General features: G+C 49.8%; 1 protein-coding gene and 1 long non-coding RNA gene across 2 annotated transcripts; one reads left to right on the top strand and one right to left on the bottom strand.

Annotated features, from left to right (window-relative positions):
• The first annotated feature begins 21,160 nt into the window (after window positions 1-21,160).
• Window positions 21,161-44,827, top strand: LOC137310062 (E3 ubiquitin/ISG15 ligase TRIM25-like). Its single transcript, XM_067978027.1, has 6 exons — window positions 21,161-21,796; window positions 24,795-24,890; window positions 25,579-25,809; window positions 28,909-28,931; window positions 29,885-30,093; window positions 40,153-44,827. The coding sequence occupies exons 1-6, from the start codon at window positions 21,236-21,238 to the stop codon at window positions 40,680-40,682; spliced, it is 1,650 nt and encodes a 549-aa protein (XP_067834128.1). The 5' UTR covers window positions 21,161-21,235; the 3' UTR covers window positions 40,683-44,827.
• LOC137310063 (uncharacterized) lies at window positions 40,617-47,167 on the bottom strand. The gene is made up of 2 exons (XR_010960045.1): window positions 46,743-47,167; window positions 40,617-40,876 (listed from the first exon to the last, which is right to left on the bottom strand). It is a non-coding gene; the product is annotated as an uncharacterized lncRNA (long non-coding RNA).
• Window positions 47,168-71,790: the final 24,623 nt, after the last annotated feature.

The following is a 71,790-nucleotide window of genomic DNA, read 5'->3' as shown; positions in this document are numbered from 1 at the left end:
TTCCGCTGGGATGGGCTTCACCTGAACCATGCTGGGACCAGTGTTCTGGCAAACTGAATATCGAGGGCGGTAGAGAAGGCTTTAAACTAAATAGAGGGGGGGAGGGCTCAGGTGGGCGAAGTTTAGATTGATAGAGAAAAGACAAGGAAGTGGCACAGGAAAGTGATGGAGGTAATGATAAACACAGTGTGTCAGGAAGGGACAGAGTGTACAAACATAAGAGTGCACGAGCAAATGGGGCCGGGGTAGGAAAGAATGGTAAAAAGACAAAATTAAAGGTTCTTTATCTGAACGCATGCAGCATTCGTAATAAGATAGATGAATTGACGGCACAAATAGAAACAAATGGGAATGATCTCGTGGCCATTACAGAGACGTGGTTGCAAGGTGACCAAGGTTGGGAGCTAAATATTCAGGGTTATTTAACATTTCAGAAGGATAGGAAAAAAAGGTAAAGGTGGTGGGGGAGCTCAGTTAATAAAGGATGAAATTGATATAGAATCATAGAATCATAGAAGTTACAACATGGAAACAGGCCCTTCGGCCCAACATGTCCATGTCGCCCAGTTTATACCACTAAGCTAGTCCCAATTGCCTGCACTTGGCCCATATCCCTCTATACCCATCTTACCCATGTAACTGTCCAAATGCTTTTTAAAAGACAAAATTGTACCCGCCTCTACTACTGCCTCTGGCAACTCGTTCCAGACACTCACCACCCTTTGAGTGAAAAAATTGCCCCTCTGGACCCTTTTGTATCTCTCCCCTCTCACCTTAAATCTATGTCCCCTCGTTATAGACTCCCCTACCTTTGGGAAAAGATTTTGACTATCTACCTTATCTATGCCCCTCATTATTTTATAGACTTCAATAAGATCACCCCTTAACCTCCTACTCGCGAGGGAAAAAAGTCCCAGTCTATCTAACCTCTCCCTATAAGTCAAACCATCAAGTCCCGGTAGCATCCTAGTAAATCTTTTCTGCACTCTTTCTAGTTTAATAATATCCTTTCTATAATAGGGTGACCAGAACTGTACACAGTATTCCAAGTGTGGCCTTACCAATGTCCTGTACAACTTCAACAAGACATCCCAACTCCTGCATTCAATGTTCTGACCAATGAAACCAAGCATGCCGAATGCCTTCTTCGCCACCCTATCCACCTGTGACTCCACTTTCAAGGAGCTATGAACCTGTACTCCTAGATCTCTTTGTTCTATAACTCTCCCCAACGCCCTACCATTAACGGAGTAGGTCCTGGCCCGATTCGATCTACCAAAATGCATCACCTCACATTTATCTAAATTAAACTCCATCTGCAATTCATTGGCCCACTGGCCCAATTTATCAAGATCCCGTTGCAATCCTAGATAACCTTCTTCACTGTCCACAATGCCACCAATCTTGGTGTCATCTGCAAACTTACTAACCATGCCTCCTAAATTCTCATCCAAATCATTAATATAAATAACAAATAACAGCGGACCCAGCACCGATCCCTGAGGCACACCGCTGGACACAGGCCTCCAGTTTGAAAAACAACCCTCTACAAGTCAAGCCAATTTTGTATCCAATTGGCTACCTCACCTTGGATCCCGTGAGATTTAACCTTATGTAACAACCTCCCATGCGATACCTTGTCAAAGGCTTTGCTGAGAAATTATCTTAGCTCAGAAGATCAAGATTTTGAATCAATTTGGGTGGAGGTAAGAAATAGCAAGGGAAATAAATCACTGGTGGGAGTAGTATATAGGCCCCCTAACAGTAGCTACACTGTAGGGCAAAATATTAATCAGGAAATAAGGGGGGCTTATAAAAAAGGTAATGCAATAATCATGGGCGATTTTAACTTTCACATAGATTGGACAAATCAAATTGGCAAAAATAGCCCTGAGGAGGAGTTCATAGAGTGTATTAGGGACTGTTTCTTGGACCAATACGTCGGGGAACCAACCAGGGAACAGGCCATTTTGGATCTGGTAATGGGTAACGAAACAGGTTTAATTGATGATCTCAAAGTAAAGGATCCCTTGGGAAGCAATGATCATAACATGATAGAATTTCACATCCAGTTTGAGAGCGAGGATCTTGGGCCTGAAACTATTGTATCAAACTTAAATAAGGGCAATTATAAAGGAATGAGGGCGGAATTGGCTAAAGTGGACTGGGTAAACAGATTAGATGGTATGATGGTGGATAAGCAATGGCAAACATTTAAAAAGATATTTTATGACCTGCAACAAAAATATATCCTTGTGAGGAGGAAAGACTCCACAAAAAGGGTGAACCAACCATGGCTAACTAAGGAAGTCAAGGATGGTATCAGGTTAAAAGAAAAAGCATACAACATTGCAAAGATTACTGGTACGCCCGAAGATTGGGAAAACTTTAAAAACCAGCAAAGGATGACTAACAGAATAATAAAGAGGCAGAAAATAAATTATGAGAGTAAACTAGCAAGTAACATAAAAACTGACAGTAAAAGTTTCTACAAGTATATAAAAAGGAAGAGGGTAACGAAAGTAAACATTGGTCCCTTACAGGATGAGACTGGGGAAATAATAATGGAAAACAAGGAAATGGCAGAGGAACTGAACAGATATTTTGTATCTGTCTTCACAGTAGAAGACACTAATAATATACCAATAATAGTCGAAAATCAAGGGGCAAAGGGGAGGGTGGAACTAAAAACGATCACTATCACTAGAGAAAAAGTACTCGGTAAACTAATGGGTCTAAAGGCTGACAAGTCACCTGGACCTGATGCCTTGCATCCGAATGTCATAAAGGAAGTGGCTACAGAAATAGTGGATGCATTGGTTGTAATCTTCCAGAATTCACTAGATTCTGGAAAGGTCCCAGCGGATTGGAAAACCGCAAACGTAACGCCCCTATTCAAGAAGGGAGTGAGACAGAGAGCAGGTAACGATTATTAAGGAAGTAGTAGCAGGACATTTGGAGACTCATAATAAAATCAAGGAAAGTCAACATGGTTTTATGAAGGGGAAATCGTGTCTGCCAAATTTATTAGAGTTCTTTGAGGAAGTAACAGGCAGGGTGGAGAAAGGGGAACCAATGGATGCAGTATATTTGAATGTCCAAAAGGCATTCGATAAGGTGCCACATAAAAGATTACTGCACAAGATGAGAGCTCATGGTGTTGGGGGTAATATACTGGCATGGATAGAGGATTGGCTAACTAACAGAAAACAAAGAGTCGGGATAAAAGGGTCATTTTCAAAATGGCAATCTGTAACTAGTGGGGTGCCGCAGGGCTCAGTGCTGGGGCCTCAACTATTTACAATATATATCAATGACTTGGATGAAGGAACAGAGTGTCTTGTGGCCAAATTTTCTGATGATACAAAGATAGGTGGAAAAGCAAGTTGTGATGAGGACACAAAGTGTCTGCAAAGGGATATTAACAGGTTAAGCGAATGGGCAAAAATTTGGCAGATGGAATATAATGTGGGAAAATGTGAAGTCATCCACTTTGGGAGGAAAAATAAAAAAGCAAAATATTATTTGAATGGAGAAATATTACAAAATGCTGCGGTACAGAGGGATCTGGATGTCCTCGTACATGAAACACAAAAAGTCAACATACAGGTGCAGCAGGTAATCCGGAAGGCAAATGGAATATTGGTCTTTATTTCTAGGGGGATGGAGTATAAAAGCAGGGAGGTCATGCTACAACTGGACAGGGTGCTGGTGAGACCACACCTGGAGTACTGCGTACAGTTCTGGTGCCCTTATTTAAGGAAGGACATACTTGCATTGGAGGCAGTTCAGAGAAGGTTCACTCGGTTGATTCCGGGTATGGAAGGGTTGTCTTATGAGGAAAGATTGAACAGGTTGGGTCTATACTCATTGGAGTTTAGAAGAATGAGAGGAGATCTTATTGAAACACACAAGATTCTGAGGGGACTCGATAAGGTAGATGCTGAGAGGATGTTACCCCTCATGGGGGAATCTAAAACTAGGGGGCATAGTCTCAGAATAAGGGGTCGCCCATTTAAGACGGAAATGAGGAGGAATTTCTTCTCCCAGAGGGTTGTGAATCTTTGGAATTCTTTACCCCAAGAAGCTGTGGAGGCTGAGTCATTGAATACATTCAAGGCTGAGTTAGACAAATTTTTGATCAGCGAGGGAGTCAGAGGATATGGGGAAAGGGCGGGAAAGTAGAGTTGAGGTAAAAATCAGATCAGCCATGATCTTATTGAATGGCGGAGCAGGCTCGAGGGGCTGAATGGCCTACTCCTGCTCCTATCTCTTATGGTCTTAATATCAGCAATGAATAATGAGCAGATAATTTGTTTTTTTAGTGATGTTGGTTGAGGGATAAATATTGGCCAGGTCACCTGGGAGAACTCCCCTGTTCTTCTTTGAAATAGTGCAATGAGATCTTTTATATCCACCTGAGAGGGCAGACGGGGCCTCAGTTTAACGTCTCATCTGAAAGATGGCACTCCCTCAGTACTGCCCCTCCAACAGTGCAGCTCTTCCTCAGTAATGCCCCACTGACATGACAGCACTCCCTCAATACTGCCCCTCCGACAGTGCAACACTCCCTCAGCTACCCACTGAGCCACGCCACAGGACTCTATAAACCCTGGAACGTTCCCATCCATCGCCATCTGCCTGATTCAATGTGACCGTATCGAGCCAGGAGTCTGATGGTCTCCCCTCACTGCTAAAAGTCTCAGTGTCTCCCCTCCCTCCCATTCCAGACATTTCCTCTCCGCCTCTCATTCCTGCAGCATGTGACCCGCTCGCAGTTTGTGACCCGTCTACGTCCTGTCTACGTCCCGTCTACACTTTCGGTCTTCTCCTTGCAAGACTGTGAATGTTTCGGCCACTCGAACCGGTGCAGTTACATCGAGCTGCTCACCACCACCATTTGCGTGAGCTGTAAGCACAACACGAGAGGCCGACACTGCCAGTTGTGCCGACTGGGCTATCACCGAAACCCGTCAGCAGAGCTGGACCATCACAACGTTTGCCTCGGTCAGTTCCTGTTACAATCTCCGCTCTCGCCTCCTTCCTTCACCCTTCAGATTTCAGCCCAAAACAAGATAAAGAAACAAAAAGGAACCTGCGATAGGGCTGAGCAAAAGGAATCAGCTCCCCTTTCCCCAGAGATCAGACCCGGTCCGACCTTTCCCCAGAGATCAGACCCGGTCCGACCTTTCCCCCGAGATCAGACCCGGTCCGACCTTTCCCCAGAGATCAGACCCGGTCCGACCTTTCCCCGGAGATCAGACCCGGTCCGACCTTTCCCCAGAGATCAGACCCGGTCCGACCTTTCCCCAGAGATCAGACCCGGTCCGACCTTTCCCCCGAGATCAGACCCGGTCCGACCTTTCCCCGGAGATCAGACCCGGTCCGACCTTTCCCCGGAGATCAGACCCGGTCCGACCTTTCCCCAGAGATCAGACCCGGTCCGACCTTTCCCCAGAGATCAGACCCGGTCCGACCTTTCCCCGGAGATCAGACCCGGTCCGACCTTTCCCCGGAGATCAGACCCGGTCCGACCTTTCCCCGGGGATCAGACCCGGTCCGACCTTTCCCCGGAGATCAGACCCGGTCCGACCTTTCCCCAGAGATCAGACCCGGTCCGACCTTTCCCCAGAGATCAGACCCGGTCCGACCTTTCCCCAGAGATCAGACCCGGTCCGACCTTTCCCCAGAGATCAGACCCGGTCCGACCTTTCCCCAGAGATCAGACCCGGTCCGACCTTTCCCCGGAGATCAGACCCGGTCCGACCTTTCCCCAGAGATCAGACCCGGTCCGACCTTTCCCCAGAGATCAGACCCGGTCCGACCTTTCCCCGGAGATCAGACCCGGTCCGACCTTTCCCCGGAGATCAGACCCGGTCCGACCTTTCCCCGGGGATCAGACCCGGTCCGACCTTTCCCCGGAGATCAGACCCGGTCCGACCTTTCCCCGGAGATCAGACCCGGTCCGACCTTTCCCCGGAGATCAGACCCGGTCCGATCTTTCCCCAGAGATCAGACCCGGTCCGACCTTTCCCCGGGGATCAGACCCGGTCCGACCTTTCCCCAGAGATCAGACCCGGTCCGACCTTTCCCCAGAGATCAGACCCGGTCCGACCTTTCCCCGGAGATCAGACCCGGTCCGACCTTTCCCCAGAGATCAGACCCGGTCCGACCTTTCCCCAGAGATCAGACCCGGTCCGACCTTTCCCCAGAGATCAGACCCGGTCCGACCTTTCCCCGGAGATCAGACCCGGTCCGACCTTTCCCCAGAGATCAGACCCGGTCCGACCTTTCCCCGGAGATCAGACCCGGTCCGACCTTTCCCCAGGGATCAGACCCGGTCCGACCTTTCCCCAGAGATCAGACCCGGTCCGACCTTTCCCCGGAGATCAGACCCGGTCCGACCTTTCCCCGGGGATCAGACCCGGTCCGACCTTTCCCTGGAGATCAGACCCGGTCCCACCTTTCCCCGGAGATCAGACCCGGTCCGACCTTTCCCCGGGGATCAGACCCGGTCCGACCTTTCCCCGGAGATCAGACCCGGTCCGACCTTTCCCCAGAGATCAGACCCGGTCCGACCTTTCCCCAGAGATCAGACCCGGTCCGACCTTTCCCCGGAGATCAGACCCGGTCCGACCTTTCCCCGGAGATCAGACCCGGTCCGACCTTTCCCCAGAGATCAGACCCGGTCCGACCTTTCCCCAGAGATCAGACCCGGTCCGACCTTTCCCTGGCGATGAGGCCTGGCCCTGAGGTAAATTGAAAGCCCTGTTTTGTGACGATATAATCATTGCTTCCCTGTCTCCATTGTTTTTCTGGAATTTGTATGTTGTTTGTTCTCTCGGCAAACGAAGATCCTTCATCGTAGCAGCATCACTCGCCTCTGCTCAATGTTACCCTCCCCCATTGTCCAACATCAATGTTCTCTCTCCATTTCCTCATCTCCTTCCCATTCTCCACACATAGAATTACAGAGAATGGACAGCACAGAAACAGGCCATTCGGCCCAACTGGTCTATGCCGGTGTTTATGCTCCACACGAGCCTCCTCCCTCCCTACTTGATCTCATCCTATCAGCATATCCTTCTCTTCCTTTCTCCCTCATGTGTTTATCTGGATTCCCCATAAATGCATCGATACGTTTCACCTCAACTACTCCATATGGGAGCGAGTTCCACATTCTCACCACTCTCTGGGTCAAGAAGTTTCTCCTGAATTCCCTGTTGGATTTATTAATGACTATCTTATATTTATGGCCCCGAGTTTTGGTCTCCCCCACAAGTGGAAACATCTTCTCTATGTCTACCCATCAAACCATTTCATAATCTTAACGATCTCTAACAGGTCACCCCTCAGCCTTCTCTTTTCTAGAGAAAAGACCCCCAGCCTGTCTTTCCTAATAAAACCTCTCAGTTCTGGTGTCATCCTTGTGAATCTTTCTTGCACCATCTCCAGTGCCTCTATATCCTTTTGATAATATGGAGACCAGAACTGCGCACAGTGCTCCAAGTGTGGTCTAACCAGGGTTAGAATCATCGGATCATTGAAAATTTGCGGCACAGGAGGCCATTCGGCCCATTGTGTCCATGCCGGCCGAAAATGAGCCACCCGGCCTAATCCCACTTTCCAGCTCTTGGTCCAAAGCCTTGTAGGTTACAGCACTTCAAGAGCACATCCAGGTACTTTTTAAATGAGTTGGGGGTTTCTGCCTCTACCACCCTCTCAGGCAGTGAGTTCCGGACCCCCACCACCCTCTGGGTGAAAAAATCTTTCCTCAGCTCCCCTCTAATCCTTCTACCAATCGCTTTAAATCTATGCCCCCTGGTTATTGACCTCTCTGCTCAGGGAAATAGGTCCTTCCTATCCTATCTATCTCGGCCCCTCATAATTTGGTAGACCTCAATTAAATCTCCCCTCAGCCTCCTCTGTTCCAAGGAAAACAACCCCAGCCTATCCAATCTTTCCTCACAGCCAAAATTCTCCAGTCCTGGCAACATCCTCATCAATCTCCTCTGTACCCTCTCCAGTGCAATCACATCTTTCCTGTAATGTGGTGACCAGAACTGTGCACAGTACTCAAGCTGTGGCCTAACTAGTATTTTATACAATTCCTGTATAATCTCCCTGCTCTTATATTCTATGCCTCATAAGAACATCAGAACATAAGAAATAGGAGCAGAAGTCGGCCAATTAGCCCCTCGAGCCTGCTCCGCCATTCAATAAGATCATGGCTGATCTGATCCTAACCTCAAATCTAAATTCATGTCCAATTTCCTGCCCGCTCCCTGTAACCCCTAATTCCCTTTACTTCCAGGAAACTGTCTATTTCTGTTTTTAATTTATTTAATGATGTAGCTTCCACAGCTTCCTGGGGCAGCAAATTCCACAGACCTCCTACCCTCTGAGTGAAGAAGTTTCTCCTCATCTCAGTTTTGAAAGAGCAGCCCCTTATTCTAAGATTATGCCCCCTAGTTCTAGTTTCACCCATCCTTGGGAACATCCTTACCGCATCCACCCGATCAAGCCCCTTCACCGCTGTCCTAGGAGGAGTGTTTGCTAGTGCTGTTGGGGAGGGTTTAAACTAAAGTGGCAGGGGGTTGGGAACCTGAGCAGGGAGAGAGAGGAAAGCGTAACAGGAAGGGACAGAAGGTATGGAGTAATAGGTAAAGTGTTAAAAAAGGAAAAAGCAGGAACTAAGCGTCACAAAACAGATTTGAAAGTTCTTTATCTGAATGCACGTAGCATTCGTAATAAAATGGACGAGTTAACGGCACAAATAACTACGTATGGGTATGATCTTGTGGCCATTACAGAAACATGGCTGCAGGGTGACAACGACTGGGAATTAAATATGCCAGGGTATTTAACAATCAGGAAGGACAGGCAGGAAGGAAGGGGAGGTGGGGTGGCTATGTTAATAAAGGAAGGAATCACTGTAATACAGAGAAATGATATTGGGACAAAGCATCAAGATAATGAAACAGTTTGGGTGGAGATAAGGAATAATAAGGGAAAAAAAACATTAGTGGGCGTAGTATATAGGCCTCCTAATAGTTGCAACTCTGCTGGAAGAAGTATTAATCAGGAGATAGTCGGGGCATGTAATAAGGGAACAGCCATAATTATGGGGGATTTTAATTATCATATTAACTGGACAAATCAAATTGGGCAGAGCAGCCTTGAGGACGAGTTCATTGAGTGCATCAGGGATGGATTTCTTGAGCAGTATGTAACTGATCCTACAAGGGGGCAGGCAACCTTGGACCTGGTCCTGTGTGATGAGTCAGGATTAATTAATAATGTCCTAGTTAAGGATCCCCTTGGAACGAGCGACCACAACATGGTTGAATTCCATATCCAATTAGAGGGTGAGAAGGTTGATTCTCAAACAAGCGTACTGAGCTTGAATAAAGGAGACTATGATGGTATGAGAGCGGAATTGATTAAAGTGGACTGGGAAAATAGATTAAAGGGTAAGACGGTACATGAGCAGTGGTGTTCATTTAGGGAGTTATTTTACAACTTTCAAAATAAATATATTCCACTGAGGAAAAAAGGGTGTAAAAGAAATGACAGCCATCCGTGGCTAAGTAAAGAAATCAAGGATAGTATCCGACTAAAAACAAGGACATATAAGGTAGCCAAACTTAGTGGGAGGATAGAAGATTGGGAATTCTTCAAAAGACAGCAAAAAGTAACTAAAGGATTGATTAAGAAAGGGAAGTTAGATTATGAAAAGAAATTAGCAAAAAATATAAAAACAGATAGCAAGAGTTTCTATAGTTATATAAAAAGAAAAAGGGTGGCTAAGGCAAACATAGGTCCCTTAGAGGATGAGACCGGGAAATTAATGGTGGGAAACATGGAGATGGCAAAAATGCTGAACAAATATTTTGTTTCAGTCTTTACAGTAGAGGACACTAAGAATATCCCAACACTGGACAAACAGGGGACTCTCGGGGGGGAGGAGCTAAATACGATTAAAATCACTCAGGAGATGGTACTCAGTAAAATAATGGGACTCAAGGCGGATAAATCCCCTGGACCTGATGGCTTACATCCTAGGGTCTTGAGGGAAGTGGCAGTAGGGATTGTGGATGCTTTGGTGATAGTTTTCCAAAATTCCCTGGACTCAGGAGAGGTCCCGGCAGATTGGAAAACTGCTAATGTAACACCGTTATTTAAAAAGGGTAGTAGGCAGAAGGCTGGAAATTATAGGCCAGTTAGCTTAACATCTGTGGTGGGTAAAATTTTGGAGTCTATTATTAAGGAGACAGTAACGGAACATTTAGATAAGCATAATTTAATAGGACAAAGTCAGCATGGCTTTATGAAGGGGAAGTCATGTCTGACAAATTTGCTTGAGTTCTTTGAGGATATAACGTACAGGGTGGATAAAGGGGAACCAGTGGACGTAGTATATTTGGACTTCCAGAAGGCATTCGACAAGGTGCCACATAAAAGATTATTGCTCAAGATAAAGAATCACTGGATTGGGGGTAATATTCTGGCATGGGTGGAGGATTGGTTATCGAACAGGAAGCAGAGAGTTGGGATAAATGGTTCATTTTCGGACTGGCAACCAGTAACCAGTGGTGTTCCACAGGGGTCGGTGCTGGGTCCCCAACTCTTTACAATCTATATTAACGATTTGGAGGAGGGGACCGAGTGCAACATATCAAAATTTGCAGATGATACAAAGATGGGAGGGAAAGTAGAGAGTGAGGAGGACATAAAAAACCTGCAAGGGGATATGGACAGGCTGGGTGAGTGGGCGGAGATTTGGCAGATGCAATATAATATTGGAAAATGTGAGGTTATGCACTTTGGCAGGAAAAATCAGAGAGCAAGTTATTTTCTTAATGGCGAGAGACTGGAAAGTACTGCAGTACAAAGGGATCTGGGGGTCCTCGTGCAAGAAAATCAAAAAGTTGGTATGCAGGTGCAGCAGGTGATCAAGAAAGCCAACGGAATGTTGGCTTTTATTGCTAGGGGGATAGAATATAAAAACAAGGAGGTATTGCTGCAGTTATATAAGGTATTGGTGAGACCACACCTGGAATACTGCATACAGTTTTGGTGTCCACACTTAAGAAAAGACATACTTGCTCTCGAGGCAGTACAAAGAAGGTTCACTCGGTTAATCCCGGGGATGAGGGGGCGGACATATGAGGAGAGGTTGAGTAGATTAGGACTCTACTCATTGGAGTTCAGAAGAATGAGAGGCGATCTTATTGAAACATATAAGATTGTGAAGGGTCTTGATCGGGTGGATGCAGTAAGGATGTTCCCAAAGATGGGTGAAACTAGAACTAGGGGGCATAATCTTAGAATAAGGGGCTGCTCTTTCAAAACTGAGATGAGGAGAAACTTCTTCACTCAGAGGGTGGTAGGTCTGTGGAATTTGCTGCCCCAGGAAGCTGTGGAAGCTACATCATTAGATAAATTTAAAACAGAAATAGAGAGTTTCCTAGAAGTAAAGGGAATTAGGGGTTATGGGGAGCGGGCAGGAAATTTGACATGAAGCTGAGTTCGGATCGGTCAATGCCCTGTGGGTGGCGGAGAGGGCCCAGGGGCTATGTGGCCGGGTCCTGCTCCGACTTCTTGTGTTCTTTAGATTTGTGGTTGGGATCAGATCAGCCATGATCTTATTGAATGGCGGAGCAGGCTCGAGGAGCCGATTGGCCGACTCCTGCTCCAATTTCTTATGTTCTTATGTTCTTAATAAGATCGCCTCTCATTCTTCTGAACTCCAATGAGTAGAGTCCCAATCTACTCAACCTTTCCTCATATGTCCACCCCCTCATCCCCGGGATTAACCGAGTGAACCTTCTTTGTACTGCCTCGAGAGCAAGTATGTCTTTTCTTAAGTATGGACACCAAAACTGTATGCAGTATTCCAGGTGCGGTCTCACCAATACCTTATATAACTGCAGCAATACCTCCCTGTTTTTATATTCTATCCCCCAGCAATAAAAGCCAACATTCCGTTGGCCTTCTTGATCACCTGCTGCACCTGCATACTAACCTTTTGATTTTCTTGCACTGGGACCTCCAGATCCCTTTGTACTGCACTACTTTCCAGTTTCTCGCCATTAAGATAATAACTTGCTCTCTGATTTTTCCTGCCAAAGTGCATAACCTCACATTTTCCAATATTGTATTGCATCTGCCAAATCTCCGCCCACTCACCCAGCCTGTCTATATCCCCTTGTAGGTTTTTTATGTCCTCCTCACTCTCTACTTTCCCTCCCATCTTTGTATCATCTGCAAACTTTGATATGTTACACTCGGTCCCCTCCTCCAAATCGTTAATATAGATTGTAAAGAGTTGGGGACCCAGCACCGACCCCTGTGGAACACCACTGGCTACAGGTTGCCAGTCCGAGAATGTACCATTTATCCCAACTCTCTGCTTCCTGTTAGATAACCAATCCTCCACCCATGCCAGAATATTACCCCCAATCCAGTGATTCTTTATCTTGAGCAATAATCTTTTATGTGGCACCTTGTCGAATGCCTTCTGGAAGTCCAAATATACTACGTCCACTGGTTCCCCTTTATCCACCCTGTACGTTATATCCTCAAAGAACTCAAGCAAATTTGTCAGACATGACTTCCCCTTCATAAAGCCATGCTGACTTTGTCCTATTAAATTATGTTTATCCAAATGTTCCGCTACTGTCTCCTTAATAATAGACTCCAAAATTTTACCCACCACAGATGTTAAGCTAACTGGTCTATAATTTCCAGCCTTCTGCCCACTACCCTTTTTAAATAAGGGTGTTACATTGGCAGTTTTCCAATCTGCCGGGACCTTTGCCGAGTCCAGAGAATTTTGGAAAATTATTACCAAAGCATCCACAATCCCTACTGCCACTTCCCTCAAGACCCTCGGATGTAAGCCATCAGGTCCAGGGGATTTATCCGCCTTGAGTCCCATTAATTTACTGAGTACCAATTCCTTAGTGATTTTAATCATATTTAGCTCCTCCCCCCCAGAGCCCCCTGTTTGTCCAGTGTTGGGATATTCTTAGTGTCCTCTACCGTAAAGACTGAAACAAAATATTTGTTCAGCATTTTTGCCATCTCCATGTTTCCCACCATTAATTTCCCGGTCTCATCCTCTAAAGGACCTACGTTTGCCTTAGCCACCCTTTTTCTTTTTATATAACTGTAGAAACTCTTGCTTTCTGTTTTTATATTTTTTGCTAATTTCTTTTCATAATCTATCTTCCCTTTCTTAATCAATCCTTTTGTTACTTTTTGCTGTCTTTTGAAGACTTCCCAATCTTCTATCCTCCCACTAAGTTTGGCTACCTTATATGTCTTTGTTTTTAGTCGGATACAATCCTTAATTTCTTTACTTAGCCACGGATGGCTGTCATTTCTTTTACACCCTTTTTTCCTCAGTGAAATATATTTGTTTTGAAAGTTGTAAAATAACTCCTGAAATGAACACCACTGCTCATGTACCGTCTTACCCTTTAATCTATTTTCCCAGTCCACTTTAATCAATTCCGCTCTCATACCATCATAGTCTCCTTTATTCAAGCTCAGTACGCTTGTTTGAGAACCAACCTTCTCACCCTCGAATTGGATATGGAATGTAACCATGTTATGGTCACTCATTCCAAGGGGATCCTTAACTAGGACATTATTAATTAATCCTGGCTCATTACACAGGACCAGGTCCAAGGTTGCCTGCCCCCTTGTAGGATCAGTTACATACTGCTCAAGAAATCCATCCCTAATACACTCAGTAAACTCTTCCTCAAGGCTGCCCTCCCCAATTTGATTTGTCCAGTTAATATGATAGTTAAAATCCCCCATAATTATAGCTGTTCCCTTATTACATGCCCCGACTATTTCCTGATTAATACTTCTTCCAGCAGAGTTGCAACTATTAGGAGGCCTATATACTACGCCCACAAGTGTTTTTTGCCCCTTATTATTCCTTATCTCTACCCAAACTGTTTCATTATCCTGATCCTTTGTCCCAATATCTTTTGTCTGTATTACAGTGATTCCTTCCCTTATTAACATAGCCACCCCACCTCCCCTTCCTTCCTGCCTGTCCTTCCTGATTGTTAAATACCCTGGCATATTTAATTCCCAGTCGTTGTCACCCTGCAGCCATGTTTCTGTAATGGCCACAAGATCATACCCATACGTAGTTATTTGTGCCGTTAACTCGTCCATTTTGTTACGAATGCTACGTGCATTCAGATAAAGAACTTTCAAATATGTTTTGTGACACTTAGTTCCTGCTTTTTCCTTTTTTAACACTTTACCTTTTACTCCATACCTTCTATCCCTTCCTGATATGCTTTCCTCTGTCTCCCTGCTCAGGTTCCCAACCCCCTGCCACAGCTTTGATACTGGGTTAATCGCCTTACGCCTTCTAGTTTTCATTTTATCTGTCGTGCCTAAAGTATCTAAAGTGCCTAAAGTACACTTTCTTTCCGCTGCTCTATGCTTTTCCCTTTCACTTGTTCTTGAACATCTTTTTGTACTATTTGTATTGTAGATTTCCCCTGGGTCTTCCTCTCTCTTGCTGCTCTCAACTTTATTCCCTTCTGACTCCCCGCTCAGGTTCCCATCCCCCTGCCACTCTAGTTTAAACCTTCCCCAACAGCACGAGCAAACACCCCCGCGAGGATATTTGTCCCGGTCCTGCTCGGGTGTAACCCGTCACGCTTGTACAGGTCCCACCTTCCCCAGAACCGGTCCCAATGTCCCAGGAATCTAAATCCCTCCCTCCTACACCATCCCTGCAGCCACACATTCATCCTGTCTATTCTCCTGTTCCTATACTCACTAGCAGGTGGCACCAGTAGTAATCCTGAGATCACTACCTTTGAAGTCCTGCTTTTTAATTTATCTCCTAACTGCTTAAATTCACCTTGCAGGACCTCATCCCTTTTTTTACCTATGTCGTTGGTACCAATATGGACCACGACTACTGGCTGTTCACCCTCCCCCTCCAGAATGCCCTGCAGCCGCTCCGTGACATCCTTGACCCTAGCACCAGGGAGGCAACATACCATCCTGGAGTTACGTTTGCGGCCGCAGAAACGCCTATCTGTTCCCCTTACAATTGAATCCCCTATCACTATAGCCCTGCCACTCTTCCTCCCCTCCTGTGCAGCAGAGCCACCCGTGGTGCCCCGAACCTGGCTCTTGCTGCTTTCCCCTGATAAGCCATCTCCCCCAACAGCATCCAAAGCAGAATATCTGTTTGAGAGGGAGATGGCCCCAGGGGACTCCTGCTCTACCTGCCTAGTCCTTTTACTCTGCCTCGGCTAATAAAGGAAAATATTCCATATGCCTTCTTAACCACCTTATCTGCCTGTCCTGATACCTTCAGGGATCTGTGGACATGCACTCCAAGGTCCCTTTGTTCCTCCACACCTCTCAGTATCCACCCATTTATTTTGTATTCCCTTGCCTTGTTTGCCCTCCCCAAATGCATTACCTCACACTTCTCTGAATTGAATTCCATTTGCCACTTTTCTGCCCCAATAGTCACATTGTCAGAAATAGGCCCAATTTGCTCTGAAAACCTGATTGTCTTAAACCATCTAAATCTGTAACTGTTAACAGGGACCATTGAAATTACTGCCAAAATACATAGAATCAAACCAAGCACTGGGGTTCATTACTGGAGGGATAGAATTCAAAATCAGAGAAATTATGTTAAATTTGGAAAGGAGGAAAGTTGTAGACTGCGGGGAGATATCAATTAGTCTCAACTAAACTCAGAACACATGATGTTGGTTTTGTTACTTCCGTTTCAATTATTTTCAGTGAGTGATTTCCTCTGTTGCCAGGGTAACAATCTGTCAGATCTCAGCACAAGAGGTGTTGGCCCCAATTTATATCTGAAAGACCATGAAACATTCAGTGTAAACTCCTATCTATGTATTCAACAGACCAGGAGTAGGAACATCTTCTGGATACGGGGAATACATTTCAATATCATTTCTGCTAAACCACAAAAATAAAATTATAATCCAGCAGTAGGTTGTGTCGATACATTTAATTCACAAGACGTCCTGTTGCCATGGTTCAATAACACTTTTCTAAAATTGATAACGCCTGTTTCAATAACTTTTTAATAAAGAATATTGTTTCACTGCGTTTACTACGTCCCCATTAAACACGGTCCCCGTCCTCCAGCCCGGGAAAGGCAAACTGTAACCCAGGCCTGAGCCCACCCACCCACCCACCGAGCCCGACTGTATCTCCGAGCCCTGAAGGAATGGGCAGTCAGTGGGGACTGTACTTTCAGACCCCCCGCCGGAGGGAGGGAGGGAGGGAGGCAGCTGCTAATATTCATTCTCCAATCACCAGCCTGGCCTCGGATGGCCAGCTTTGGGAAAGAAGAAAGAAAGAAAGAAAGACTTGCATTTATATAGCGCCTTTCACCACCTCAGGACGTCCCAAAGCGCTTTACAGCCAATGAAGTACTTTTGAAGTGTGGTCACTGTTGGAATGTGGGAAACACGGCAGAAAATTTGTGGAGCTCAGAGGAAGCCATTCCCCGCTCTGGTGCAGCCCTCGCTCACTCGCCCCTCACTCACTCCACTCACTCACTCCTTCCCTCATACCCTCCCTACTCACTCCCTCACTTACTCCCTCCCCCACTCACTCACTCAATCCCTCACTCCCTCACCTCACTCCCTCCCTACTCACTCCCTCACTCACTCACTGTCATTCACTCCTTCACTCCCTCCCTCACTCCACACTCAGTCACTCACTCCTCACTCACTCTTTCCCTCACTCCCTCCCTCCCCCACTCACTCCATCACTCAGTCACATCCTCCTTCACTCTTTCCCTCAGTCAATCACACCCTCTCTCCCTCACTCACTCCCTCCATTCCACTCACTCCTCACTCACTCACTGCGAGGGATTGCTGACGGTACATCGTGACCTGAGGAAATCTGTGGGCCGGCTTCGAGCGGCCTACACCCTGGGCTTTAGTGCCCGTTGTGTGTAATCCTGGAGCACATCAGAGCGATGGGGGAATAATCCTGAGCAGTGAGTGGAGAGTGTTAGTGCGTTTATCGATTCTTTTGTATTAAGATGAAGTTATTTTCTTGCAATCCCACAATGTTCCATGTAGTTTTTGTATGAATCGCGGTTTGTGTTGATTAATATATCTCTCACTGTGTAATTCCCAGCGAAGGGGGGAATGAGACGGTTTTATTTTATTTGTATGATTTTCCTGTGCACAGATTTCTCTGTAACTGCAACGTGCTGACATCAAAGAATCTGAGTTTACAGCTCTGGAAAGTGTCATAAGATCCAGGAAAGGATTTGATGCTTTACTCTGGACAACAGTAAAAGCTGCTGCAGAAAGTGTCCTGGTCTCCTGATCTGGGTCCTGACTGTGTGTCTGTGGGAAGGGGATCAGGGGGAGGGGGAGGGGTTCAGGGGGGAGATGGAGGGGGAGGGGTTCAGGAGAGGGGGAGGGGTTCAGGGGGAGGGGAAGGGGGAGGGGAAGGGGTTGAGGGGGGAGGGGAAGGGGGAGGGGAAGGGGTTGAGGGGGTAGGGAGAGGGTTCAGGGGGAGGGGAAGGGATTGACGGGGCGGGAAAGGGGTTGAGGGGGAGGGGAAGGGGTTGAGGGGGTTATGAAGGGGGTTCAGGGGGGAGGGGAAGGGGGTGAGAGGGAGGGGAAGGGGTTGAGGGGGGAGGGGAAGGTGTTGAGGGGGGGGAGGGGTTGGGGGGAGGGGAAGGGGTTGAGGGGGAAGGGGAAGGTGTTGAGGGGGTTAGGAAGGGAGTTCGGGGCGTGTCCTGGGTCAGTTCCGGTCCTGGGTTCCCCGATTCCAGGAGTCGGTTGAACGGGACCCATTGACAACTCGGGCCGCATTGCACTCTGGGAGATTGAGTGACCTGACCCTGTGACCCCAGACAGGCGGCGGAGGGGGGGACGCGGAGGGGAGGGGGAGGGGGAGGGGGGCGAGGAGGGGGAGGGGGAGAGCTGCGTCTGTTTCGGCCGGAGACAGCAGCCAGGGAGGTGGGGGGATGGGTGGAATCAGCAGCGAGGGAACGGAGTTTGTGTCGGGGATCGAAGACGACGGCCTAAATTTTCACTGGGAAGTCGGCGGGGGGCGAATTCCCCGAGTCCGGGTTTCCCGGATGTCCTTACGATTTTGACGTCAGGGCGTCTTTTAGTATTGATTTTGACAGTTTTCCGCCCGAGAGGCCGTCCGGATTGACAGGCTGGTCTCAGTCGGACGGGAGAAGAGCAAGGGAGATGATGCGAGCAGGTAAGTGTTGGACGGTGGAGGGGGGCGGGAGTTCGGGGTTGGGGGTCACCGGTGGGGGGGGGTCGGTAGTCATTGGGGGGTCATCGGGGGTTGGGGTCGGGAGTCGTCGGGTTCACCGGAGGTCCGGAGTCATCTGGGGGATCGGGTGTCATCATAGGGAGGGTTTGGAGATCATGGGGGGACGGAGATCGTGGTGGGGTTAGAGATCACGGGGGGTTGGAGGTTGTGGGGGGGTCGGAGGTCGTGGGGGCGTTGGAGATGGTGTGGGGGGGTCAGAGATCATGGGTCAGGTTGGAGATCGTTGGGGGGGTCGGAGAACATGGTGGGGTTGGAGTTCCTCGGGCGGGGGGGTGGGAGATTGTAGGGGCAGGTTGGAAATCATGGTGGGGGAGGTAGGAGATCACTGTGGGGTCGGAGAACGTGGGGGTTCAGAGATCGTGGGGGGGGTCGGAGATCATGGAGGGGTCGGAGATCATGGGGGGGGATCGGAGATCGTGGTGGGGTCAGAGATCGTGGGGGGGTCGGAAATCGTGGTGGGGGTCGGAGATCGTGGTGGGGTCGGAGATCGTGGTGGGGTCGGAGATCGTGGGGGGGTGGAGATTGTAGGGGCAGGTCGGAGATCATGGGTGGGGCGGTAGTTGGAGATCGTTGTGGGGGGGGGAGGTCGGAGATCGTGGGGGAGTCGGAGATCGTGGGAGGGTCTGAGATTGTAGGGGCAGGTTGGAGATTGTGTGTCGGGGGGTCAGAGATCATGGGGCGGAGGGGTTGCCCCAGGGAAGCTTGTTGGGCCTGGGGGAAGCACTCCTGCTCCTCCGGGCCCACAAGCCGTGCGATAAAGGCACTCACCTGCTGTTTGGGGCCTTCTCACCTCCTCTCACGAGGTGTGAAGGAGAAGGCCCGGGAATCCAGACAAAGCAGCACTCCCTCCGCACTGCCCTGGAGTGGCAGCTTGGATCATGAGCTCAAACTCCCGAGCCCCAGCAAGTCGCACAACTCTCTAGTCCCAGAATAGAACATGTTACCAACTGAGCTCTGCACCGGTCAGGCAGCATCTGAGGGGCAACGTTTTGGGTGGGATCCTGAGTCAGTTCTGCTGTTTATTGCCAGCAATTTGTTTTATTCAAAGTACAGATGCCATTTTGTCGAAATGTCTTTAATCTAAAAACGGAGAAACAGTGTACACACGCTCACACTAAAGGAATTGAAGGTGAAATATTAGTGAGCATTCCTGGTTCCTTTCAGAGACCGAGCAATCAGTTATTGAAGCCCCCCTGCCCATGGTTTAGTGGGTAAAGTGTAACTGGTCTGATGTGTTGACCATGGGCTCCACATGGTCTCGGTCTCATTAAACTGGGGCAGGAAAAAGAATCAGTCGGGGTTAAATTTATATTTATAAGTGACTTGGATGAAGGAATAGAGAGCCGTGTATCTCAGTTTGCTGACGACACTAAGTTAGGTGACACAGTAAATAGTGTAGATGGGAGGAGAAAGTTGCAAAGGGACATTGGTCGATTCAGTGAGTGGGCAAAACTGGGGCAGATGGAGTTCAATGTGGGGAAGTGTGAGGTCATTCACTTTGGACCGAAGAAAGATCGATCAGAGTATTTTCTAAATGGTGAGAAGCCGGGAACTGTGGAGGAGCAGAGAGATTGAGGGGCCCAAGTACAGAAATCACTAAACACTAGTGGATAAATAATTAAAATGACGAATGGGATGTTCACCTTTATCTCGGGGGCTGGAATACAAAGGGGAGGAAGTGATGTTCCAGCTGTGCAGAGCTCTGGTCAGACCACATCTGGAGACTGGGTTCAGTTCTGGGCACCGCACCTCAGGAAGGATATATTGGCCCTGGAGGGGGTGCAGCACAGATTCACCAGAATGTTCTTATTAGGGCGGGAAAGTGGAATTGAGGTAAAAGATCAGCCATGATCTGATTGGATAGTGGAGCAGGCTCGAGGGGCCGTATGGTGTGGTCTCACTAAATCCCTGTCCAATTGTAGTAATCATGATGTGGAGATGCCGGTGATGGACTGGGGTTGACAATTGTAAACAATTTTACAACACCAAGTTATAGTCCAGCAATTTTATTTTAAATTCACAAGCTTTCGGAGGCTTCCTCCTTCGTCAGGTGAACGATGTGAACATTTTCACATTGTTCACCTGACGAAGGAGGAAGCCTCCGAAAGCTTGTGAATTTAAAATAAAATTGCTGGACTATAACTTGGTGTTGTAAAATTGTTTACAATTGTAGTAAGACTTCCTTACTCTTGTACTCCAACCTCTTGCAATAAAGGCCAACATTCCATTTGCCTTCCTAATTGCTTGCTGTACCTGTGTGCTAACTTTTGTGTTTCTTGTACGAGGACAGCCAGATCTCTCTGAACACCAACATTTAATAGTTTCTCACCATTTCAACAATATTCTGTTTTTCTATTCTTCCGACAAAAGTGAATAACCTCACATTTCCCCACATTATATTCCATCTGCCACTTTCTCGCCCACTCACTTAACCTGTCCATATCCCTTTGCAGATTTTCTGTGTCCTCACAGCTCACTTTCCCACGATGAACCTTTTAACTTTTTCTGTATATTTTCAATTCCTCCCAGAGAGCTCCTTCCCTTTCCTCTCTGTGGGATTTATGAAGGTTATTGTTCCTCTTTATAACCGTTTAGGGTCTGGTCTGAGCTGATTAGTTTTCGGTTTGTGTTTACTGAGCCCAGCTTGCTGTATTCTGGCTCCAGATTGTAAAATTGCAATCTTGTTTTTCTGCTTTTTGTTTCTGAGCTGCTACTGCAGGCCTGAAAGGGTTAATCTTCAACCAAAGTGAGTCATGAAGTGAAACTAACTTTGTCACTCCTTGCGCAGAGTGCTGATAAGAATTTCACTTCCTGCTCTGGTTCCTCGCTCTCTCTCTCTCTCTCTCTGTGCTGTGTGAAAACTTTTTCAGGTGCTGTAGGAATGGAGCCCGGAGCTTTCGAGGATGAATTAACCTGTGCTGTGTGTCTCCAGGTGTACCAGGACCCGGTGATATTACCCTGTCTGCACAGTTTCTGTTTGAAATGTATTGAGGGAGTTTGGGCCCAGACAGCAGGCCCAGAAGGGTTTGAGTGCCCTCAGTGTCTCCGGAAATTCAACCCCTGGCCCAGTCTGGAGAGAAACTTCACGCTGTGTAATATCGTGGAGAAATACAATCGCTCACAGCCTCCTGCTGATTCAGGCCGTGTCATGTGTGAGTACTGTGAAGAAAATCCAACCCCGGCTGTGAAGACGTGTCTGAAATGTGAAGCTTCCTTTTGCTCCAGTCATTTAAAACCACATTTACGGAAAGAGGCCTACAAAGATCACACCCTAATCGAGCCTACGGCTGACCTTACAGAGAGACAGTGCCTTGATCATAAGAAGGTCCTTGAATACTACTGTAAAGATGATGCAGAGAGTGTGTGTGTTTCCTGTACAATAATAGGGAAACATAAATCCCACACACTGCTGAGCCTCGATCAGGCACAAGCTGCAATTAAGGTGAGTGACACAATTCCTGATATTAAATACAGTCAGCCATGGCTCAGTGAGCAGCACTCTTGCCTCTGAGGCAGGAAGGCATGGGTTTAAGTCCCACTCCAGAGACTTGAGCACAAAATCTAGGCTGACACTCCAGTGCAGTAATGAGGGAGTGCTGCACTGTTGGAGGTGCCATCTTTTGGATGAGATGCTAAACCGAGGCCCCACCTGCCCTCTCAGGTGGAGGTAAAAGATCCCAGGGCACTATTTTGAACATAAGAACATAAGAATCAGGAGCAGGAGTGGGCCATATGGCCCCTCGAGCCCGCTCCCCCATTTCATCAGATCATGGCTGATCTTCAACCTCAACTCCACTTTCCCGCCCGATCCACAGATCCCTTGATTCACCTACAGTCCAAAAATTAATCTATCTCAGCCCTGAATATACTCAATGACTCAGCATCCACAGCCCTCTGGGGTAGAGAATTCCGAAGTTTCACAACTCTCTGAGTGAAGAAATTCCTCCTCTTCTCAGTCTTAAATGGCCGACCCCTTATCCTGAGACTATGCCCTCTAGTTCTAGATTCTCTAGCCAGGGGAAGCAGCCTCTCAGCCTCTACCCTGTCAAGCCCCCTCAGAATCTTACATGTTTCAATGAGATCACCTCTCGTTTTCTAAACTGTGTGCAGTACTCCAGATGAGGTGTCTCCAAAGCCCTGTGCAATTGTAGTAAGACTTCCTTACTCTTGTACTCCAACCCTCTTGCAATAAAGGCCAACATGCCATTTGCCTTCCTAATTGCTTGCTGTACCTGCACGCTAACTTTTTGTGTTTCTTGTACCAGGACACCTAAGTGTCTCTGAACACCAACATTTAATAGTTTCTCACCATTTAAAAAATATTCTGTTTTTCTATTCTTCCCACCAGTGAATAACCTTACATTTTCCCACATTATACTCCATCTGCCACCTTCTTGCCCACTAATTTAACCTGTCTATATCCCTTTGCAGACCCTTTGTGCCCTCCTCATTGCTTACTTTCCCACCCAGCGTTGTATCGTCAGCAAACTTGGATACAATACACTCGGTCCCTTCATCCAAGTCATTAATATAGATTGTAAATAGCTGAGGCCCAAGCACTGATCCTTCCGGTACCCCACTAGTTACAGCCTGCCAACCTGAGAATGACTCGTTTATCCCCACTCTCTGTTTTCTGTCCGTTAACCAATCCTCTGTCCATGCTAATATGTTACCCCTAACACCATCTTGTGTAACAACCTTTTATGTGGCACCTTATCGAATGCCTTTTCAAAATCCAAATTTACTACATCCACTGGTTCCCCTTTATCTACCCTGCTAGTTACATCCTCAAAAAACTCTAATAAATTTGACAAACACAATTTCCCTTTCATAAAACCATGTTGACTCTGCCTAATCATATTATGATGTTCTAAATGCCCTGTTACCACTTCCTTAATAAAGGATTCCAGCATTTTCCCGTGACTGATGCCAGGTTAAATGGCCTGTAGTTCCCTCTTCCCTGTTTTCTCTCTCCCTCATTTCTTGAATAGCGGGGTTACATTTGTTACCTTCCAATCCGCTGGGACCGTTCTGGAATCTCGGGAATTTTGGAAGATGATAACCAATGCATCCACTGTCTCTGCAGCCACCTCTTTTAGAACCCGCGGATGGAGGCCATCAGGTCCAGGGGATTTATCAACTTTTGGTCCCGTTAGTTTCTCAAGTAATTTTTCTCTACTGATAATAATTACTTTAAGTTCCTCGCTCTCATTAGCCCCTTGGTTCCCCACTATTTCTGGTAATTTTTTTGTCTCTTATACTGGGAATACAGATACAAAATATTTGTTTAATGCATCTGCCATTTCCTGATTCCCCATTATAATTTCTCCTGTCTCAGTCTCCAGGCAACAACATTTACTTTTGCTACTCTCTTCCTTTTTACATACTTGAAGGAGAGCAATGGAGTTATCTCTGGTGTCCTGGCCAATATTTATTCCTCAACCAACATCACTAAAAACAGATTATCTGGTCATTATCACATTGCTGTTTGTGGGATCTTGCTGTGCACAAATTGGCTGCCGCGTTTCCTGCATTACAATAGTGACAACGTTTCAAAAATACTTCATTGGCTGTAAAACGCTTTGGGATGTTCTGAGGTTGTGAAAAGCACGATATAAATGCAAGTCTTTCTGAATTCTTTTGAGGGAGGGTTTTCCTGTTAACAACGAACATTAATTCGAACTGATTGCAGACAGTGCTGATTTAGCCCAGTGTTTTCTTGCTGCCCCGGGTCTGGGTTTACGGCTAGTTATTTTTTGTCAGTCAGATGCTCCCTCCCCTTTCTCTTACAGTCTGTCTGAGAGAACAGGGTGGGCAGTGGGAGGGGTGTGAGAGTGACCCAGGGTGACTGCCCCTCACCCACACTCAGCCCCTCCTGGTGAGGGCATTGTGGAGCTCAGTAATTCACAGTGTGGGCACCTGTGAGAACTGGCACTCCATGGCATAGGGCTGTAGAGCAGAGCATGTTGGAGCCCTGTGTAACGCTGGGGTATTCTCCATCTGACCATCAGGGAGAGGACCATCACCGGTGGGGGGAGTGAGGGACACCCACGGGGAGTGACTCAGGGGCTGGGGGGAGAAATTGTTTCTCACAACAAGAGGGAATTGGTGTTTGAGAAATGCTGGTGTGACTGAGTCTGTCTCCCTTTCCCCTCGGCTGATTCCTGGAAATGGAGGAGCTGAGTCCGTGTGAAAATGCAGCACACGGTGTGTCAGTGTGAAAAGAAGCCGGTGTGTGTGGTCACTCAGTTTATACAGGGCAGGGAGCGCCTCTTTACTGAGAGCCACAGAAGGGAATATTTCTGCTCAGGGCCCAGACACTGAGAATCCCACAAACCACTTTCTATCCACACCCAGTGGGGTCACTCCTGGAACGGAATCATTTCCCCTTTAAATCCCAGTTTGAATCCCTTTTGAAAACTTTCCAATTGCCTTTACAGGAAGAATTGGAGAGAGAAATCGAGAGGCTTCGGGGAGTCCAGCAGAATTGTTCCAGCAAACAGCGAGACTTGGAGAGATCAGAAGCTGAAATAAAGGTAGGGAAAAGTGGGACTGAATTTACTCTGGAATCTGCAGCCAATTCAGGACAAACTCTGGGAAATTCCTCCCCAGCTCCCTTTTAAAGGGTGGGAGTGACTCCAAACCCCCCACATGTTCAGGGAGTCTGTTCCAGAGATCGAGGACTCTGGTGTCTAACCTAACTCTGTGCCTATGGATTTTATACACAGACCCTCTGGTCCTACCATCCCGATCCATCTCAATACCTCACCCAACCAGTGAGTCAATAATCCCTCCATCATTTTAAAAACCTCAATCCTGTCCCTCTCGGCCTTTCTCTAAATCACCCTCCCTCTTGGAGACGATCCTCAGAATTAAATCCATCAGACTACGTGTCATTCTGGCCACCGTCCTCTCCAGAGTCTTGATCTCCTTCACCAGGTGTGGGCACCAAAACTGGACCCATCACTCCAGGTGTGGATGGACCAGGTGGCAGTGCCATACACAGTCTAAATACAGTGCTCTTTCTTTTAAACTCAAGGCTCAAGGCAACACTTGTTAAACTCTGTTTTCTCTCCCAGGAGACACGCCCCACTGCTTGTCTATCTTTAACGGGTGATCGAGTAGTGATCAAAACAAACTGTCCCATCACTGGAAAGTGCCGTGTGCTCAGGGTAAGAGCTGTGTGGAAGGGCCGTTTGTAATGAGAGTTGGTTTGGGTTTCAGACACGGATCAATGAGCTGAAAGGAAAGCTATCGAAGAGCTACTCTGACTGGAGGAGACAGCTGGAAGAAGATGAAGAATACGCACTGAAACTGATCGATGAGGAGGGGCTCCGAGCTCTCTCACAGATTAGAAGCTGTTCTGAAGCATTAAACAAGAGGATGGAACAGATGACATTAATAGATGGAGAATACCAGAGTCTGCTACAGAGGGACCCTCTCTCCTTTATTCAGGTACATCTTCAATATACACAGGGCCATGTCTGGGGAATGGGGCGTTTCTGTGAGCCTGGTGAGAGGACTGAATTGTTTGAAGATTGTTGGTGGGGCCCAGCAATGGTGCTGCCCCCTCAGCCCTGCCCGAGGAGTGTTGGTGCTGCCCCCTCAGCCCTGCCCCAGGAGTGTTGGTGCTGCCCCCTCAGCCCTGCCCCAGGAGTGTTGGTGCTGCCCCCTCAGCCCTGCCCCAGGAGTGTTGGTGCTGCCCCCTCAGCCCTGCCCCAGGAGTGTTGGTGCTGCCCCCTCAGCCCTGCCCCAGGAGTGTTGGTGCTGCCCCCTCAGCCCTGCCCCAGGAGTGTTGGTGCTGCCCCAGGATGGAGTGCAGTGAAATGTTGGATTATTCCCCATTCCTGTGACTGGCCCCACCTACTGTTATACACTGAACTCTTTACTCTCAATCCCAAATTCACGGTTTGGTTTCATTGGGTGTTGATTTGTTTGTTGTGTAAACAATCGAATAGTGATAATGGGGGAGTTGAATTATCCGAATATAGACTGGGGAAAAAACAGAGTAAAGGGCAAAGAGGGGGAGGAATTCCTCAAATGTGTTCAGGAGAACTTTCTTCAATATGTTTCCAGTCCAACGAGGAAGGAAGCAGTGCTGGATCTAGTTCTGGGGAATGAAGTGGGACAAGTGGAGCATGTTTCAGTGGGGGAGCATTTGGGAAACAGTGATCACAATATCATTAGGTTTAGAAAGTAATGGAAGAGGACAAGAAACAATCAAATGTGAAAATACTCAACCGGAGGAGGGCTAATTTCTGTGAGTTGAAAAGGGATCTGGCCCAGGTGGGTTGGAAACAAAGATTAGCAGGTAAAACAGTAAATGAGCAATGGGAGGCCTTCAAAGAGGAGATAGTTCGGGTACAGACTAGAGACATTCCTGTGAGGGGGAAAGGAAGGGCATCCAGAGCTAGAGCTCCCTGGATGATTGAAGAAATAGAGATTAAAATGAAACATAAAAAGGAGGCTTATGATAAATGTTAGGTTCATAATAGACAGTAATCACAGTAGAGAATCAAACAGAATACAGAGAGTGCAGAGGAGAACTGGAAAAGGAAATAAGAGGGGTGAAAATAATGTATGAGAAAAGATTAGCGGGTAACATGAAGTCTTTTAGAAACTTACAAAGTGTAAAAGGGCAGTTAAAGGAAAGGTGGGGCCGACTAAGAACAAAAAGGAAACCTTCTTGTGGAGGCAGAGGGAATGGCTGAGGTGCTAAATGAATACTTTGCATCGGTCTTCACTAAAGAGGATGCTGCCAATCTTACAGTAAAGGAGGAGGGGGGAGAGAAACTGGAGAGGATTAAAATAGATAAAGAGGAAGTACTAAAAGGGTTGGCAGCGCTCAAAGTGGAAAAGTCACCCGGTCCGGGTGGGATGCATCCGAGGTTGCTGAGGGAAGTAAGGATGGAAATGGTGGAGGCTCTGGCAGAGGACTGGAGGATTGCAAATGTTACACTTCTGTTCAAAAAAAGGGGAGAGGGATAAACCCGGCAACTACAGGCCAATCAGCCTAACGTCGATAGTGGGGAAATTTCTAGAGACAATAATCCAAGACAAAATTAATTGTCACTTGGAAGAAAATGGGATAATAAACAACAGACAACACAGATTTATTAAAGGCAAATCGTGTCGGACTAACTTGATTGAATTCTTCGATGAAAACTTGTTTGCAAAATTGAAGCCCATGTGATTAAAGGGACAGTGGCAGCATGGACACGAAATATGCTCAGAGACAGAAAGCAGAGAGTAGTGGTGAACGGTTGTTTTTCAGACTGGAGGGAAGTTTATAGTGGTGTTCCCCAGGGGTCAGTATTAGGACCATTGCTCTTTTTGATATATATTAATGACCTGGACTTGGGTATCCAGGGCATAATTTCAAAGTTTGCAGATGACACGAAACTCGGAAATGTAGTAAACGATGTGAAGGATAGTAACAGACTTCAGGAGGACAGAGACAGACTGGTGAAATGGGCAGAAACATGGCAGATGACATTTAACACAGAGAAGTGTGAGGTGATGCATTTGGGTAGGAAGAATGAGGAGAGGCAAAATAAACTAAATGGTACAATTTTAAAGAGGGTGCAGGAACAGAGAGACCTGGGGGTGAACGTACACAAATCTTTGAAGGTGGCAGGACAAGGTGAGAAGGCTGTTAAAAAAGCACCCGGGATCCTGGGCTTTATAAACAGATGTAAGGAATCTTACAACACCAGGTTATAGTCCAACAAATTTATTTTAAAATCACAAGCTTTCGGAGATTATCCCCTTCGTCAGGTGAGTCAAGATTCACCTGACAAAGGGGATAATCTCCGAAAGCTTGTGATTTTAAAATAAATTTGTTGGACTATAACCTGGTGTTGTAAGATTCCTTACATTTGTCCACCCCAGTCCATCACCGGCATCTCCACATCATTTATAAACAGAGGCAGAGAACAAAAGCAAGGAAGTTATTCTAAACCTTTATAAAACACTGATGAGGTCACAACTGGAGTATTGTGTCCAATTCTCGGCACTGCACTTTAGAAAGGATGTCAAGGCCTTAGAGAGGGTGCAGAGGAGATTTACCAGAATGGTACCAGGTATGAGGGACTTCAGTTATGGGGAGAGACTGGAGAAGCTGGGATTGTTCTCCTTAGAGCAGAGAAGGTTAAGGGGAGATTTAATAGAGGTGTTCAAAATCATGAAGGGTTTTGATAGAGTAAATAAGGAGAAACTGTTACTACTGGCAGGAGGGTCGGTAACCAGAGGACACAGATTTAAGGTAATTGGCAAAAGAACCAGAGGGGAGATGAGGAGAAAATTTTTAGGAAGCGAATTGTTCTGATCTGGAATGCGCTGCCTGAAAGGGCGGTGGAAGCAGATTCAAAAATAACTTTCAAAAGGGAATTGGATAAATACTTGAAGGGGAAAATTTGCAGGGCTATGGGGAAAGAGCAGGGGGAGTGGGACTAATTGGATAGCTCTTTCAAAGAGCCAGCACAGGCACAATGGGCCGAATGGCCTCCTTCTGTGATTCTATTGACTGATTTGATCTCCTCTCTTTATTCACAGAACTCGAAGCAGCTCCTTTCCAGGTAAGTTCCTCTCAGTCATACAGTACCTGCTGCTGATAGGGAACCTTCACCTGTATCTGGGAGAAGAGTGAAAGTAGAATCACCGCTTGGAAACCTCCCCAGATCAGGGGCTTTCAAATGGGGCGAATATTGAGTGATGTTTAACTGTGGTTTGAGGGGTTCTTGGCTCAGGCAGCCTGTGGGAAATGGGAGTGAGATGGGCTGTTCCATCGGTGTGTAGAGCTTCTCAGGAACCTGTTAGACAGGAATTGAGAGCGAGAGAAACCTGCAGTGACCTGTATCTAACCGAGGCTTCCTAAAGACTCCATGTGTGTCAGTGACAGCTTTATTCCATTGGGTCAGTAAGTGCTGTGTGATTGGCTTGTTCTATCAACCAGCCCATGGAGAAATGAGGAGAGGGGCAGGTCCCAGTGTCAGAGTGACAGTAAAATGTCTTGTGATTGGCTCATTCTATCCACTAACAGAGAAATGAGTGTGTGCTGAAATGTCCCAGTAATGTCAGTGTGACTGGACACTCTGTGAGGGAATCCCACCGATCCCAGGTCCCTGGGAGGCTGTTCCTTCGCCTCTCCTCACTTCACATGATCGTAGTGAGTGTGTTCCTGCAGAGAGGGGGGAGCACAGACTGGAGACCCTCGGAATAATAATAATTATTAATAATGGAAAGATAAGGGCTCCAGTACAGAGAAACTGGACTGAACACAGACGGCTTTGAAAATCACACTGAGCTGAAGTGACAGCAAACCAGGATCCCACTGCTCGTGTGGAGATCAGTGTGAATGCAGGGAGACTGCAAATCCCGGGATTCTGCCATTCTCAGGATGGGTTGCTGTGGGGTGTCAGTACGAGCATTAGAAGGGGTGCAGGTTGTTGCACTGATCACTCGTTCCCCTTTGGGTTTCTGATCTGAAATGTCCCCACTGATAAAAACATTCTCTCCTCTTTCATTACAGAGTGACTGAGACTCAGAGAGTCACAGACCCAGATGTTCCAGCGCTCACCCTGAACCTGTCCAAAATATCTCAACTTATCCAGAAGAGGCTGAATGGATCGGAAAAGTACCACTCGGACATATTGGGAATGATAAGGAAAAACGTGCAGCTTTTCTCCAATTCTGGGCACCACACTTTAGGAGAGATGTCAAGGTTAAGAATTTCAAGAGGTGAGGAGGCACTTAGATTAAAGCCCTCAGGTTAGAGATGATTGCCGTTGGCTGGGCTTGTCTGAGACATGAAGAAACTGTTATTGAATCATTAAAATAAGATTTCCAAGGCGATTACGATCAATATACTGATTGGACTGAAAGAGGAGGAAGGCGGTGTGTACTGAGGACATCTGAATGGAGAAGCGGGGAAGTTATGTTAAACTTGTATCAAACCTTGGTTAGACCACACTTGGAGCACTGTGCACAGTTCTGGTCTCCATATACCTTGGTTAGACCACACTTGGAGCACTGTGCACAGTTCTGGTCTCCATATACCTTGGTTAGACCACACTTGGAGCACTGTGCACAGTTCTGGTCTCCATATACCTTGGTTAGACCACACTTGGAGCACTGTGCACAGTTCTGGTCACCACATCACAGGAAGGATGTAATTGCACTGGAGAGAGTACAGAGGAGATTTACAAGGATGTTGCCAGGACTGGAGAATTTTCGCTCAAGGGAAAGATTGGACAGGCTGGGGTTGTTCTCTTTGGAACAGAGGAGGCTGAGGTGTACAAAATTATGAGAAGGCTTGATAGAGTGGATAGGAAGGACCTGTTTCCCTTCGCAGAGAGGTCAATAACCAGGGGACATAGATTAAACTGATTGGCGGAAGGATTCGACGGGAGCTGAGGAAAACAATTTCATCCAATGGCGATGGGGGTCTGGAACTCACTGCCTGAGAGGGTGGTAGAGGCAGAAACCCTCAACTCATTTAAAAAGTACCAGGATGTGCACCTGAAGTGTCGTAACTACAAGTCTACGGGCCAAGTGCTGGAAAGTGGGATTACGCTGGGTGGCTCATTTTCGGTCGGTGCGGACATGATGGGCCGAATGGCCTCCTTCTGTGCCATAACTTTTCTATGATTCTGTACTGTGCACTGTTCTGGTCTCCATATACCTTGGATAGACCACACTTGGAGTACGGTGCACAGTTCTGGTCTCCATATTATAAGAAGGATCCAGAGGCACTGGATAATGTGCAAAAAAGATTCACAAGGGTGATACCAGAACTGCGAGATTATACCTATCAGGAAAGGCTGAACAGGCTTGGGCTCTTTTCTCTCGAAAAGAGAAGGCTGAGGGGTGACCTGATAGAAGTCTTTCAGATTATGAAAGGGTTTGATAGGGTAGACGTAAGGAAGATGTTTACACTTGTGGGGAGACCAAAACTAGGGTCATAAATATAAGATAGTCACTAATAAATCCAATAGGGAACTCAGGAGAATCTTCTTTACTGAGAGAGTGGTGAGAATGTGGAACTCGCTCCCACATGGAATAGTTGAGGCGAACACACAGATACATTTAAGGGGAAGCTCGATAAACACATGAGGGGGAAAGGAATAGAAGGATACACTGAAAGGGTTAAATCAAGTCGGAGGGAAGAGGCTCGTGTGGAGCATAACACCAGCATGGACCAGATGGGCCGAATGGCCTGATTCTGTGCTGTACATTCCATGTAATTCTATCGATGTCGAGGCCTTGGAGAGGGTGCAGAGGAGATGTACTAGAATGGTACAGGGATGAGGGACCTCAGTTATGGGGAGAGATTAGAGAAACTGGGATTGTTCTCTTTACATCGAGTTACATCAAGTCTACAGCACAGAAACAGGCCATTCGGCCCAACTGGTCCATGCCGGAGTTTATGCTCCACACGGGCCTCCCCTCTCCCTACTTCATCTCACCCTATCAGGATACCCTTCTATTCCTTTCTCCATCATGTGTTTATCGAGCTTCTTCTTAAATACATCTGTGCCATTTGCCTGAACTGCTCCTTGTGATAGTGAGTTCCACATTCTCACCACTCTCTGGGTAAAGAGGTTTCTCCTGAATTCCCTATTGGATTTATTAGCGACTATTTTGTACTTATGACCTCTAGTTTTGGACTCCCCCACAAGTGGAAACATTTTCTCTACGTCTACCCTATCAAACCCTTTCATTATCTTAAACCTCGATCAGGTCACCCCTCAGCCTTCTCTTTTCTACAGTAAAGAGTCCCAGCCTGTTCAGCCTTTCCTGATAAGTTTATCCTCTTAGTTCTGATATCATCCTTGTGAATCTTTTTTTGCACCCTCTCCAATGCCTCTATATACTATTTATAATATGGAGACCAGAACTGTTCACAATACTCCAAGTGTGGTCTAAACAAGATTCTATATAAGTTTAACATAACTTCTTTGCTTTTCAATTCTACCCATCTAGAAATGAACCCAGTGCTTGATTTGCCTTTTTATGGCCTTATTAACCTGTGTCGCTGCTTTTAGTGATTTGTGTGTCTGTACCCCCAGATCCCTTTGCTCCTCTACCCCATTTGGACTCTTATTGAACAAGCAGTTTGTGGCCTCTTTATTCTTCCTACCAAAATGCACCACCTCACACTGATCTGTATTACAATTCATTTGCCAATTACAGCCGACTCTGTAAGTTTATTAATGTCCCCTTGTATTTTGTCACATTTTTCCTTTGTATTAACTGCACCCCCCAATTTGGTGTCGTCTGCAAATTTTGAAATTGTACTTCCAATTCCCGAATACAAATCATGAATGTAAATTGTGAACAACAGTGGTCCCAGCACCGATCCCTGGGGAACACCACTTCCCACCTTTTGCCAGTCTGAGTAACTACCCTTAATCCCAACTCTCTGTTTTCTGTTTTGTTGCCAACTTGCTCTCCATTATCTGCTCATTGATCCTGAGTACAGAGAAGGTTAAGGGCAGATTTAATAGAGGAGTTCAAAATTTTGAGTGATTTTCATAGAATGGAGAGGGAGAAACTGTTTCCAATGGCAGGAGGGTCTGTAACCAGAGGACACAGATTTAAGGTAAACAGCAAAAGAACCAGAGGGGAGATTTGGAGAATTTCTTTCACAGCGAGTTGTTCTGATCTGGAATGCGCTGCCTGAAAGGGCGGTGGAAGCAGATTCAACAATAACTTTCAAAAGGGAATCAGATAAATACTTGAAATGGAAAAATTTGCAGGGCTATGTGGAAAGAGCGGGGAAGTGGGTCTAATTGGATAGCTCTTTCAAAGAGCCAGCACAGGCACGATGGGCTGAATGGCCTCCTTCTGTGCTGTAAGTTTCTATGATTCTATAGGGGACTGCCAGTGTAGAATCATCGAAAGGTTACAGCACGGAAGGAGGCCATTCGGCCCATCGAGTTCACGCCGGCTCGATGCAAAAGCAATCCAGCTAGTCCCGTTCCCCCGCCCTTTCCCTGTATCACTGCAGATTTTTTCCTTTCAAGTAGTTATCCAGTTCCCTTTTGAAGACCATGATTGAATCTGCCTCCACCACCTCCTCGGGCCGTGCATTCCAGATCCTAACCACTCGCTGTGTAAAAAAGTTTTTCCTCATATCACCTTTGGTTCTTTTGCCAATCACCTTAAATCTATGTCCTCTCATTCTTGACCCTTCCGCCAATGGGAACAGTTTCTCTCTATTTACTCTGTCTGGACCCTTCATGATTTTGAATACCTCTATCAAATCTCCTCGCAACCATCTCTGTTCCAAGGAGAACAACCCCAGCTTCTCTGGCCTATCCACGTAACTAAAGTCCCTCATCCCTGTTCCTGCACCCCTTTTAGAGTTGTGCCCACTAGTTGATATTGCCTCTCCTCATTCTTCCTACTAAAATGTATCACTTTGCATTTTTCTGCGTTAAGTTTCATGCCACGTGTCCGCCCAGGCCACCGGCCTGTCTATACCTCTTGAAGTCTATCACTATCCTCCTCACTGTTTACTACCCTTCCAAGTTTTGTGTCATCTGCAAATTTTGAAATTGTCCCCTCGACACCCAAGTCATGAATATATATCAAGGAAAGTAGCTCTGAGCACTGGCACCTAATAGACCACATCATGGTCCGAGCGAGGGACCGCAAAGATATCCGCATCACCCGCGCCATGCCTGGAGCCGACGACTGCTGGACTGACCACCGACTAATCCACTCTACCATCTCCATCAACCGAGCCCCAAACCTGCAAATCCACTGGCGGGATAGACGCACCAACGTGAGCGTTCTCTCCCAGGCTAATATCCCCAGTATCGAGGCACTGGTCACGCTCAACCAGCTGCCGCAGGAGACTTAATGTCGCTGGACTCAAAGACCCTGAGAAGAAAGACCGACTCAGCCGTCGCCTGACAACCAATCTGGTGACGACCAATGATCCAGAGTCGCAGAGTGCCCACAGCGTCTGGTCCGCCCTAAAAGCCACCATAGTCAGCACCTGCGAGGAGACGCTCGGTCTCTCGACCAGGAAACACCAAGACTGGTTCGACGAGAACGATCAGGAGATCCAGGATCTCTTAGACCGTAAATGCAAGGCGTTCCTGAATTAGCAGCTCCACCAAAACTCGAGTGAGAGGAAACAAGCCTCCAGGCAACTGAAGGCCGAGGTGCAACAAAGAACCCGTGACCTAAAGAACAGATGGTGGGTGGAAAGAGCGCAGGAGACTCAGCAACTCGCCGACAACCACGACGTGCGCGGCTTCTTCAGCGCAATTAAAGCCACCTACGGTCCGAGTACCCAGGGACCTACCCCACTGAGAGCCAAACATGGAGAGGCGCTCATCAAAGACAGAGAGGCAGTCAACGCCCGCTGGAGAGAGCACTTCGAGGACCTCCTCAAACAAGACCCAGTCCTCGACGCAAGTACCCTCGACACCGTCCCGCAACACGCGACCCGCCACCATCTCAGCTCAACCCCAGCCCGCCACCATCTCAGCACAACCCCAGCCCGCCACCATCTCAGCACAACCCCAGCCCGCCGCCATCTCAGCTCAACCCCAGCCCGCCGCCATCTCAGCACAACCCCAGCCCGCCGCCATCTCAGCACAACCCCAGCCCGCCGCCATCTCAGCACAACCCCAGCCCGCCGCCATCTCAGCACAACCCCAGCCCGCCGCCATCTCAGCACAACCCCAGCCCGCCGCCATCTCAGCTCAACCCCAGCCCGCCGCCATCTCAGCACAACCCCAGCCCGCCGCCATCTCAGCACAACCCCAGCCCGCCGCCATCTCAGCACAACCCCAGCCCGCCGCCATCTCAGCACAACCCCAGCCCGCCGCCATCTCAGCACAACCCCAGCCCGCCGCCATCTCAGCACAACCCCAGCCCGCCGCCATCTCAGCACAACCCCAGCCCGCCGCCATCTCAGCACAACCCCAGCCCGCCGCCATCTCAGCACAACCCCAGCCCGCCGCCATCTCAGCACAACCCCAGCCCGCCGCCATCTCAGCTCAACCCCAGCCCGCCGCCATCTCAGCTCAACCCCAGCCCGCCGCCATCTCAGCACAACCCCAGCCCGCCGCCATCTCAGCACAACCCCAGCCCGCCGCCATCTCAGCACAACCCCAGCCCGCCGCCATCTCAGCACAACCCCAGCCCGCCGCCATCTCAGCACAACCCCAGCCCGCCGCCATCTCAGCACAACCCCAGCCCGCCGCCATCTCAGCACAACCCCAGCCCGCCGCCATCTCAGCACAACCCCAGCCCGCCGTGAGGTCAAAAAAGCCATTCGACAGCTGAAAAACAACAATGTCCCCGGTGCAGATGGAATCCCCGCTGAAGTACGAAAACACGGCGGAGAGGCACTCTTGACACGAATACACGACCTTATCACCCTTGTCTGGAAGGAAGAGAGCATGCCGGGAGATCTCAGAGACGCCGTAATTGTGATCATCTTCAAGAAAGGAGATAGGTCCAACTGTGGAAATTACAGAGGGATTTCCCTAATGTCCACCACGGGAAAGGTCATCGCGAGAATCCTCCTCAACCGCCTCCTTCCAGTGGCCGAAGAGCTCCTCCCTGAGTCTCAATGCGGCTTCCGCCTGTCAAGAGGCACAATGGACATGATCTTTAGCACGGGACAAATCCAGGAAAAGTGCAGGGAGCAGCATCAACTTCTGTACATGGCCTTCTTCGATCTCGCAAAGGCCTTCGACTCTGTCAACCGTGAGGAATTGTGGAGCATCCTCCTCAAATTCGGCTGCCCGCTGAAATTCGTCACCATTCTCCACCTGCTCCACGATGACATGCGAGCCGTGATCCTCACCAACGGATCCACCACAGACCCAATACGAGTGCAAACTGGGGTCAAGCAGGGCTGTGTCATCGCACCAACGCTCTTCTCCATCTTCCTCGCTGCAACACTCCACCCCATCACCATGAAGCTCCCCGCCGGAGTGGAGCTAACCTACAGGACAAGTGGGAAACTGTTCAACCTTCGACGCCTCCAGGCCAGAACCAAGACCATCCCAACCTCTGTCATCGAGCTGCAGTACGCAGACGATGCCAGCGTGTGCGCACACTCAGAGGCCGAGCTACAAACCATCGTCGACGCATTCACCGAGGTGTATGAGAGAATGGGCCTCAGGCTAAACATCCGGAAAACAAAGGTCCTCTCCCAGCCCACTCCTGCCACACAACACTGCCCCCCGACCATCAAGATCCTCGGTGAGCCTCTGGACAGCGTGGATCATTTCCCATACCTCGGGAGCCTCCTCTCGGTGCGAGCAGACATCGACGATGAAATTCAACATCGACTCCAATGCGCCAGTGACGCCTGAGGAACAAAGTGTTCGAAGACCGAGACCTCAAATCCAGCACCAAGCTCATGGTCTACAGAGCAGCCGTGGTCTCCGCCCTCCTGTACACATCAGAAACATGGACAATGTACAGCAGACACCTCAAATCACTGGAGAGATATCACCAACGTTGCCTCCGCAAAATCCTGCAAATCCACTGGCGGGATAGACGCACCAACGTGAGCGTTCTCTCCCAGGCTAATATCCCCAGTATCGAGGCACTGGTCACGCTCAACCAGCTGCGATGGGCGGGCCACATTGTCTGCATGCCCGACACAAGATTCCCTAAACAAGTGCTCAACTCCGAGCTCCTTGATGGCAGGCGATCACTGGGAGGGCAGAGGAAACGCGAGACGGACACTCTCAAAGCCTCCCTAAAAAAATGCAACATCCCCACTGACACGTGGGAATCGCTTGCCCCAAAACGCCCAAACTGGAGAAGAAGCATCCACGAAGGCGCCAATTACCTCGAGCGTTACCGAGTGGAGCACGCGGAGGCCAAGCGTAAGCAGCAAAAAGAGCGCACAGAATCCAGAGCGTCTCACCCACCCACCTTATCAAACACTACCTGCCCCACCTGTGGCAGAGTCTGCGGCTCCAGGATTGGACTATTCAGCCACCGCAGAACCCACCCTCCCGGAGTGGAAGCAAGTCATCCTCGACCCTGAGGGACTGCCAAAGAAGAAGATTTATCAAGAAAAGCAGTGGTCCCAGCACCAACCCCTGGGGAACACCACTGCACACCTCCCTCCAGTCCGAAAAACAACCGTTCACCACTACTCTCTGTTTCCTGTCACTTAGCCAATTCTGTATCCATGTTTCCACTGCCCCCTTTATTCCATGGGCCGCAATCTTGATGATAAGCCTACCGTGCGGCACTTTATCAAACGCCTTTTGGAAGTCCATATACATCACATCAACTGCATTACCCTCATCTACCCTCTCTGTTACCTCATCAAAAAGCTCTATCAGGTTAGTTAAACACGATTTGCCTTTGACAATTCCGTGCTGGCTTTCCCTATTCAATTCACACTTGACCAAGTGACTGTTAATTCTGTCCCGGATTATCGGTTCTAAAAGTTTCCCCACCACTGAGGTTAAACTGACTGGCCTATAGTTGCTGGGTTTATCCTTACACCCTCTTTTGAACAAGGGTGTAACATTTGTGATTCTCCAGTCCTCTGGCACCACCCCCCGTATCTACGGATGTTTGGAAAGTTATGGCCAGTTAGCAGGTCGGGTTAGTTGTGTTCAGACAGCTGGGAATATCCCCGAACTTTAATCTCAGGTCCCTGTGTGTGTGGATCAGGAGCCTGAGATTAATCCTCAGTCGCCAGTGACACCTGCTTTAAACATTCCTCACTGGAATGGGCCAAAGCTTCACCCGCCATGGGTCAGGTAGGGGCGGGGTTACACACTGTCAATCCGAGTGTCTCTTAAAGGGACACTGTCCCTCACAGGGCTGTCAGTATCTGTGCTCCGGGGAGGGGGTTGAATCAGTTCAACAGGGGCAGCCCCTGTCCCAGGGATTGTCATCGAGCAGTCGACAGGGATCAGGGGGAGAGTGGGAATATTCCAAGGTGTGTTTATATCACAGGGGATCACACTGTTCATAATTTCTGTTTAACCCTTTATGTTTCTATTTAACCTTTTTTTTCTCGGTGATGTTTCTTCAGTCAGGGTTTAGTGCGAGGGATTCGAGGGTCGAGTTCCTGCACTTGTTCCCTCCTCGCAGCTCGGAACTGGTCCGAGTCTGAGACCCGGGGCCAGAGGGAGTGTTGGTGAATTCAGAGTGAACAGGGAGCAACAGTTTAATGCACAGAAGGAACATCAGATTCATCTCAATTCACCACTGAATTCTCACTGCTGTGTGGAAACTAATGGAGACTTTAATCAGAGCTGTGAGCAGGATGGAACGGTACATAGGAACATAGGAACACGAGTAGGCCATTCAGCCCCTCGTGTCTGCTCCGCCATTTGATAAGATCATGTGTGGTCTGTGATCTAACTCCATATACCTGCCTTTGGCCCATATCCCTTAATACCTTTGGTTGCCAAAAAGCTATCTATCTCAGATTTAAATTTAGCAATTGAGCTAGTATCAATTGCCGTTTGCGGAAGAGAGTTCCAAACTTCAACCACCCTTTGTGTGTAGAGATGTTTTCTAATCTCGCTCCTGAAAAGTCTGGCTCTAATTTTTAGACTGTGCCCCCGACTCCTGGAATCCCCAACCAGTGGAAATAGTTTCTCTCTATCCACCCTATCTGTTCCCCTTAATATCTTATAAACTTCGATCAGATCACCTCTTAACCTTCGAAACTCCAGAGAATACAACCCCAATTTGTGTAATCTCTCCTCGTAACTTAAACCTTGCAGTCCGGGTATCATTCTAGTAAACCCACGCTGCACTCCCTCCAAGGCCAATATGTCCTTCCGAAGGTGCGGTGCCCAGAACTGCTCACAGTACTCCAGGTGCGGTCTAACCAGGGTTTTGTATAGCTGCAGCATAACTTCTGCCCCCTTGTACTCTCGTCCTCTAGATATAAAGGCCAGCATTCCATTAGCCTTCTTAATTATTTTCTGCACCTGTTCAGGACACTTCAATGATCGATGTACCTGAACCCCGAAGTCCCTTTGGACATCCACTGTTTTTAACGTTTTACCATTTAGAAAGTACCCTGTTCTATCCTTTTTTGATCCAAAGTGGATGACCTCACATTTGTCTGCATTGAATTCCATTTGCAACAGTTTTGCCCATTCACCTAATCTATCAATATCGCTTTGTAATTTTATGTTTTCATCTACACTAGTAACAGGAGGGAGAGAGCCCAGGACACACTCCTGTATTCAGGATGGGACAGTAACAGGAGAGGGAGAGCCCTGGGCACACTCCTGTATTCAGGATGGAACAGTAACAGGAGGGAGAGAGTCCAGGGCACACTCCTGTATTCAGGATGGAACAGTAACAGGAGGGAGAGACCCCTGGGCACACTCCTGTATTCAGGATGGGACAGTCACAGGAGGGAGAGAGCCCAGGACACACTCCTGTGAGCTGTGTGTTCCCAGTACAGCCAGTGCTGAGATTGTGGGGCTGTAACTGTGAGGCTGTGGGATGTGTTGTGTGCCGATGAATCCCCTCCATTGTGTCTGGGAGAACGTGTGCACAGTGCCAGGGGCTTGTGTGATTAAACTGACTGCTACTGTGTGTCTCCACTGCAGTGTTTGCACTGAGTGTACAGCACTGGGACCCACACACTGCTATTTAACAGGGATTCTGATCAAAGGCCATTTATTTAACAGGGGATGAACACAGTCTAAGAGGTAATATGGGGCTGACAGTGTCTGGGAAATACTGACACTCCCACCCTGCAGCTGTCAATCATTGATGGGAGTAGAATAACCCTGTCTGACCAATCTCGTCTCTCCTCTCTAGGGCAAAGGTCAGCGATGAGCCTGGATCCAAAGACAGCAAACTGGAACTTGGTTCTGTCGGATGATCTGAGATCAGTAACACAGACTAAACAGAAACAGCCCTACCCACCTCACCCAGAGAGGTTTAAAGACGATCCCCAAGTCCTCTGCTCCCAGAGTTTCTCCTCAGGATCCCATTCCTGGGATGTGGAGACTGATGGGAATCTCTGCAGAATAGGGATTGTGTGTGGGAGTGCAGAGAGAGAGGGGGGAGAGTCTGGTCTCGGGAACAGCAGTAAATCCTGGTGTTTATGTTATGGTTTGTTTGGTGTTTCTCTCCGAACCGGTCACAATTCCCACTTCACTCGCCTCCCACTGATCCCGTCTAAGAGCCGGATCCGAGTTCAGTTGGACTACGAGGCCGGGACTGTGTCATTTCACCGGGTCACTGACTCACTGACACATTTACACACATTTCAAACCACATTCACTGAACCCGTGTTTCCGGCATTTTATTGTTGGAAAAAAACATCCCTAAAACTGTTAAATTAATCCTGATAGTTCAGACTCAGTGATGTCACTTCCTCTTCAGGACTGCTGTCACTTCCAGGTCTGCCCCTCTAATGATGTCATTTCCAGGAGTGCCCCTCTGATGATGTCACTTCCAGGACTGCCCTTCTGATGATGTCACTTCCAGGACTGCCCTTTTAAGGATCCGGGGTCTTTGTGATTTTCTTTGTTCGGGTCTGTCACGAAAGTTAAAAATAGCTGCTTTTGGTGAGTTTGCTTGTAATTTGTAGCGTTCCAATTAATTGTCTCCTTCAGTTGTAGAATTTTACCACTTTAGTTGCAGAATTGTCGTGGTATTAATCACAGTAGTGAATCAGAATAACGGCAGGCACGACTGCACTAATCACAGTAGTGAATTATAGTAGTGACAGGGCACGACTGCATTAATCACAGTAGTGGAATGGTAGTGACAGGGCACGACTGCATTAATCTCAGTCGTGAATGGTAGTGACAGGGCACGACTGTATTAATCTCGGTTGTGAATGGTAGTGACAGGGCACGACTGTATTAATCTCAGTAGTGAATGGTAGTGACAGGGCACGACTGTATTAATCTCAGTAGTGAACTGTAGTGACAGGGCACGACTGTATTAATCTCAGTAGTGAATGGTAGTGACAGGGCACGGTCCCTTTAAAGTGCTGCTGTGAAAATCTGAGGCTGGGGTTTGAAATTGTTCTTTGACGGTCGCTCCAAACAGTGATGGTGAATCGACAGCCCGAGTTACACTGATTTCAGCGGGAAAGAAAATGGTGCGGGTGTAAAATGGGCTGTCCATTCACTATCGCCCGTGTTGCACGAACACCAGAGACTAATTTCACCCCCGGGGTCTCCTGGGCATCGCTGAGAGCTTCTGGGACTGCCCGGGGGGTAACACATCTGTCCGAAACTAAGTAAATGTATTGATTCATTGGACCAGACTGGGAACTTTTAATTTATGTTTTATGGGGTGGTGATTTTTAGTTTATTGGACAGTAAGGTTCCTCCAGGGCTCACAACCAACATGAAATGGGAATATTATGGGATGCTTAACTTAATTAGACACGAGGAGGTGACTGAGTGTGTGAGATTTCAACAGGAAAATTGCCCCACCAATTGGGTCTACAATCAGCCTCCCAGGTGGTCATGGGTGATAATGGGACATTTTGTGATCACCAAAACCAAAGGGTCAGGAAAACGATGTGTGAGTGACCGGTGAGAAACAAAGATCACCTGGGAACAACCCCCAAAGGGCATCAATCAGGAATCAATACACAATCCAGTGAAAGTCAGGAAAGGGGAGTTAACAATCGTTAATTGATAGCTTTCTCTTGGAGATGGTTGTGTCCTTGCTTATACTGAACAGTGAGAAGAATATTTTATAACCTGGGCTCTACCCGAGACATCGGGACCATGCAGGGGGAGATAAGCAAAGACCTCCAGACACCCCCCGGTCTGTTGATCAGATGGCCTGAAAGCACAGGAATGGCTTGTATTTGATGTCACGTTCGGTGTGATTTTGGGAAACCGTTGTGTGTGTAAATGTGATATTTTGCACGTGAGGCAACCAGTCTGTGGAACGCATGATGGAGATGCCCTGAAGGACGGGTCTCAGACATGCTCAGTCACGTTGACAACACCACTACATGAAATGGTTAATGTGCTCAGGAGAGTGAGGACAGATACTGGATCACTACTGATTTACACTTGGTAATCAAGGCACTGACACATGCTCCATAGAGAAACCTACTAGTTAATGAAACAATCAGGACAGTGTTAAACACACTGGTCCCGATCAGAGGGATTGAAATTAAAGTAAAGACGGACATAGAATTTGGATTTCCAAAATTCAGGGTTGGGTTCCTTTTGAGTTAACGATGAAATTGGGACAACTGAGGGCCGGGGAGAAATAATACTGAGCCAGAATTATCCACAAGATGGATAATGGTAAAAAGGAGAGCTGGAGGATCTTTTAAGTCCAAGATTACTTGATAATATGGTAGTATTTGGGGGGAGCCGAGTTTCTGTAGTTTTCTGTACAATGTATTATGATTTTCTTTTTCTGTATCATGGTGTGTGATATTAACCAAATGAAACTTAGATTAGAAGAGCAAACGGCTGGAGATCGGTCTGTGATGCTCACAGGATGAGGACCTTAGATAAGGCCCCAGGATCCCACAAAGGAGGGGGGGGGGAGGGTGTTGAAGATTAAGACTGAGAAGTAATGAGGGAAACCACTTTCTTCGATTACTTCTGTAGTTTAAAACCCCTAATATTGATAGACTGACAGTGCATTCGAAACAACGTAATGCTGACATTGAAAAGGGGACCTCTACCCTGGGGAACCATAAGAACATAAGAAATAGGAGCAGGAGTCGGCCAATCGGCCCCTCGAGCCTGCTCCGCCATTCAATAAAATCATGGCTGATCTGATCCCAACCTCAAATCTAAATTCATGTCCAATCTCCTGCCCGCTCCCCGTAACCCCTAATTCCCTTTACTTCTAGGAAACTGTCTATTTTTGTTTTAAATTTATTTAATGATGTAGCTTCCTGGGGCAGCAAATTCCACAGACCTACTACCCTCTGAGTGAAGAAGTTTCTCATCTCAGTTTTGAAAGAGCAGCCCCTTATTCTAAGATTATGCCCGCTAGTTCTAGTTTCACCCATCCTTGGGAACATCCTTACCGCATCCACCCGATCAAGCCCCTTCACAATCTTATATGTTTCAATAAGATCGCCTCTCATTTTTCTGAACTCCAATGAGTAGAGTCCCAATCTACTCAACCTCTCCTCATATGTCCACCCCCTCATCCCCGGGATTAACCGAGTGAACCTTCTTTGTACTGCCTCGAGAGCAAGTATGTCTTTTCTTAAGTATGGACACCAAAACTGTATGCAGTATTCCAGGTGCGGTCTCACCAATACCTTATTTCACTGCAGCAATACCTCCCTGTTTTTATATTCTATCCCCTAGCAATAAAAGCCAACATTCCATTGGCCTTCTTGATCACCTGCTGCACCTGCATACTAACTTTTTGATTTTCTTGCACGAGGACCCCCAGATCCCTTTGTACTGCAGTACTTTCCAGTTTCTCGCCATTAAGATAATAACTTGCTCTCTGATTTTTCCTGCCAAAGTGCATAACCTCACATTTTCCAATATTGTATTGCATCTGCCAAATCTCCACCCACTCACCCAGCCTGTCTATATCCCCTTGTAGGTTTTTTACGTCCTCCTCACTCTCTACTTTCCCTCCCATCTTTGTATCATCTGCAAACTTTGATATGTTACACTCAGTCCCCTCCTCCAAATCATTAATATAGATTGTAAAGAGTTGGGGACCCAGCACCGACCCCTGCGGAACACCACTGGCTACTGGTTGCCAGTCCGAGAATTAACCATTTATCCCAACTCTCTGCTTCCTGTTAGATAACCAATCCTCCACCCATGCCAGAATATTACCCCCAATCCAGTGATTCTTTATCTTGAGCAATAATCTTTTATGTGGCACCTTGTCGAATGCCTTCTAGAAGTCTAAATACACTCCGTCCACTGGTTCCCCTTTATCCACCCTGTACATTATGTCCTCAAAGAACTCAAGCAAATTTGTCAGACATGACTTCCCCTTCGTAAAGCCATGCTGACTTTGTCCGATTAAATTATGTTTATCCAAATGTTCAGCTACTGTCTCCTTAACAATCGACTCCAAAATTTTACCCACCACAGATGTTAGGCTAACTGGTCTATAATTTCCAGCCTTCTGCCTACTACCCTTTTTAAATAAGGGTGTTACATTAGCAGTTTTCCAATCTGCTGGGACCTTTGTCGAGTCCAGGGAATTTTGAAAAATTATTACCAAAGCATCCACAATCCCCACTGCCACTTCCCTCAAGACCCGAGGATGTAAGCCATCAGGTCCAGGGGATTTATCCGCCTTGAGTCCCATTAATTTACTGAGAACCAATTCCTTCGTGAATGGAGGGAGGTCATCTATAATGTGGGACAGCATCCTTGGGTGAAAATCATGTCTCTGCTTTTTGTTATTATACAGCTTGTTATGATTTAACACTTTTCTTTCTCATTTGTCGTATTTGAAAGAACTTTTGTGTAAATGTCACGGTGATTAAACTTCTTGTAACAATGTTTAACCTGATCTGTGGTGAGTGCAATTCAGATTCAATGAATGGGTTAAAGTGAGTTGTTCGATCTCACACTCACTTGAGGGGCGACTAAAGGATTTTGGACTTTCAATACCAGTTATTAATTACCTGCTAAAGGAGCTGAGTTTAGTTAAAAGTATTAATTCAACAAAGGAACGGTTATACTGACTGTTCAAGGCGGCATGCTGGGAAGGTTGGCCACATTGGAAAAGTCTCATTCAGCAGATTGTCTCGAAGGTTAAAGGTAAGACAGATGCAAGGCCTTGAAAGTCTGTGAGAAGCTGTTGTAAACATCAGATGCTGTAATATCAACTTGTTCAAACCATGGGACAGAGAGAGAGGGAAGAGTAACAGTGTGTTTTTGCCAGCAAGAGTGGGGGGAGGGGGAGGGGATGCGGGGAGGGGAACGTGGGGCCTGGTTCCCACACCCAAGTCCAAATTCAAAAGAGGGGATTGTGAAGTTAGACCCGGGGGTCGATTCTCACTCCCCTCCCGGTCTGAGAATGGGGGTCAGCGCCTCTCCCGCCCCGGTAACCCTGGCGATGGAGCCGGTGCCATTTTGAAAGGGGCCTCCCGCCGGGTGTCCAAATCACCGCCTGTTTCAGGCAATCAGCCCGTTAATATTGAAATTGGGGTAAATAGGCCCCCGATCACCATTTTAGGCCGGAGCCTGTGCTGTGCTCACTCCGACCAGCTCCACGGGCGATGGAATCGAAGAGGCCCGGAAAAGGGAAGTGGCCAATTAGGTATGTCATGGAGGAGCAGGAGGGACCCACAGAAATAATCTGGGCTGCTGCCTCCCCGGGACCCTCACCCTCCACGATCCAACCGCCACCATTGGAAGAGGAGCAATTGAGTTCTCTCCGGTGTCCTGGGAGCAATATTTATCCCTCAACTAACATCACGATAAAACAGATTATCTGATCATTTATCACATTCCTGTTTGTGGGATCTTGCTGTGCGCAAATTGGCTGCTGCGTTTCCTACATTAAAACAGTGAGCACACTCCAAAAGTGCTTCATTGGTTGTAAATGGCTTTGGGACATCCTGAGGTTGTGAAAGGCGCTATATAAATGCAAGTTCTTTCTTTCGTTAATGACTGGGCCCAGAGCTGGGGGGGATTTCAGATCTGATTCTCGCTCAGAGTTAAATGATTGTGTTTGTTTCCCTGGTGAAGGACAAAAAATGCCGTCAGATTTCAGATTCCGCTCTGCCCCCGAGTCTCGGCCTCAGCTCATGTTTCCCGCTGCGTTTCTCAATTCTCCCAGTTTTTATTTTGATAGATCGGGCCGTCCAGGATCTAATGACCTCGAGCTCTGCTCATTTATCCTCACCCTGTTTACAGATTTTAACGCTGTAAATCCTGTTAAATTAGCAGAGCTGGGAGTTGCGGGATTGTGATGAATTCAGACGGTGTGATTCCAGCCCCAGTCCTTCGATATCCCGGGGATTAATCTCACTCCAGTTATCATCATTCACTCTGCGGTAAAACATTTTCTTTTTGCTGTTTCTATTTGTTTTAATCCCCTTCCCTCTCCCTCCCAGCTGCTCCTTGTTGGTCTGAGGTTCCACAGCTCTGGTCACCCCCCCCCCCCCCAGTACCTCACCCCCAAGGGGCCAGTGTTCATGTGATGGTGAATGTCAGCTGGATATTTGACCTTGGGGGGAATCCTGTCTCCAACCAGTGGTTGAAGATGTCCCATAAACAGCGATGTGATAATGACCGGATAATCTGTTTTATGATGTTGGTTGAGGGATAAATATTGTCCAGGACACCGGGGAGAACTCCCCTGCTCTTCTCCCAATAGTGTCCGTGGGATCATTGCTGTGTGTGGGATCTTGCTGTGCATCAATGAGCTGCCTCATTCCCTCCATTCCAACAGTGACTACACTTCAAACCCACCTCATTGTGTGTAAAGCGCTTTGGGCCGTCCTGAGGCGGTGAAGAGTCAGTTCCTCAGTGTCTCTCCAATGGAGCCGTTACTCAGTGAGATCGCAGGCTGCTCTTGTTCCTCTTTGAGTTAAATTGTATTTGGGTCTATTTGATTGAGAGAGAGAGAGGGCCCAGACCGAGTGCTCACTGCTCCCCAAACCTTCCTTCCCAAAGGCTGCGATCAGGTGTTGAGTCACTGGGAGCCGGGCGGCGAGGATTTCAATGTCTGACCTGGACATCCAGCAGCTCTCAGACTGCGATTAATCGGCTGATGCAGAAACCCCGGGTCCCGGGGAATTCACTCGGTGACTCCGCCATTTTCCCTCCTTCAGATTCTCCGACTCTCATTTCCCGCTCAATCCGCCCCTCGCGCTCAACACACGCACAGTGCGCAGGCGCCGGGCCCGAGTCCGTGTGGGGGGGGGGGACAGAGTCCGTGTGGGAATGGGGGGGGGGGGGACAGAGTCCGTGTGGGAATGGGGGGGGGGGGGGGACAGAGTCCGTGTGGGAATGGGGGGGGACAGAGTCCGTGTGGGAATGGGGGGGGGGGGGACAGAGTCCGTGTGGGAATGGGGGGGGGGGGGGACAGAGTCCGTGTGGGAATGGGGGGGGACAGAGTCCGTGTGGGAATGGGGGGGGGGGACAGAGTCCGTGTGGGAATGGGGGGGGACAGAGTCCGTGTGGGAATGGGGGGGGGGGGGGACAGAGTCCGTGTGGGAATGGGGGGGGGGGGACAGAGTCCGTGTGGGAATGGGGGGGGGGGACAGAGTCCGTGTGGGAATGGGAGGGGGGGACAGAGTCCGTGTGGGAATGGGGGGGGGGGGACAGAGTCCGTGTGGGAATGGGGGGGGGGGACAGAGTCCGTGTGGGAATGGGGGGGGGGGGACAGAGTCCGTGTGGGAATGGGGGGGGGACAGAGTCCGTGTGGGAATGGGGGGGGGGGACAGAGTCCGTGTGGGAATGGGGGGGGGGACAGAGTCCGTGTGGGAATGGGGGGGGGGACAGAGTCCGTGTGGGAATGGGGGGGGGGGACAGAGTCCGTGTGGGAATGGGGGGGGGGGGACAGAGTCCGTGTGGGAATGGGGGGGGGGGGGACAGAGTCCGTGTGGGAATGGGGGGGGGGGGGGGGGACAGAGTCCGTGTGGGAATGGGGGGGGGGGGACAGAGTCCGTGTGGGAATGGGGGGGGGGGGACAGAGTCCGTGTGGGAATGGGGGGGGGGGGGGGACAGAGTCCGTGTGGGAATGGGGGGGGGGACAGAGTCCGTGTGGGAATGGGGGGGGGGGGGGGACAGAGTCCGTGTGGGAATGGGGGGGGGGGGACAGAGTCCGTGTGGGAATGGGGGGGGGGGGACAGAGTCCGTGTGGGAATGGGGGGGGGGGCAGAGTCCGTGTGGGAATGGGGGGGGGGCAGAGTCCGTGTGGGAATGGGGGGGGGGGGACAGAGTCCGTGTGGGAATGGGGGGGGGGGGGGGGGACAGAGTCCGTGTGGGAATGGGGGGGGGGGACAGAGTCCGTGTGGGAATGGGGGGGGGGGGACAGAGTCCGTGTGGGAATGGGGGGGGGGGGGACAGAGTCCGTGTGGGAATGGGGGGGGGGGGGACAGAGTCCGTGTGGGAATGGGGGGGGGGGACAGAGTCCGTGTGGGAATGGGGGGGGGAGACAGAGTCCGTGTGGGAATGGGGGGGGGGGGGACAGAGTCCGTGTGGGAATGGGGGGGGGGGGACAGAGTCCGTGTGGGAATGGGGGGGGGGTGGACAGAGTCCGTGTGGGAATGGGGGGGGGACAGAGTCCGTGTGGGAATGGGGGGGGGACAGAGTCCGTGTGGGAATGGGGGGGGGGGGGACAGAGTCCGTGTGGGAATGGGGGGGGGGGGGACAGAGTCCGTGTGGGAATGGGGGGGGGGGGGACAGAGTCTGTGTGGGAATGGGGGGGGGGGGGGACAGAGTCCGTGTGGGAATGGGGGGGGGGGGACAGAGTCCGTGTGGGAATGGGGGGGGGACAGAGTCCGTGTGGGAATGGGGGGGGGGGGACAGAGTCCGTGTGGGAATGGGGGGGGGGACAGAGTCCGTGTGGGAATGGGGGGGGGGGGACAGAGTCCGTGTGGGAATGGGGGGGGGGGGGACAGAGTCCGTGTGGGAATGGGGGGGGGTGGACAGAGTCCGTGTGGGAATGGGGGGGGGGGGACAGAGTCCGTGTGGGAATGGGGGGGGGGGGACAGAGTCCGTGTGGGAATGGGGGGGGGGTGGACAGAGTCCGTGTGGGAATGGGGGGGGGGGACAGAGTCCGTGTGGGAATGGGGGGGGGGGACAGAGTCCGTGTGGGAATGGGGGGGGGGGGGGGACAGAGTCCGTGTGGGAATGGGGGGGGGGGTGGACAGAGTCCGTGTGGGAATGGGGGGGGGGGGGACAGAGTCCGTGTGGGAATGGGGGGGGGGTGGACAGAGTCCGTGTGGGAATGGGGGGGGGGACAGAGTCCGTGTGGGAATGGGGGGGGGGGACAGAGTCCGTGTGGGGGGGGGGACAGAGTCCGTGTGGGAATGGGGGGGGACAGAGTCCGTGTGGGAATGGGGGGGGGGGGGACAGAGTCCGTGTGGGAATGGGGGGGGGGACAGAGTCCGTGTGGGGGGGGGGACAGAGTCCGTGTGGGAATGGGGGGGGGGACAGAGTCCGTGTGGGAATGGGGGGGGGACAGAGTCCGTGTGGGGGGGGGACAGAGTCCGTGTGGGAATGGGGGGGGGGACAGCGTCCGTGTGGGAATGGGGGGGGGACAGAGTCCGTGTGGGAATGGGGGGGGGACAGAGTCCATGTCGGAATGGGGGGGGGGGGACAGAGTCCGTGTGGGAATGGGGGGGGGACAGAGTCCGTGTGGGAATGGGGGGGGGACAGAGTCCGTGTGGGAATGGGGGGGGGACAGAGTCCGTGTGGGAATGGGGGGAGGGGACAGAGTCCGTGTGGGAATGGGGGGGGGGGGACAGAGTCCGTGTGGGAATGGGGGGGGGGACAGAGTCCGTGTGGGAATGGGGGGGGGACAGAGTCCGTGTGGGAATGGGGGGGGGGGGGACAGAGTCCGTGTGGGAATGGGGGGGGGACAGAGTCCGTGTGGGAATGGGGGGGGGACAGAGTCCGTGTGGGAATGGGGGGGGACAGAGTCCCTGTGGGAATGGGGGGGGGACAGAGTCCGTGTGGGGGGGGGGGGACAGAGTCCGTGTGGGAATGGGGGGGGCGGGGGACTGAGTCCGTGTGGGAATGGGGGGGGGGACAGAGTCCGTGTGGGAATGGGGGGGGGGGACAGAGTCCGTGTGGGAATGGGGGGGGGGGACAGAGTCCGTGTGGGGGGGGGGACAGAGTCCGTGTGGGAATGGGGGGGGACAGAGTCCGTGTGGGAATGGGGGGGGGGGGACAGAGTCCGTGTGGGAATGGGGGGGGGGACAGAGTCCGTGTGTGGGGGGGGGACAGAGTCCGTGTGGGAATGGGGGGGGGGACAGAGTCCGTGTGGGAATGGGGGGGGGACAGAGTCCGTGTGGGAATGGGGGGGGGGACAGAGTCCGTGTGGGAATGGGGGGGGGGGACAGAGTCCGTGTGGGAATGGGGGGGGGGACAGAGTCCGTGTGGGAATGGGGGGGGGGGACAGAGTCCGTGTGGGAATGGGGGGGGGGGACAGAGTCCGTGTGGGAATGGGGGGGGGACAGAGTCCGTGTGGGAATGGGGGGGGGGACAGAGTCCATGTCGGAATGGGGGGGGGGGGGACAGAGTCCGTGTGGGAATGGGGGGGGGACAGAGTCCGTGTGGGAATGGGGGGGGGGACAGAGTCCGTGTGGGAATGGGGGGGGGGGACAGAGTCCGTGTGGGAATGGGGGGGGGGGACAGAGTCCGTGTGGGAATGGGGGGGGACGGACAGAGTCCGTGTGGGAATGGGGGGGGGGACAGAGTCCATGTCGGAATGGGGGGGGGGGGGACAGAGTCCGTGTGGGAATGGGGGGGGGACAGAGTCCGTGTGGGAATGGGGGGGGGGACAGAGTCCGTGTGGGAATGGGGGGGGGGGGACAGAGTCCGTGTGGGAATGGGGGGGGGGGGACAGAGTCCGTGTGGGAATGGGGGGGGACGGACAGAGTCCGTGTGGGAATGGGGGGGGGACAGAGTCCGTGTGGGAATGGGGGGGGGGGGGGACAGAGTCCGTGTGGGAATGGGGGGGGGACAGAGTCCGTGTGGGAATGGGGGGGGGGGGGACAGAGTCCGTGTGGGAATGGGAGGGGGGACAGAGTCCGTGTGGGAATGGGGGGGGGGGGGACAGAGTCCGTGTGGGAATGGGGGGGGGGGGACAGAGTCCGTGTGGGAATGGGGGGGGGGGGGACAGAGTCCGTGTGGGAATGGGGGGGGGGACAGAGTCCGTGTGGGAATGGGGGGGGGGGGACAGAGTCCGTGTGGGAATGGGGGGGGGGGGAACAGAGTCCGTGGGGGCCTGAACTCGGGTGAAATGTGGTCCTGGAATTTCAGAAGACATTCGACAAGGTTCCACATGAGAGACTGTTCACAAACATGGAATTGGAGGCAACGTCTTGACATGGGAGGGAATTGGTTCGGAGGCCGGAGACAGAGGGCGCTAAACATCCAAGATGGTGTCATGGATGCGTACGCACGTTTCCTGCGTGATGTGTGCCAGACGCCATCTTGGTGCAGGAGTTTGCGCAGGCGCAGATAACGAACGCTGGAATCATGTAAAGTGGGGAGAAAATGGCTTCAATCAGTGTGAAACGCTGATTTAAAGAGATCGACACCATTTTGGGACCTAACGCTGAACTCAACGCACTGTCTTCACCCCGACCATCTGAACGTGTCTTCGGTGCCTGGAGGACCCCCCACCACCGCTATTTAAAGGGACCATGCAGGATTTACAGGTTAGTGGCTGGATTATTGCCTCTGGCTGCCGAGACATTTGTAACTGTTTTTGGAGGTCTCCTCAACTTCAATACTAGGACGCGGGGACATAGCCTAAGATTTAGAGCCATGACGTGCAGGAGTGAAGTTCAGAAATGCTTCTACACGCAAAGGGTGGGAGACGTTTGGAACGCTCTTCTGCAGACGGCAGTTGATGCTCGCTCAATTCTAAAAGTTAAATCTGAGATTGATAGATTTCTGTGAACCAAGGGCATTAAGGGATATGGGGCACTCCCTCAGTACTGACCCTCCGACAGTGCGGCACTCCCTCAGTACTGCCCCTCTGACAGTGCGGCACTCCCTCAGTACTGCCCCTCCGACAGTGCAGCACTCCCTCAGTACTGACCCTCCGACAGTGCTGCACTCCCTCAGTACTGACCCTCCGACAGTGCAGCACTCCCTCAGTACTGACCCTCCGACAGTGCAGCACTCCCTCAGTACTGACCCTCCGACAGTGCAGCACTCCCTCAGTACTGACCCTCCGACAGTGCAGCACTCCCTCAGTACTGACCCTCCGACAGTGCAGCACTCCCTCAGTACTGCACTGTGTGTGTCGGCCTGGATTATGAGCTCAATGACGTCAATGCAGAGTCACCGATTCCATCCCTCTCCCTGACCACTGTCTGAGGCTGAACCAGATCGTTCGCAATCCTGGAGTTCTATTTGACCCTGAGATGATCTTCCGACACCATATCCACTCCATCACCAAGACCACCTACTTCCACCTCTGTAACATCGCCCGTCTCCGCCCCTGCTTCAGCTCATCTGCTGCTGAAACCCTCATCCATGCATTTGTTACCTCCAGACTTGACTATTCCAATGCTCTCCTGGCCGGCCTCCCATTTCCACCCTCCATAAACTTCAGCTCCTCCAAAACTCTGCTGCCCGTATCCTAACTCGCACCAAGTCCCGTTCACCCATCACCCCTGTGCTCACTGACCGACATTGGCTCCCAGACAAGCAACACCTGAAATTTAAAATTCTCATCCTTGTGTTCAAATCCCTCCCTGGCCTCGCCCCTGCCTATCTCTGTAACCTCCTCCAGCCCTACAACCCTCCGAGATCTCTGCACTCCTCCAATTCTGGCCTCTTGCGCATCCCCGATTTTAATCGCTCCACCATTGGCGGCCGTGCCTTCAGCTGCCTTGGCCCTAAGCTCTGGAATTCCCTCCCGAAACCTCTCCCCCTCTCCCCCTCTCTCCTCCTTTAAGACCCTCCTTAAAACCCACCTCTTTGACCAGGCTTTTGATCACCTGTCCTAATATCTCCTTATGTGACTCTGTGTCAATTTCTTTTTGATAATCACTCCTGTGAATCTCCTTGGTCGTTTTACGATGTTAACGGTGTGATATAAATGGAGGATGTTGTTTTTGGACTGCGGTGAGTTATTGCAGGAGGCCATTAATGCTCATCCTGTTCTGATCGATTTACGGGCACATCACATCTTTACTGGATCTGTGTTGTTACCAGGGCAATCGTCCAGATTGAGATAAAGCAATAAACAGCACGATAAGACATTTATTCCTCTGGCCCCCAGACATCACAACACTTCAATATTAAATTAAATGACCAGATTTCTGTAGCCGGCTGCTCTCTGTGTAGGTCGAGGGCATCAGATCGTAACAGATAAACTGTTGGAATGGAGAGAACGGCTTTAGTGAAGTGTGATTGAAGGTTTCCCCATCTCTGTAACCCCCTCCAGCCCTACACCCCTCCCTCTCTCTGTAACCCCCTCCAGCCCGACACTCCTCCCTATATCTGTAACCCCCTCCAGCCCTACACCCCTCCCTCTCTCTGTAACCCCTCCAGCCCCACACTCCTCCCTATATCTGTAACCCCCTCCAGCCCCACACCCCTCCCTATCTCTGTAACCCCCTCCAGCCCTACACCCCTCCCTATCTCTGTAACCTCCTCCAGCCCTACACCCCTCCGTATCTCTGTAACCCCCTCCAGCCCTACACCCCTCCCCATCTCTGTAAACCCCTCCAGCCCTCCACCCCTCCCTATCTCTGTAACCTCCTCCAGCCCGACACCCCTCCCTATCTCTGTAACCTCCCCCCAGCCCTACACCCCTCCCCATGTCTGTAACCCCCTCCAGCCCGACACCCCTCCCTATCTCTGCAACCTCCTCCAGCCCGACACCCCTCTGAGATCTCTGCGCTCCTCCAATTCTGGCCTCTTGTGCATCCCCAGTTTTCATCACCCCACCATTGGCAGCCGTGCCTTCAGCTGCCTGGGCCCTAAGCTCCGGAAATCCCTCCCTGAACCTTTCTGCCTCTCCACCTCTCTCTCCTCCCTTAAGATGATTCTTAAAAACCACCTCTTTGTCCAAGCTTTTGGTCACCTGTCCTAATGTCTCCATCTTTGTTTCAGTGTTAAATGTTCTGTCTGATTTACACTCCTGTGAATTTCCTTGGGACGTTTTATTCCGTTAAAGGCGCTATATAAATGCAGTTTGTTGTGTGTGGAATTACAGGGGCCCAGCATGAATCCCTGAGATCCCTGGGCCCTACATTGTCCCCTCAGTGTGTTGTATCTCTACACGGCCCGAGCTGGGACTGTTTCCTTGTTCTGGGGCCTCTGTCCCGCAGGGCTATAAACGGCAGAGTAACTGAGAGGGACGGAGTGATCGCAGTGGGGGAAGGGACTTCTCAATCACACAACACAGGGGAATGACCTTCCTTTTAACACCGTCAGACCTCTTTAAAATGGACCCGTGCTGGAGGGAGTCTCAGGGAATTGGTCTGATTCTTCCTTTAAGTGGAAGGAGTTTTAATTTGTGTCACTGGTTGACTTGATGCAGGACTGGAATGAGCTGCCTGGATATTCACAGAGTGAGCAACGTTATATTGGGAACTCGCTGGGCAAGGCAGCGATTGGAGCAATAACTCTGTGTTGTGGGACATTCAGATCATTATCAGCTGTGAATAGAAGAGTGAGGAGCCCCCGAGGGAGGGTAAAACCTGCCCCCAGGAGAGTGGGACCATCAATCGGGGGCTGTGTGTAATTCAGGGCACTGGCTCGGTCTCACTTTCTAATCTCACTCACAGGGAAACACCTGGGTTTCCTCCGTCCTCTGATTAATGCTTTGGGCCTGAGACACTCTCCTGTTTATTGGACTATCGATATCAGTGGAATTGTGTTTGCCTTTTAATGAGGGTCTAATCTCGCTGCTCCCTCTTGGTTCCAGAAAGTCCTCTGCGTGTTGGGAGCGATGCGATTCCTCCCTCTTCTGCTCCAAACAGGAGAGAAATAACAATCCCATTAAACGCTGATATTCCCATCTCTCAGGGACAGAAACACCGGCAGAGATGTCGGTCCCGATGGGCTCAGTTTCTGCTCCAGGTTCTGTTCCGTTTGTCAGTCGGTGAGAACTCGCTCACCAACAGTGAGCCGCTTGATATCAATCAGCGCGTCTGATTGACCGGTTATTGGTCCCAATTGTGTCATTAGTATCCCGGCCGGCCCTGGGTTTAATCACATTGATTGATCACCAGAAATATCAGGCAGAAGGAGAGTGCCAGAAGGAGGCAGTAATAAGGGGTTAAATGTGTGTGGAGTTTCCTGTTGTCTCAGATGTTCCTGTTCACACACTGAGCTGTGTTTGAGGATCTGAGATATCAGCGGGGGTTGCACTAAATCCGATGGTTTGTGGGACCCGGGTTCACACAATTAGAAATTAATTACTCCGATCAACAGATCGCAATTAGACAAATGTGGCCGAGAGACAGAACTGAGCATCAAAGGGAGAGAGTGGAGCCCACGGATTATGGGATGTCCGGGAGTTCAGGTTTTAATTCGCTGCCAGAGGGAGAAATCTTTTTGAAGGAACAAACTTACAGAAAATGCGAACATGTTCCCTGTTGTTGAGTTTAACCAGAAACTTTAAACAGATTATTGAGGGTCAGCGGGGCCCAGATTAAAACAATCTCAGAATATTTAAATGTCTCGGAGCTGTGATATTTCAGCTGGTGAACACGGGACGGTTTAATTTAAATGGAAGGACGGAGACAACGGGAGCAACAGATCGGTTCGTGGCCAGAAACGGGAGGGAACGGATTTATCGCCCGATCTCTCTGCAGCCGGATCCACACAGCTGCTGCTCTGGGCGTTAGTTCCACTGCAGCAACTGGCCCAGGATCCTTCACCAGGACCCCCCAAACCCGCCCCCCCCTTCACCAGGACCCCCCAAACCCGCCCCCCCTTCACCAGGACCCCCCAAACCCCCTCCCCCTTCACCAGGACCTCCCAAACCCGCTCCCCCCTTCACCAGGACCCCCCAAACCCCCTCCCCCTTCACCACGACTCCCCAAACCCCCCTCCCCCTTCCCCAGGACCCCCCAAACCCCCTCACCCTTCAACAGGACCCCCCAAACCCCCTCCCCCTTCACCAGGACTCCCCAAACCCCCTCCCCCTTCACCAGGACCCCCCAAACCCCCTCCCCCTTCACCAGTACCCCCCAAACCCCCTCCCCCTTCACCAGGACCCCCCAAACCCGCACCCCCTTCACAGGGACCCCCCAAACCCGCTCCCCCCCTTCACCAGGACCTCCCAAACCCCCACCCCCTTCAACAGGACCTCCCAAACCCCCCAAACCCGCTCCCCCTTCACCAGGACCCCCCAAACCCGCCCCCTTCAACAGGACCCCCCAAACACGCTCCCCCCACCTTCACCAGGACCCCCCAAACCCCCTCCCCCCCTTCAACAGGACCCCCCAAACACTCTCCCCCCACCTTCAACAGGACCCCCCAAACCCACTCCCCCTCCTCAAACAGCCCCCCAAACCCGCTCCCCCCCTTCAACAGGACCCCCCAAACCCACTCCCCCTTCACCAGGACCTCCCAAACCCGCCCCCCCTTCACCAGGACCCCCCCCCCAATCCCGCTCCCCCTTCACCAGGACCCCCCAAACCCGCTCCCCCTTCACCAGGACCCCCCAACACCCCCCCCCCCTTAAACACCTGCTCCCCCCACCCACCCCCCCCACCTTAAACACCCCCCCACCTTAAACACCCTCTCCCTCCCCACCTTAAACACCCCCTCCTTCTCTCCCCCCCCAAACACCTGTTCCCCCACCTTAAACACACCGTCCCTCCCTCTGCCCCTTAAACACCCCCTCCCTCTCTCCCCCCCACCTTAAACACCCCCCACCTTAAACACCCCCTCCTTCTCTCCCCCCCACCTTAAACACCCCCATCCCTCCCTCCCTTCGCCTTAAACACCCCCATCCCTCCCTCCCTTCGCCTTAAACACCCCCGTCCCTCCCTCCCCTCGCCTTAAACACCCCCGTCCCTCCCTCCCCACCTTAAACACCCCCGTCCCTCCCTCCCCTCGCCTTAAACACCCCCGTCCCTCCCTCCCTTCGCCTTAAACACCCCCGTCCCTCCCTCCCTTCGCCTTAAACACCCCCGTCCCTCCCTCCCCTCGCCTTAAACACCCCCGTCCCTCCCTCCCCTCGCCTTAAACACCCCCGTCCCTCCCTCCCCTCGCCTTAAACACCCCCGTCCCTCCCTCCCCTCGCCTTAAACACCCCCGCCCCCCCTCCCCTCGCCTTAAACACCCCCGTCCCTCCCTCCCCTCGCCTTAAACACCCCCGTCCCTCCCTCCCCTCGCCTTAAACACCCCCGTCCCTCCCTCCCCTCGCCTTAAACACCCCCGTCCCTCCCTCCCCTCGCCTTAAACACCCCCGTCCCTCCCTCAAACACCCACCCCACCTTAAACACCCCCCTCCCTCCCCCACCTTAAAGGTGGGAGATGAAGGGACCGAGTGTAATGTATCCAAGATTGCTGACGATACAAAGCTCGATGGAAAAGTAAGCTGTGAGGAGGACACAAAGATTCTGCAAAGGGATATAGACAGGTTAAGTGAGTGGGCAAGCAGGTGGCAGATGGAGTACAATGTGGGGAAATGTGAAGTTATTCACTTTGGTAGAAAGAATCGAAAAACAGAATATTTTTTAAATGGTGAGAAACTATTAAATGTTGGTGTCCAGAGAGACTTAGGTGTCCTGGTACAAGAAACACAAAAAGTTAGCATGCAGGTACAGCAAGCAATTAGGAAGGCAAATGGCATGTTGGCCTTTATTGCAAGGGAGTTGGAGTACAAGAGTAAGGAAGTCTTACTACAATTGTACAGGGATTTGGTGAGACCTCACCGGGAGTACTACATACAGTTTTGGTCTCCTTATCTAAGGAAGGATATACTTGCCTTGGAGGCAGTGCAACGAAGGTTCACTGGATTGATTCCTGGGATGAGAGGATTGTCCTATGAGGAGAGGTTGAGTAGAATGGGCCTATTCTCTCTGGAGTTTAGAAGAATGAGAGATGATCTCATTGAAACATATAAGATTATGAGGGGGCTTGTCAGGGTAGATGCTGAGGGATTGTTTCCCCTGGCTGGAGAGTCTAGAACGAGGGAACATAGTCTCAGGATAAGGGGTCGGCCATTTCAGACTGAGATGAGGAGGAATTTCTTCACACACAGGGTTGTGAATCTTTGGAATTCTCTACCCCAGAGGGCTGTGAACATATTCAAGACTGAGATCGATAGATTTTTGGACTCCAGGGGAATCAAGGGATATGGGGATCGGGCGGGAAAGTGGAGTTGAGGTCGAAGATCAGCCATGATCTGATTGAATGGCGGAGCAGGCTCGAGGGGCCTTATGGCCTACTCCTGTTCCTATTTCTTATGTCCTTATGTTCTCACAGACTGTCACACTACAGTCCTTCACATTGCGGACTGTCTCATTGCGGACTGTCTCATTGCGGACTGTCTCATTGCGGACTGTCTCATTGCGGACTGTCTCATTGCGGACTGTCTCATTGCGGACTGTCTCATTGCGGACTGTCTCATTGCGGACTGTCACATTGCGGACTGTCACAGTGCGGACTGTCATATTACAGACAAACAGCAGTGAGTCTGCAGGTATTTCCTTTATGGTCTTTAGGATCGTGGGGCAAAATTCAGTGTAATACAATTTCACTTTAATATCACATCAGATTCCCTTCCCATCTTTGTTCTCAGTGTAATCCACTGTAATCCACACCCCCTCCCCTGAACTCTCCCACCCCCTCTGTCCAGACTCGGCTGTAATCACCACCCCTCCCCCTGAACCCCTCCCCCCTGTGTCTACATTTGATTGTAATCATTTTTTCATTTTCTAAATAAGATAATCTGTGTATTTATAATAATCCACAGATACATTGGGAGAGAGAATTGAGGCAAACTTCCATCTTCTGACAAACACAAATAATCTCATCGAAACGTTTGCTCCATTATTGCCCCTTATTATCCTGGACCATTATATTAATGTGTGTATTATATTAATATTGGGGGTATTGCCCCTTATTATCCCGGACCAGCCTTGTCCTGTATTATATTAATATTGGGGGTGAGATTGGGGTTGGGGTTATTGCCCCTTATTATCCTGGACCAGCCTTGTCCTGTATTATATTAATATTGGGGGTGAGATTGGGGTTGGGGTCATTGCCCCTTATTATCCTGGACCAGCCTTGTCCTGTATTATATTAATATTGGGGGTGAGATTGGGGTTGGGGTCATTGCCCCTTATTATCCTGGACCAGCCTTGTCCTGTATTATATTAATATTGGGGTTGAGATTGGGGTTGGGGTTATTGCCCCTTATTATCCTGGACCAGCCTTGTCCTGTATTATATTAATATTGGGGGTGAGATTGGGGTTGGGGTTATTGCTCCTTATTATCCTGGACCAGCCTTGTCCTGTATTATATTAATATTGGGGGTGAGATTGGGGTTGGGGTTATTGCCCCTTATTATCCTGGACCAGCCTTGTCCTGTATTATAACTTTACTCGCAGTGACCCTGGATACTGAACCCACGATTAGAATCTGATTTCTTTCCACATTTAACGAGAGGCAGAATCCTGAACTCTGCTCCCTGCAGTTCCACAAATCAATGTGGCCATTTTCCAATGACGGGGAGATTGGTCGGAAGGAGTTCCCGAGCTGTAAAACCCAAGGAGTAAAGTGAGAAAGTGTGGGAGCCGCTTTGATCTGTGGTTTCTATCGGGGAAAGGGGGCTGGTTTGGAATGCTGGAGCTCTCTGATCTCAGGCCCATCATTAGATTAGTGAGGGGGAGAAATCTTTCATTCAAAAATACCAGGAGAAATTAAACAGAAAACACATTCCGGCCTCTGAGACCAAACAGGGGACAGAAGGAGCAAAGATTGGGGCCATCGAGACCCAACTTATTACTGAGATTTAATATTTGGGGAAAGAGGATCAGGTTTTTATAATCCTGTGATATCGGAAAGGATTAGATATTGGAGGGGGATTAGATCAGTAATTTTGATAAGGAATAAAATTAATTGTGAAGAAGTGATGGATATTTATTGGGGGTGAAGAGGATTTAATTATTTTTGGAGGATTAATTTTCTGGGCCTGTGTCCCTTGTGTTGATGATCCACAGACAGTTTTAGATATCGTTTCCTGCCCAGCTCATTGCCCTTTTACACTGCAGTTATGCTGTGATGCTGATTAAATTTACCTTCTGTCGATGTAATGTAAAACTAGTGTGATTCTAATATTACAATCGAGCTGTACGATGTCTTTAACAGACAGGGGACGTTTGGAAACAATCTTTCACAGAATTTTCCCATCACAGCAAAACATTCAGTGATTTTAAATCCAATCTTCTGACGTCACGAAGAAATATCAGATGAGAGATTAATATTTTGGAAAGCTTGTTTCTAAACATTGCCCGAGGATTAAACATATATCTGTGTAAAAGGGAAGGGCTTTTGATCAAGGTAACCTTGCCTCTTCACAAAGTGCAGTCAGTGCTGATTGTAAATCTTCCAAAACTCTCCTCTGATTTTGTGCTCAAGTCTCTGGAGTGGGACTTGAACCCATGACCTTCTGACCCAGAGGTGAGAGAACGACCCACTGAACCACACTGACACCTCAGGGGATTTCCCCTCTGAATTGTCCTCTAATGTTGAGTGTGAATCTGTCACTGGCCATTCTCAGAGGGGTCAGGACCTTCACTGGTCAAAGGTTTCCCGTCCTCTTCTCTGAGCCTCTGACAGCGAGACTCCAGGATAAAAAGGTACTTTGTCTCTCAGGCCCCAAGTCCTGGGTTCATAGAATCATAGAGTGGGTCCAGGACTGGTGTGTGTCGTCTGAGCTCCCTCTTCATTAAACCTCCCCCAGTGTGTCCCCGGGGACAGAGATACTGAATCATGGAGCGGGCCCAGGACTGGTGTGTGTAGTCTGAGCTCCCTCTTCATTAAACCTCCCCCAGTGTGTCCCCGGGGACAGAGATACTGAATCATAGAGTGGGTCCAGGACTGGTGTGTGTAGTCTGAGCTCCCCCTTCATTAAACCTCCCCCAGTGTGTCCCCGGGGACAGAGATACTGAATCATAGAGTGGGTCCAGGACTGGGGCTGAGGACACAGAGTGAGGGACCCAGGACCCTGGCCTTTTATAACACTCGACATGGAACGATATAATGGCTGAATTTAAAGTAAGGAGATGGTCCACATTCGATACAAACAGTTCCCAAAGCTGGGCTGTGTCTCCCGAGAGTGACTGTGAGATTCCCACTTATCATCTCCTCGATTAAAAGGCACATTGTTTTCATTAAATGGATCGTTTCTAGAAAATGGATTTTGATCCTCGAGGGATTCCTGGATTTTAATTTGTTTTTGTCACTTGCCGGAGATCAAGAGAACAGGGAGTGACCCTGTTAGTGTCGGGGAGGGCAGATTCTGGTCTGACAGTGTGAGTGTGAACAGGGAGTGACCCTGTTAGTGTCGGGGAGGGCAGATTCTGGTCTGACAGTGTGAGTGTGAACAGGGAGTGACCCTGTTAGTGTCGGGGAGGGCAGATTCTGGTCTGACAGTGTGAGTGTGAACAGGGAGTGACCCTGTTAGTGTCGGGGAGGGCAGATTCTGGTCTGACAGTGTGAGTGTGAACAGGGAGTGACCCTGTTAGTGTCGGGGAGGGCAGATTCTGGTCTGACAGTGTGAGTGTGAACAGGGAGTGACCCTGTTAGTGTCGGGGAGGGCAGATTCTGGTCTGACAGTGTGAGTGTGAACAGGGAGTGACCCTGTTAGTGTCGGGGAGGGCAGATTCTGGTCTGACAGTGTGAGTGTGAACAGGGAGTGACCCTGTTAGTGTCGGGGAGGGCAGATTCTGGTCTGACAGTGTGAGTGTGAACAGGGAGTGACCCTGTTCGTGTCAGGGAGGGCAGATTCTGGTCTGACAGTGTGAGTGTGAACAGGGAGTGACCCTGTTAGTGTCGGGGAGGGCAGATTCTGGTCTGACAGTGTCAGTGTGAACAGGGAGTGACCCTGTTAGTGTCGGGGAGGGCAGATTCTGGTCTGACAGTGTGAGTGTGAACAGGGAGTGACCCTGTTAGTGTCGGGGAGGGCAGATTCTGGTCTGACAGTGTCAGTGTGAACAGGGAGTGACCCTGTTAGTGTCGGGGAGGGCAGATTCTGGTCTGACAGTGTGAGTGTGAACAGGGAGTGACCCTGTTAGTGTCGGGGAGGGCAGATTCTGGTCTGACAGTGTGAGTGTGAACAGGGAGTGACCCTGTTAGTGTCGGGGAGGGCAGATTCTGGTCTGACAGTGTGAGTGTGAACAGGGAGTGACCCTGTTAGTGTCGGGGAGGGCAGATTCTGGTCTGACAGTGTGAGTGTGAACAGGGAGTGACCCTGTTAGTGTCGGGGAGGGCAGATTCTGGTCTGACAGTGTGAGTGTGAACAGGGAGTGACCCTGTTAGTGTCGGGGAGGGCAGATTCTGGTCTGACAGTGCGAGTGTGAACAGGAACACCAGGAATAACTATTCTGAAATACACTTTCCTCATTGCTGCAACCTTTGAATCCGATCGTTACAGAAACCATTCTCCCCTCGACACACCAACCTCCCGACAGTTACTGTAATTCCTGGCCCAGAATTAGTGTCAATTCATTAATAAAGAATATTCGAGCTGGGTTTGTTTCCATTACAGTTATTGGATTAAAAGAAGGCAGGAATTCACAGAGTAACAGTAGGAGGGGCAGTGGTTAGGGGAGGGGTGTCAGTAGTTAGGGGAGGAGTGACAGGAGTTAGGGGAGTAGTGACTGTCGTTAGGGGAGGAGTGACAGGAGTTAGGGGAGTAGTGTCAGTAGTTTGGGGAGGAGTGACAGTAGTTCGGGACTAGTAACAATGGTGAAGGTAGTTCTGGCAGTTCTAATGTACCGAGTGCACCTCAAATCAACTAATAAGGACAGGTTTTAATTGTGAATGAAGAGCTGTGAATATAATTCCCTCTATTAATAATTCAGCAGCTGGATACGATCGATGCCAATCACTCGCGCTCATTACTGGAGATTATTTGACGAGATGTTAATTGATTGGAATTGAAGTCCTAATTCTTTCCTCTCCTGTAAATTATGGGCTGGGTCTGTTCTCAAACACCCGGATTCGTGCAAAGTAAAACTTCCCTGGGATTGGGGTCGTAACAAAGAATCTCTTAATGTCCCAACATTAAAAAGGGAGTGGGTGTTTGAGACAATTCCCAGGGCTCCAGATCCTGGTCACACTTTACAGACTGAGGCCTTTCAGGCTGATCGGCTGTGGTGGGCATCACACTGACGGTGGACCCGGGGCCAGAAACACAGTCAGAGCATGGAAATTATGGGATGTCATTAAAATGTACTTAAGATGCTCGTGTCGTGTTTAATTGGAGGTTGGTTTCGATCAGCGTGCACCCAGTGTACATTGAGGGGATTTCTATCAGCACAAAACAGCTTGACTGAAGCTGTTTTTAATGTGTCGGCACTGAGACAATTATTGAAGATCATTAAATTCATTTCTGCTTAACCATAGAATCATACAGCACAGAACGAGGCCATTCAGCCCATCGTGCCTGTGCACGATGTGCTGGCTCTTTGAACGAGCTATCCAATTAGTCCCACACACCTGCTCTTTCCCTATAGGCCTGTAATGTTTTCTTTCAAAGTATTTATCCAATTCCCTTTTGAAAGTTACTATTGAATCTGCTTCCACCGCCCTTTCCAGATCATTTTATGTCCACCGGAGAGGGCAGACAGAGCCTTGATTTAACATCTCATTCGAAGTGCGGCACCTCCGACAGTGCCGCACTCCCTCAGTACTGACCCTCCGACAGTGCAGCACTCCCTCAGTACTGACCCTCCGACAGTGCAGCGCTCCCTCAGTACTGACCCTCCGACAGTGCAGCGCTCCCTCAGTACTGACCCTCCGACAGTGCAGCGCTCCCTCAGTACTGACCCTCCGACAGTGCAGCGCTCCCTCAGTACTGACCCTCCGACAGTGCAGCGCTCCCTCAGTGCTGACCCTCCGACAGTGATGCATTCCCTTTGTACTGACCCTCCGACAGTGCAGCACTCCCTCAATACTGACCCTCCGACAGTGCAGCACTCCCTCAATACTGACTCTCCGACAGTGCTGCACTCCCTCAGTACTGACCCTCCGACAGTGCTGCACTCCCTCACTACTGATCCTCCGACAGTGTTGTACTCCCTCAGTACTGACCCTCCGACAGTGCAGCACTCCCTCAGTACTGACCCTCCGACAGTGTTGCACTCCCTCAGTACTGACCCTCCGACAGTGCAGAGCTCCCTCAGGACTGACCCTCCGACAGTGCAGCACTCCCTCAGTACTGACCCTCCGACAGTGTTGCACGCCCTCAGTACTGACCCTCCGACAGTGTTGCACTCCCTCAGTACTGACCCTCCGACAGTGTTGCACTCCCTCAGTACTGACCCTCCGACAGTGTTGTACTCCCTCAGTACTGACCCTCTGACAGTGCAGCACTCCCTGAGTACTGACCCTCCGACAGTGTTGTAGTCCCTCAGTACTGACCCTCCGACAGTGTTGTAGTCCCTCAGTACTGACCCTCCGACAGTGTTGCACGCCCTCAGTACTGACCCTCCGACAGTGTTGCACTCCCTCAGTACTGACCCTCCGACAGTGTTGCACTCCCTCAGTACTGACCCTCCGACAGTGTTGTACTCCCTCAGTACTGACCCTCCGACAGTGCAGCACTCCCTCAGTACTGACCCTCCGACAGTGCAGCACTCCCTCAGTACTGACCCTCCGACAGTGCAGCACTCCCTCAGTACTGACCCTCCGACAGTGCAGCACTCCCTCAGTACTGACCCTCCGACAGTGCAGCACTCCCTCAGTACTGACCCTCCGACAGTGCAGCACTCCCTCAGTACTGACCCTCCGACAGTGCAGCACTCCCTCAGTACTGACCCTCCGACAGTGCAGCCCTCCCTTAGTACTGACCCTCCGACAGTGCAGCCCTCCCTCAGCACTGACCCTCCGACAGTGCTGCGCTCCCTCAGTACTGACCCTCCGACAGTGCAGCCCTCCCTCAGCACTGACCCTCTGACAGTGCAGCACTCCCTTAGTACTGACCCTCCGACAGTGCAGCCCTCCCTCAGCACTGACCCTCCGACAGTGCTGCACTCCCTCAGTACTGACCCTCCGACAGTGCAGCACTCCCTCAGTACTGACCCTCCGACAGTGCAGCACTCCCTCAGTACTGACCCTCCGACAGTGCAGCACTCCCTCAGTACTGACCCTCCGACAGTGCAGCACTCCCTCAGTACTGACCCTCCGACAGTGCTGCACTCCCTCAGTACTGACCCTCCGACAGTGTTGCACTCCCTCAGTGCTGCACTGGGAGTGTCAGCCTGGATTTTGTGCTCAAATCTCTGGAGTGGGACCTGAACCCATGACCTTCTGACCCAGAGGCGAGAGTGCTGCCCACTGAGCCACACTGACACTGATGAATGAAATCTTTCTCTTATGAAACATTATTATTTCTAACTCCGTGTGTAGGTAGGAACCAGCTGGAGTTGATCTAATCGTGTGGATCATGGACAGAAACATCTCCGTTTATCTGTAATTGGGAATGAATTTAATCGCAGCAACTTCCTCCTCTTCAACTCCCAAAGCTCGTTATATTTGCAGAATATAATACTCTGATTAATCAGATTATTTTATCCTGACTCCACCAGACAACGGATCCAATGAATCTCCCCTCTGCTCACCACAAAAAGAGCTATTAACATTTGTACATTATTCTAACTTTTACAGAGGACATTGTTTAAAATGTCCAGCAGATCTCCCGTGGCATCACTCATAGCGAGTCACTCGATATGTTGCTTTATAAATTCAGGAGTGTTGTACCAAGTGATATAAATTTCATGTCTGCCGTTGACATTTCCCAGGCTTCAGGGTTCAGGGTTCAGGGGTTCATGGCTTCACCAGTTCTGGTCACTCCCATAAGTGGTCCCTATTTCTTATATTCAGGAGTGTGCCCATAGTATATAAGGATAAAATCACCGAATCATACAGCACAGAAGGAGGCCATTCAGCCCATCATGCCTGTGCCAGCTGTTTGAAAGAGCTGTCCAATTAGTCCATTCCCCCTGCTCTTTCCCCATAACCCTGAAAACTTCTCCTTTTCAAGTATTTATCCAATTCCCTTTTGAAAGTTATTATTGAATCTGCTTCCTCCGCCCTGTCAGGCAGCGCATTCCAGATCAGAACAACTCGCTGCGTTAAAAAAAACTCCTAATTTCTCCCCTCGATGTTTTGCCAGTTACCATAAATCTGTGCCCTCTGGTTACCGACCCTCCTGCCACTGGAAACAGTTTCTCCTTATTTACTCTATCAAAACCCCTCATGATTTTGAACACCTCGATTAAATCTCCCCTTAATCTTCTCTGCTCGAAGGAGAACAATCCCAGCTTCTCCAGTCTCTCCCCAGAACTGAAGTCCCTCATCCCTGGTCCCATTCTGGTAAATCTCCTCTGCATTGTGTTTGAATCACATTCTCCCCTCACCCTCAGTGAGAACCGTAATAATCAGCCCGGGTTTAACATTGGTGGTTGTGGTCAGTGAGTCTGGAGATCTGGAACTGGTTCCCGGACTTTGACTGATTTTACCCCACAAGATTCTACTGGAATATGAAGAATAATGTTGGGAACAGGAGAAATTACAAAGTGATGAACCTGCGGCCGGTATTAACTCGAGTGTGTGATTTATATTCACATATTTCAGCAGGAAATCCGAAACTCCCTCAGGTCGGAGTTGATTCTCTTGGGCTTTGCCTCCTCCGCAGTTTTAACCCTTCGATGATAGTGGAATTTCCAGAGATAAATCCAAGCTGCTGTTGGTGCCTGATTTTATTCTGAAGATTTTCTGAACATAGAAATATTACAAAACGGACGGACAGGAAAAGACCCTCTGGTCCATCCAGCCTGTCCCATATAGTCACGGTGCCCAATGCTTCACAATACAGACACTCCCCACCCACCCGGAATCCATGGGATCTCCTGGGAGAGGCAAGAAAACAGATAAAAACCCAGGACAATTGGGGGAAAAATCTGGGAAATTCCTCTCCGACCTCCCTAGGTGATTGAAACTAGTCCAGGAGGTCACTCTGACCCTGATTAATGTCACCAGGTACCGACCTTTTGTACCAGGAGATCTCCGCCCCAGACAGAAACAGGTCCAGCTCTCGCTCGAAGGAATTCAGTGAATCGGTGTCCACCGCACGAGCCGGCAGCCTGTTCCAGAGGCCCACGATTCCCCGGGGAAAGAACCACCTCCTGACATCTAACCTCCACCTGGCCTCACATAACCTGTAGGCCTGACCCCTGGTCACCCCTGACCCATCACACTCAGCTGGAACCACAGTACGGGCAGCACATTTGGCCTCAGTGCCCTTGGGGAGGGGGAGGGACAGTGATTGTTTTATAGAAAGTGTTTTTCACAGTGCAGAAGATTTGATCCACAAATTAACTCCCAACCGTGACCTTATTGGACCCTGAACACGAGGCAGCTCCTGGGCTCATTGGGTCTTCCAGCACCGCCCTGAATCTATAACTGAAGCGTCTGTTTATTCACAAACTCATCACCTCCCCTCATTTCTCACTGATTGCTCCATTTTATTTGGAGCTGATTGATGTCAATAATAAAACCATTCAGGGAATGAGCTTGTGGTGAGAGGGCGAATCTCATCAGTTGTACTTTGAAGATCAGGAGATAAGAACATAAGAAATAGGAGCAGGAGTCGGCCATTCGGCCCCTCGAGCCTGCTCCGCCATTCAATCAGATCATGGCTGAACTTCCACATCAACTCCACTTTCCCGCCCGATCCCCATATCCCTTGATTTCCCGAGAGTCCAAATATCCATCGATCTCAGTCTTGAATATACTCAACGACTCAGCATCCACAGCCCTCTGGGGTAGAGAATTTCAAAGGTTCACAACCCTCTGAGTGAAGAAATTCCTCTTCATCTCAGTCTTCAATGGCCGACCCCTTATCCTGAGACTATGCCCCCTAGTTCTAAACTCTCCAGCCAGGGGAAACAGCCTCTGAGCATCTACCCTGTCAAGCCCCCTCAGAATCTTATATGTTTCAATGAGATCACCTCTCATTCTCCTAAACCCCAGAGAGTTCAGGCCCATTCTACACAATGGTGACAATTAGTGAAGTGGAGGCTGAGAACAGAGTCTGGTCTCAATGGACTGGTGTCTGAATGATGCTCGATAACAAGCTCAGTCTCCAATCAATGAATCCCCACTTCAAACCAACAAAGAGAGAAAAGAAACACTTTGGGACGTCCTGAGGTTGTGAAAAGAGCAATAAAAATGCAAGTTGTTCCTTTGTTGAAAGGGATGTCCTTGTTTGAGTCGAAGGCCCTTCCCCTGTCCCTGTCCCCTGATGTTCCAGCAGCTGTGACAGAGGTCTGGGAGTGAGTTACATGCCCACCCTCCCATCCAGTGAATGGTGGGCAGTGAGAGGGAGTGAAAGGGAAGATGAAATGGTTGTAACAATGAAGGAGGAAGAAGGGAGAAGTTTACAAAGAAACATCGACAATGATAAACAGGTGACTGGAAACTTAACACACAGAAACACAAATACTTTCCCACAGACCCTCCCTGACCCATGGGCTCAGGGATAAGATTTATATTTTAACTGACTGCAGTCAGAATAAAGAAACACATCTTTGAATTATTGATCTTTACGACCTATTTATTTCAATATGATTTAACCCTCACTGGACATCTTGTCACCAGAGGCAGTAAATATTTCACTTGTGACGTCTGAAGATGTGATTGTTTGCGCACAGCAAGATCCCACAACAGTAATGTGATAATGACCAGAAAATCTGTTTTGGTGATGTTGGTTGTGGGATAAATATTGGCCAGGACACTGGGGAGAACTCTCCTGCTTATCTTTGAATAGTTTACATCCACCTGAGAAGGCAGAGAGGGCTTCAGTTTAACATCTCATCCTTAAGACAGCACCTCCGACAGTGCAGCACTCCCTCAGTACTGACCCTCCGACAGTGCAGCACTCCCTCAGTACTGACCCTCCGACAGTGCAGCACTCCCTCAGTACTGACGCTCCGACAGTGCAGCACTCCCTCAGTACTGACCCTCCGACAGTGCAGTACTCCCTCAGTACTGACCCTCCGACAGTGCATCACTCCCTCAGTACTGACCCTCCGACAGTGTAGCACTCCCTCAGTACTGACCCTCCGACAGTGCATCACTCCCTCAGTACTGACCCTCCGACAGTGCAGCACTCCCTCCGTCTTTTCCACAGCTTTTAATTTCATCATCTTTCCTTTTAAAGTCACGCTGAATTTTTATTTATATTTACAAAAGGACAGATTGTTTACAATCGGCCGAGAAAATTCTGTCATTTTTTTATATTCGTTCATGGGATGTGGGCTTCGCTGACGAGGCCGGCATTTATTGCCCATCCCTAATTGCCTTTGAGAAGGTGGTGGTGAGCTACCTTCTTGACTTCAATTTTACTAGGGCTCCTTGGTGCCACACTGGGTCAAATGCTGCCTTGATGTCAAGGGCAGTCACTCTCACCTCACCTCTGGAATTCAGCTCTTTTGTCCATGTTTGGACCAAGGCTGTAATGAGGTCTGGAGCCGAGTGGTCCTGGCGGAACCCAAACTGAGCATCGGTGAGCAGGTTATTGGTGAGTAAGTGCCGCTTGATAGCACTGTCGACGACACCTTCCATCACTTTGCTGATGATTGAGAGTCGACTGATGGGGCGGTAATTGGCCGGATTGGATTTGTCCTGCTTTTTGTGGACAGGACATACCTGGGCAATTTTCCACATTGTCGGGTAGATGTCAGTATTGTAGCTGTACTGGAACAGCTTGGCTAGAGGCACAGCTAGTTCTGGAGCACAAGTCTTCAGCACTACAGCCGGGATTTTGTCGGGGCCCATAGCCTTTGCTATATCCAGTGCACTCAGCCGTTTCTTGATATCACGTGGAGTGAATCGAATTGGCTGAAGACTGGCTCCTGTGATGGTGGGGATATCGGGAGGAGGCCGAGATGGATCATCCACTCGGCACTTCTGGCTGAAGATGGTTGCAAACGCTTCAGCCTTGTCTTTTGCACTCACGTGCTGGACTCCGCCATCATCGAGAATGGGGATGTTCACAGAGCCTCCTCCTCCTGTTAGTTGTTTAATTGTCCACCACCATTCACAACTGGATATGGCAGGACTGCAGAGCTTTGATCTGATCCGTTGGTTGTGGAATCGCTTAGCTCTGTCTATAGCATGTTGCTTCCGCTGTTTAGCATGCATATAGTCCTGAGTTGTTGCTTCACCAGGTTGACACCTCATTTTTAGGTACGCCTGGTGCTGCTCCTGGCATGCTCTTCGACACTCCTCATTGAACCAGGGTTGATCCCCTGGCTTGTTGGTAATGGTAGAGTGAGGAATATGCCGGGCCATGAGGTTACAGATTGTGCTGGAATAGAATTTTGCTGCTGTTGATGGCCCACAGCGCCTCATGGATGCCCAGTTTTGAGCTGCTAGATCTGTTCTGAATCTATCCCATTTAGCACGGTGGTAGTGCCACACAACACGTTGGATGGTGTCCTCAGTGCAAAGACGGGACTTCGTCTCCACGAGGACTGTGCGGTGGTCACTCCTACCAATACTGTCATGGACAGATGCATTTGTGACAGGTAGATTGGTGAGGATGAGGTCAAGTAAGTTTTTCCGTCGTGTTGGTTCGCTCACCACCTGCGCAGGCCCAGTCTGGCAGCTATGTCCTTCAGGACTCGGCCAGCTCGGTCAGTAGTGGTGCTACCGAGCCACTCTTGGTGATGGACGTTGAAGTCCCCCACCAAGAGCACATTTTGTGCCCTTGCTACCCTCAGTGCTTCCTCCAAGTGGTGCTCAACATGGAGGAGGACTGATTCATCAGCTGAGGGAAGACGGTAGGTGGTAATCAGCAGGAGGTTTCCTTGCCCATGTTTGACCTGATGCCATGAGATTTCATGGGGTCCAGAGTCAATGTTGAGGACTCCTAGGGCCACTCCCTCCTGACTGTATATCACTGTACCGCCACCTCTGGTTGGTCTGTCCTGCTGGTGGGACAGGACATATCCAGGGATGGTTGATATTGATAATGGATATTGAGAAACCGAGACCCACAATACCCGACAGGAGTGAGTTTGAAAAGAGAAGATGAGATAAATCAGGAAGTAGGTGATTCTACGCTTGGGTTTCGAAGCCTGATGATTGTGGGATCACCCCATCGCTGTTTCCCTGATATCTGGGGGTGTCCTTGTCTGAAATTCCCCGCCCCGACACAATGCCCAATGTCTAACTCTGCGACCCTCCCTGCTATTAGTTGGAACATAGGAACAGGAGGAGGCCATTCAGCCCATCGAGGCTGTTCCACCATTCAATCAGATCGTCGCTGATCTGTCCCTTGACCCCATTTACCCTCCTTTGCTCCATATCCCTCGATACCCTCACCCAACAAAAATCCATCGATCTCAGTCTTGAAAGCTCCAATTGACCCCCAGCATCCACAGCCTTTTGAGGGAGAGAGTTCCAGATTTCCACTCCCCTTTGTGTGAAGAAATGTTTCCTGACATCACCCCTGAACGGCCGAGCTCTAATTTTAAGATTATTCCCCCTTGTTCTGGACTCTCCCACCAGAGGAAATAGTTCCTCTCTATCGACCCGATCGAATCCTTTTATCATTTTAAACTC

The sequence above is a fragment of the Heptranchias perlo genome, unplaced genomic scaffold (genome assembly GCF_035084215.1).
Source record: "Heptranchias perlo isolate sHepPer1 unplaced genomic scaffold, sHepPer1.hap1 HAP1_SCAFFOLD_209, whole genome shotgun sequence".
In the NCBI taxonomy this organism is placed as follows: domain Eukaryota; kingdom Metazoa; phylum Chordata; class Chondrichthyes; order Hexanchiformes; family Hexanchidae; genus Heptranchias; species Heptranchias perlo.
This window is presented reverse-complemented; position numbering and strand designations above follow the sequence as displayed.

Excerpts from the sequence above, each read along its gene's own strand:
- LOC137310062 (XM_067978027.1), top strand. The coding sequence starts at position 21,236 with ATGGAGCCCGGAGCTTTCGAGGATGAATTAACCTGTGCTGTGTGTCTC. Across the intron at positions 21,797-24,794 it reads AGGCACAAGCTGCAATTAAG|GAAGAATTGGAGAGAGAAAT; the intron begins GTGAGTGACACA and ends TTGCCTTTACAG. Across the intron at positions 25,810-28,908 it reads ACCCTCTCTCCTTTATTCAG|AACTCGAAGCAGCTCCTTTC; the intron begins GTACATCTTCAA and ends CTTTATTCACAG.